Source organism: Lygodium microphyllum, chromosome 14 (genome assembly GCF_053477565.2).
Source record: "Lygodium microphyllum isolate KBCC chromosome 14, Lygodium_microphyllum_v1.1.10, whole genome shotgun sequence".
Classification (NCBI taxonomy): domain Eukaryota; kingdom Viridiplantae; phylum Streptophyta; class Polypodiopsida; order Schizaeales; family Lygodiaceae; genus Lygodium; species Lygodium microphyllum.
The window spans coordinates 35,543,036-35,615,124 of NC_141148.1; the positions used below are offsets into that span (position 1 = coordinate 35,543,036).

The 72,089-nt window shown below is 38.5% G+C and overlaps 1 protein-coding gene across 1 annotated transcript; it reads right to left on the reverse strand.

Moving 5' to 3' along the window:
* Window positions 1–24,103: 24,103 nt before the first annotated feature.
* On the reverse strand, window positions 24,104–42,798 carry LOC148025490 (Ribosomal protein L10 family protein). Its single transcript, XM_087692649.1, has 8 exons — window positions 42,645–42,798; window positions 36,515–36,680; window positions 36,323–36,413; window positions 36,168–36,226; window positions 36,029–36,089; window positions 35,811–35,901; window positions 24,497–24,573; window positions 24,104–24,395 (listed from the first exon to the last, which is right to left on the reverse strand). Exons 1-8 carry the CDS (start codon window positions 42,670–42,672, stop codon window positions 24,279–24,281), a joined length of 690 nt encoding a protein of 229 aa, XP_087548775.1. The 5' UTR covers window positions 42,673–42,798; the 3' UTR covers window positions 24,104–24,278.
* Between the last annotated feature and the right edge of the window lie 29,291 nt (window positions 42,799–72,089).

Here is a 72,089-nt window from a genome sequence, read left to right on the forward strand (position 1 = left end):
ATGGTTGATATGCCATGGTCTGTGTAGATGTACTTGGGCTGATTTGGCTTTGTATTCACCGAGCAAACACGACTTGTGTCAGGTCTTGGCAGTGGTATATACATTTTACCTTGTTGATTGGGGGATGTACTGACTTTACTGAGACGGACTTTGTTTGACATGCTTGGGTGTTGGCTCATGTCAGTTTGATTGTTACATGCTTGTTGATACTTTAGAATATTGTGTTTTTCCTATTGTCAGCTCTCATTGTACACTACTACAAATTATTACAGCAAGCATATATCTCCGGACTGTGATGTACTTTGCATGTTGAATCATCCTGGTTTGATGTACTTTTGATGGTACTTGGTGGGTAGTATTATTAAATACTCGTTTCTCATCATTTTGCTTTGGTTTTGGTGGTTTTTTTGTCTTTTTTTTATGTTTACAACAAGCAGTTTTGAACTATCTGCATTGTTTCAACTTGCAATATGGCATCTTCTTCCACTGACAGTGCTATCTTCAACATCACTAAGCTTGATGGTACGAATTATGCCTACTGGAAGAGCCAAGTTTGGCAGGTATTGGTCCAGAAATCGCAAATAAAGCCACTAAGGTTGAGTGGAGAGCAGCCTGAAACTATTCTCCGCATGAAAGAGAATGTGACCATGTCAGCTCACCAGTTTCATGCTATTCTTAAGAACTTGGTTTCGCAGGGCATTGATTTCAAGGAGGATGTCACTCCATTGTTCTTGCTTGGAACTCTTAATGAGTATTGGGATGTATTCTGCATTGCCTTATGTGCTTCTGCCACCACTACTCTGAAGCTACCTGTTGTTGAGAGCTCTCTTTGTAGGAAGAGATCAACTGTAAGAATTTGGATGTCTCTAGTGTGTCTCATGCTTTGACAGTTAGAGACTGACATGATGGAAATGCAAAGAATAATCGTGGTAATGGCCATGGATGGGATTCAAAAAAATCTTGATCTAAGTCGCATGGCAAGTTGCACAATAAGTCTTAGGGAAAAATGCCAATCTAACTTGTCATCATTGTGGGAAGAAAGGCCACATAAGGCCATAGTGTCATGAATTGTGCAATGAAAGGTGCAAAGACAAGGGGAAAGAGAAAGTGCAGGAAAAGTCTTCTGATTGTAGAATAGTACCTGCTAAGTCAAGTGTTAAAATTGAAGAGATTAATGTTATACAGTCCGAGGATAGTGATGGGGATTATATCCTTGCAGTAGCTTTATCTAGTGCTTTGCAGATGACAGAGATACACTCTATATATGTAATGGTTCTTAGACTCAGGTGTGTCCTTTCATGTGACACCTTGCCGAGAGTGGTTTCATTCATACCGTTCTATTTCGCATTCTGTGCACTTGGGTGATGACAGGTTTCTTGAGATTGTTGGCATTGGTGATGTTAGGCTACAATTTCCTTCTGACAGTAGCAGTTTTGTTATGCACGAAGTACATCATGTACCTACATTGACACGTAGTCTTATGTCTGCTAGACAGCTTGATGATGCAGGATATCATGTATCTTTTGGAGACTCTGCATGGAAGATTACTCATGGCAGGCTTGTGCTTGCGAGAGGTGCCAAGGCTGGGAGCCTCTACCCCTTAGTTGTTTCTAGATCTACAGTTGATCATGCTTTGTATGTGGGGTCTTTGCCTCATGTATCTCTTTGGCATGCCCATTTGGGGCATGTCCGTTAAGGGAATAAAAATGCTTTTTGGTTTGCAGTACTTACCGCCCCTTGACTATTCTCATTTTGATTCTTGTGATCATTGTCTTTATGGTAAGAGACTAGGTCTACGCATAAGAAGTATGGTATGTCACGCATGAGTGAGCCCTTGGCTTTGGTTCATTTTGAGGTCTGTGGGCCCATGCCTTGTCAATCTATGGGTGGTGCAAAGTATTTTGTTACTTTCATAGATAATTTTTCACATAAAGTATGGGCTTATCCCATAAAGCAGAAATCCAATGTATTGGCAGTTTTTTAGAGATGGCTTCCTTTAACAGAAAACCAGTCTGGGCATAGGTTGAAATGCCTAAGGACAAATGATAGGGGTGAGTATGTCTCACATGTTTTTGAGCTGTTATGTGATGAGAGGGGTATTAAGCATCAGTTGACTTCCCCCTACGCCCCTCCCCAGAATGGTAAGGCTAAGCGAATGAATAGGACCATCCAGGAGAGGGTTCATAGTATGCTTAGCCATGCACGCCTACCCCAGCACTTTTGGGCTGAGGTAGTTACAAATGTTGTGCATATCATTAATAGATTTCCCTGTAGTGCCATTGATTTTCAAGTTGCAAAGGAGGTATGGAAAGGAAAGCCTCCCTCTTATGCGCATTTACATGTCTTTAGATGTGAGGCATTTTGCCATGTGCCCAACGACAAGCGTAACAAGCTAGATCCTAAGAGTGTTAAATGCATATTCCTTGGCTATGGAGATGTAGGAGAGATGGGTTACCATCTATGGGATCCGTAGGTGCAGAAAGTCATCTGCAACCATAATGTAGTCTTCCATGAAGATAAGATACATAGGCAACCTAAGAAGACGCAGCTTGACTTGGACTTGTATCAAATGGATGTCAAGATGGTATTTTTACATGGGGATTTACATGATGAGATTTACATGGAGTAGCCTAAGGGCTTTGCAAAGCCTGGCAAGGAGCACCTAGTGTACAAGTTGAAGAAAAGTCTTTATGGTTTGAAGCAAGCACCTAGAGAACGGTACCATAAGTTCGATGCTTTTATGCAATCACAAGGCCATTAGGAGAAATATGGACTCTCTTTTTTGCCCCTTAAGGAGTGAATAAACAAATATAGGCCTAACCAATGAGAGAGTTGGGATTCCAAATTCATGTAACATGAATCTTCTAGCCATATCTTAACCCAAATCTTCCCTCAGCAATAAAGTAAGGGGAAATGTGAGAAATACAACGTTGACACTTCTTGGAGGTTTGTGACTCGAATTTTCATTTTCTTATTTTTTTTATTTGAATTTTCATTTCTCCCCTTTTCAGTTTCCCCCTCTTTCTTAGCGGAACTCAAATTTATCATATCTCTTTCCCCGCTTCTTCTTTCCTGATAAAATCTTATAGCCTCATTGTTGCTTGCCCTATCTATAACCCTGTGAAATTTCATTTCCTCTACACAAACACAGAGTGAGTTTCACATATTTTATGAGAGCAGAGCCTGTTCTACCAAAACCCTAAGATTTTCTTCACAAAACTTTACAAGTATATTGTTCTCTTCCATGGATGTTCTATGGTAAAGTTTTATCTCATTTGGATAAAACCTTTGCAAGTTATCTGCATTCTCTAACATGTAATTTCTTTTTTTTTTGTACTCTAGGAGTCTCTTACAGTCAAAAACAATTATCTTTTAAACACTCAACTTCTTCTTCAATATCTTACGGTTTATTTGTAAACAAAGTTACAAGTATGTTGTCTTATTTTTATGCTACTCCATAGTTAAATTTTATCTTGTTTGGACAAAATATATGCAAGCTATATGCATACTGAGTTTTCCTTTGTTTGTTTACTCCAAGAGTCTTCAAGGGTGGAGAACAATGATTTTTTCAAAACTCAACCTCTTCAACATCTTTGGGCTTCTTTGCAAAGAGAGCCACAGGTATATTGCAACTTTTTTCTATTGCTCCATGGTTAAGTTTCAACTCATTTGGACAAAGCCTATGTAAGTTATATGTATGCTTTGACTCGATATTTCTTCTACTTTTGTACTCTAGGAATTTGACAGTGAAGGAACAATGGTGTTGTTATAAGTCAACTTCTTGTTGTTCATCTCTGGGCTTCTTTGCGAAAAGAATTACAGGTACAATGTTTTTTTTAATTTGCTCCATTTAAATTTCATTTCATTTGGAGAGAACATTTGCAAATTATACACATGCTGATAGGTAACTTTTCTATTTGGTTATCATAGATGTCTTCTTGGAGGAAAAACATCAATAACATACTTGCAGTGGAGGTCTTCAATAGGAAAGATAGTGACGGTAATTGAATTTGTGATAAGTACTATAAGTTGGATTGGATTTTGATGCACCCCAGTACTCGTCGGAGTTTCAAGGTCAGGCATAAGGATGTTGCAAACCCTAGCAAACATTGGAAAGGTAGAATTTTAGAGTTCAGAAAAGTGTTTAATGGAACAAGTATAGTAACAGAAGTGTTGATCCAACATGTTTATACGCACAAACAAATCTCTGTACACGACAAGAACTACATTGCAAATTATAAACAAAACAATAAGTTTGTAAATTGTATCATTGTTTATTCTTTTGCATCAAAGTTGTTTTTAAATATCTTTGCAGTGTTCTAATTCAATCTTGTTTTACTGATAGCTCTATATCCATCAACTTTGCAGGAATGGCAAAATGTGGAATGTTTGAGCAAGCAAGATACATTTTGGCATGAAGACGTAGGTTCTTTGATCTATGATAATAACTTTGAAAGTCAACTTGCAACTCAAAATATCTTTTTTTATCATTCATTGTATGTAGTAGAAAGCCAGAGATTGCAACATGTCCCATTGCCGCAACTATCTAGTGATAAATGGTTGATTGGTAGCTTAGAGTTGTCAAGAGTATGTACATCCAAGATAAAATCGGATATCGATAGTGCTATGAAATCCACCACAGGCTCCAAAGATGTGCATCTTAGATGGTTTATTCCATTCTCATTATTTGCACATTTATTTAGTTCATGTGATGTTCTGAAGAAAACAAAGATTACTTATCAATGCAAGTGTCCATCCAAGGAATGGATGAGTCGGCTACTGGGTGAGTCTTGGCAAGTTAAAAGAACACATTTTGATGAGCCCCTCTACAACTTCTATTTCAAGTTAGATAATAGAAAATTTAGAATTCGTAGTGAGCAATCCATGACATGTAAACAATGTGCTTCTCCACATATCCTTGAGATAGTGGAATCCTTGTAAAAAAAAATTTATAAAGAACGAATATTAACTTTTTTTAAACTTTTGAGTACTTTCAATTTAGATCATCTTAGTTTACTATGATCCAAGTGTGCGATAATATATACTATAATTAGTCAATCGTTCTGGTTAAAATCATAATTAAATTGCAAGCTAGAGTTCTATAATCTATGCAATATTATATTTGCATAATGATATATTGTAGCTCATCTCTTCTACTTTTTTAATGGGACCTAAAATGAGCCGGCACTGACTATGGCACTAGTCGGATCTCATGCACATAACAAACAACCCCATCACATGGCCTCTCGGGCCAGGAGAGTCTGTAATACACCGATGAACACTAGATAGACTTAATTATGTGTTTGTAGCCGATATGTAGTCCAACGTTTACCTTCCCTTCTCCTCAAAGGGCTATCCCATAACATATAGGCATAGTGCCTCGTCACACAAACATCAAGAATCTCCCCTCGGTTGATTGTCGTGGCTCCACTGCGACTCTTCTACACCTCAGGGATTGACCCCAAGATGTGTCACTCCAACATATAAGACATAACGCACAAACTCCAATATTTTCTTGGTTTTTTAAGATCCATGAATATATAAATTCTCACCAAACAATCCCAAAGAAAGCATGCAACTGACCTACATCAAAGGCTCCTTTCCACTCAACGTGTAAGTCATGTCCTAGGAAGACAATTGCTATGCAATCCAGGACTAATACCATGCCATGCATCATGCATAATGCATATGATCCTAGTGCACAAACAATATTTATCAAATCAGCATTTTGAAATGTGGAAAACACAACCCATTCATGATTTTCACTAAATGTATGCTTCGCTATATGGAGACTAGCATTGATTTCTCGTGCTACTAGCCCCTTAGATTCAATTATCGCAATTCTAAATGAAATGCACAATCAAATGTTTCAAAAATTCAAACCTTCTTATCCCTCTCTATCTCTTAACCTCGCCCTTTCCCTCTAATGTTTAGGTTATGCTGCATTGTATATGTGTAGGTATTATTGTTATATGTATTTTTTGCATAAAATGGAAAAAACATGAACTATAATGCATAAACAAAGCCAAATTGAATCCAAACTTCATGCCTCAGCTTTGGTATATATCCACAACCACGAATCATAATTTTCCAAATTTTATAATGCAAAAATCCTATTTTTCTCCATTTTTAGTTATTTTTCTCTATTTATTTGTGCATAAAAATAGATTATTTTTTATTTATGACTATGGATTGATTATGACAGCTAAAAGATGATTTGTCTCAAAATTTTATCCCATGCGCATCTATTTTTCCTACCCGAAACCAATAAAACCTTCATTTTTACACTAAAAAGGCGCTTTTCGGGTCATAATTTAATTATTACGACTATTTATCATTTCGGGTTTGCAATTTTTTTATGCACAACCCTCAATCATAGTGCAAACAAGATCCAAACAATTTTTTTCTCCATATGAATTCCATTTAAACCATCAAACATCAACAAGAAGTAAATTTCCTTTGTAAAAATGAGGCATACCACTTATTTGTGTGTTGCAGGTTTAATCATTCTTCCGGGTTGCCAACGGGCCATCCAGCAATCAATCTTCAGTGTTGAACACCTTTCCTGAGTCTCCCCTTGATCTTGGAGAAATCTGATTCATGCCCGGCAAGCCTTCTTCAACCCCTTTTCTTCTTGATTTCTCCCACATGAACTATCTCTTGGAAGAGAGAGGGAGGAGAGAGAAAAAATGGTTTTGCACCTCCTCATTCGGGCAGCCATTTCAGAGGCCAAAGGCGGCGATGGAGAGCGTAGAGAAGATGAAGATCATGTATGTAATATGTTGGTGGGGGGGGGCTTTGAAGCTCCCATAGCCCCTCTCCTCCAAAAAAAATGGGCCAGCCAAGAGGACATCTTCATCCGTTTTTTTTTTGCCAAAAAAACACCCCCCCCCCCCCCCCCCCCTCCCTCATCGCATGAAAATTGGGGGGTGGCTCCCAAAAGTCACACCCCCCCCCCCCTTATCTCTTAAGTCCTCTTCACACTACTTCTCTTTTATCTTTGGCCTCGAGCACCCCCATTCGATCGCCTGGTCTCCAATTCGTGATCTAAAAATTCTTGGGCATCCATCTCAAAGTTCCCCACTGTCGGGCATCTCCCAGAGTCTTAAATTATGAAAATTCTCCAACCATCAACCGGTGGGTCTTTAAAGCACTTTTGGGACTTTGCCACTTAAAATGGTATCGATTGCAGCTATCACCTTTAACGAAGTCTATTTTTTCCTTGAAATTTGGATTTTTTGGCTATTTTTAAGCACTTCTCAATGTCAAAAATCATCTATCATTATTTCTTAAAATTAAATATTAAATTGGATCTAAGGAATTTTGAAGATCTTTTAGATTTTTTTTTCTTTAAAAAAATTATATTTTCTATAAGTGGACTTGAATATACTTAATGATCCAAGTATATTCGAGGATATAATAGTATAAAATGAAGCATTTGTTTGTATGAGTAATTTTAATTGTTACTTTAAAGTATTGCAATAAAGAAACTAAGGTAAGAGTTTTAATTTGAAACTTTAGGATTAAAAAAGAACCTTTATTTAAAACCCGAGATACATAAAAGCTATAACTCCAAACTCATTTTCACTTCCATTCTCTACTTCCCTACACTTATGCTCTCCTTCCTTCTCTCTTTGTGTGCCATGGCTACCACTCCCGCCTTCACCACATGGATAAGCTCCACACACTACGCACACATAGGAGACCAGATATACCCTAGGTTTTGCTCGACCTTGAGTCTAGAGAGCTCCATTTTCGCCGTAGACCCTAGCTCTGGCATCGTTTTGTGATGTGGCAAACCCTCTCACCTGCTCCTCGAGCCCTCGTGCATGTGAGATAGCATCTCCGCACTAGAGCAGTGTTGCCCACCTCATCCCAAGACCACACTACGATGGATCTCATCGAGCACGATGGAGCATTTGCCATATATGTTTTGTGCACTAAGATGCAAGAGGACGGTGAGGAAGACATCGACACACCTTCTCAGCCACAACTAGAGTATTTTGAGAGGGAGCCTAAGGAGATCACACTTGATCCAAGAGTAGAGGCAGCACAAAGCTTAGCCATTGTGTACCCACCTCCTTGCCTTGTTGAGATGCCGATAAGCGATGAACCACCCTTGCTTCTCTCCATGCTATCATCATCGAGGGGATGGAATATTTACTAATGTAGGATGTACTAGAAATTTTGGACCTAAGGGAAGAAGAGCTATATTGTATCATTGTGCGTGATGCAATTGGTGATTTTATAGATTTTGATATACAAGATGCGCCAGCACATGTTGATCAGGTGGCTTGATATGATGGCATGAATGGCGATGACATCTCTGCCATTGTGAACATCCAAGAGCAGATTGAGGATGTTGCGCCACAGTATGAGATCTCAGATGAGGAGTTTAAGCGGTTGCAAGAAAGCATTTTTGGACCTCGACCCAACTATGCACCAAGAGAGAGACAAGGGTGGCCCAATTATAGGAGCAGACCTGGATGCTCCATTACAGCAGCAAATAGATGATACCAAGAAGGTAATGTTATCAGATTCGGGTGAAAATTTACTGGTAGGGCCTCTAGGGCATCGGGAGTGTGCACATAAAATTTTGGCGAGATCAGGCCCCTAGAGCTGCCCTGGCCGGAGGCTCGCGTCTAGGGGATTCACAAGACCCCAAATGCGAGTCTCCAACCAGGGCACCTCTAGGGGCTTGATCCCAGAAAAATTTTATGCGCACACTCTCAATGCCCTAGAGCCCCTACTGGTAAATTTTTACCGGAATCGAATGTATATTTCTTTAGCACACTCCATGCATAGCGAGTTTGACACATTGAGTTTGACACTGAACTTGTGTGATGCAGGACATTGTCTGTATAGAATAGACCGATTGTCTGTGAACAAATGAGCAAAGGGCTGAGATGGCCAAGATTCCCTATGCATGTGCAGTGGGAAGTCTTATGTATGCCATGATATCCACTAGTCCAGATATTGCCTTTGCAGTTGGTGTTGTGATACGCTATATAGCTACGCATAGCAAGAAGCATTGGGATGCTGTGAAGGGTATCATGAGGTACTTGAAGGGCAGTACAGATATGTGCATATGCTATGGCAGCCATGATACAGGAGTCGTGGGGTACACTTACTCTGATTATGTAGGAGATGCAAACAGTAAGAAGTTTACTTCTAGCTATGTGTTCACTTATGCTGGAGGCGTTGTTTCATGGATGTCCAAGGTGTAGAAATGCATGGCCCTTTCTACTACAAAGGCCAAGTATATTGCAACCACTGAGGCTTGCAAGGAAGCCATTTGGTTGGGTTGTTTGGTTCATGACCTTGGTGTTGATGTTATCCCTACCATGCATTCAAATTCTATGAGTGCTATTCAGTTAGCCAAGAATTTAGTCTTCCATGCAAAGACGAAACACATTGAGGTGAGGTATCACTTCATACGTGGGGTCATTGAGGACAAGTCTGTTGACCTTGTCAATATCTCGACTAACTAGAATCCTGCAAATATGCTCACCAAAAGCCTCTCTACGGAGCGCTTTTCCTTCCTCAGGAGATTGATGGGCATGGGATGAGATGACGTCTTTCCTCATCCTGTTGTACTGTCATTTCTTTTTCTTTTTCACTCCTCACTAGGGAAGATTTTCCTTTAAGTGGAAGGTTGTTGGGGGCGAAGGCGCCTCCGCCTAGTCGCCGTGTATTACTACACTGACAGTACTCACATCTACACACTACAGGCGGTGGGCACCCATCACCGTCACTTTATTATTTATCCTTTTAGTGACAAATGAATAAAGGGAAGGTCGACATTAACACATTGTGATTGTTGGAGTTCCCACATTAAGAGTCTCTCTCTATCTTGTTCTTGCTCTCCCGCCATAGCTCTCCTGTGCAAGCTTCGATCCTTCTCACCTTTCAATAACAGGCATCGAAGAAGATACAGCCACGTCCTTGGCAGCACAAGACACAATAAGCAAGACGGGATCCCATGATCAAGGATATCGAGAGCAAACACAAGAAGAAGAAAGGTCTCAAACCACACTCAACAAAAATAAATAAAGGATACAGACACAATGAGAAAAGAAGACCAAAGAAGAGAGGAGGAAAAGAGTGGAAGATCAGCAACAACAAGCACAGCGAGACACCATTAAAAAGTAGAAGGCAGAGAAGGCCTAGAATGAAGAAGAACCACATAAAGATAACCAAGAGAAGAATAAGGAGAAAAGCTATGCAAAAGGGGAAAAGAAGAAGGAAACCACCAAGAAAAACGGGGTGAAGAAGAAAAGACTCCATCAAAAGAAAAATATTCATTCGAAATGGCCATGGAGTTAAGAAAGTTTGAAGTAAAAAAATAAGCCAAGGAAAAGAAAGTAAAGGGGGAATGGCAATGGGTGAAAGGAATCTCAAGTGAAGGATGGCAATGGGTGAAAGTAATCTACTCATTTTTGTCAAGAAGTCCATGTTGAGAAATACAAATCTTGACCAAGGTCTAGCTATGGAGGACGAAAGTCAATGATAAGAAGAATGATGATTGAGACTAGACATTGATTGTTACTCAAGTGAATTAGGTTCCAAGATAGATTGGCTTGGACTCATAAACACAATCTTGAGTAGAGACTGAAAGTACAAAGTACAATAGCATTAATCATTTAACTCAATGTCAAGTATATGCTTTTATAGTTGTCGAATGGTTCCCCTTTTCTTGCTATGCCTATGGGATTCAAGCAGCTTCTCCTAGGCTATTACATATCACTTGCCCTATTGGTCCATACAAAGAGGTTGTCTTAGGAGTGTGATTATATAAATCTCAACACCCCTCCTCAACCATAAAAAGCACAGAGTATACAGAGCTATCATGACTAGAACCTTGCTAAGTATAGACATAGAAAAAACAACCATATAAAGCCAGAGGCTATCACAAGGCCTCATCAAGTGTGTAGAGGTTGTAGTGCACAAGTTACATGAGGATTACAAAGCTTGTGATTTGAAGCATGCAAGTACATACAAGGCTTAAAAAGTTCTAGTAAAATTTGGAGACAAGGACCGATAGGCCCTTGTGGTCCTTATCTTCAAATATGACATTGTAAGCTTTTTGTGATTTTCTTTTAGCACAACAGACCTTCTTTTCCTTGTCCTTCTTTTCTTTGATACTCATCACTTTTCTTGAATATTTTTTGGCCTTGAGCTTTTGGCCTTCTTTTTCATAGTCTTCTTCCCCTTTGATTGTTGTGATCTTCTTTCCATTGTTCTTCTTCTCCACTTTGCTTGCTTTGATTTTCCGGTCCCCCTCAAGCAAAGAGGTCACAAGCTTCACATTTTGTATGATGATTAAGGTGGCTTCTGAACCACCTTCATATTCTTTTGATAAACTCCTTAGTAGCACTTGAATAAAAGCAACTCCATTTCTTCCTGTAGGTAGAGTAAAAACACCTTTTATGTAATACAAGTAAGCAAGAGTAGTTTTGTTATTCTTCACAACATGTATCCATATGAAAAACTTCATTTCCATGACTGAGGATTAGCCTCAAATCTCTTTGACTAGCAAAAGAGTTTAAAGAAATTATGTCAAAGGACACAAGTAATCATAGTGTCAGATAACATTATGTAGTATCAAAAGATACTAGATTGAATCTTAATGTTGGATTTTTATGCTTGATCTTTAACTTGAATCTTCTTCTTGCTAATGGATTTGCTAGGAATAGAGTGATGCACCAAATTAGAGTAGCAATGGGTTGTTTGAGCCAAGGGAGTTAGAAAATGAAGTAATTTTTTAGCTTGAGATCAAAATGGCTATGGCCATCCTGTTAAAACACGGACCAACGACTAGTAAATCAACTCTCGCAAGCTCCATATGCTGAATCTGCTCAAACCCTTTGAGATGGAGGACGCTCACTAATGGGTCTAAGTCAGTCTAAGAAGGTTTGTACTCATTTTTCTCGAGTTGAGAGATCTAAGCCTTCAAAGTGGTCACTATCAAAACTACGCCCAGATTTGGGAAAATGCAAATATCAGGATTGGTGTGCATCAATCTCCTCGATTTTTGTGCCAAGAAGTTGCATCTTAACCTAAAAAACAACTCTTGAGAAGAAAACTCAAAGAGATATGGTGTAGTTGAAGAGATATGGCTGCTCCAATAGAGGTAGGTCATGTTGGCTATGGAGGTCAAGAATGGTAGAGTGAAAATGAAGTGAGAGATGAAAGATTCTTGTGGAGTTGAGCTAACCAGAGGTTGTGGGGAGCTGGAGGAATAGTGAGCTAAGCTAAAAACCAAGCTAACCATGGCTCTGATACCATGTTGAGAAACACGGATCTTGAGAAAGGTCTAGCTATGGAGGACGGAACTCAATGATAAGAAGAATGATGACTAAGACTAGACACTAATTGTTCCTCAAGTGAATTAGGTTCCAAGATAGATTAGATTGGACTCATCAACACAATCTTAAGTAGAGAGACAATACTGAAAGTAAAAATTACAATAGCATTTATCATTTAACTCAATGTAAAGTACATGCTTTTATAGTTGTAGGATGGTTCCCCTTTTCTCACTGTGCCTATGGCATTTAGGCAGTTTCTCCTGGGCTGCTACGTGTCCCTTTCCCTATTGCTTCATACAAAGAGGCTATCTTAGGAATGTGATTGCATAAATCTCAAAATTCCATTAGTGGAATCTACCATTACAGGGTCAAAGAGGCTTGCAGTAGAAGAAGTCGAAACATAAAAGAGAACAAAGAAGGTGCCATAGGTAGAGGACACTTGGTCTCAAGTTCCCCATATCACTCAGGGAATTGGATGAGACTTTGATGAGCTTCTCAAGACTTTGGAAGAGAAAAGGGACCAGAAGGAAGAAGAAAGGAATCAAGTAGTGTTAGCCCTTGAAAGGGAAAAGGAAGCTGATGTAATGCTCCAATAGTAGTATTGGGGAGATTTACACTCCCAGAAAAGAGTTAGCCACCTTGGCTAGAAAAACGATGGATAATAATAGGTATGAGGAGTTATTCGCATAGTATAGACAAGAAAAGGAGAATAGGGAAAAGGAAAAAGGCTTCCATGAGGAGACCTAAAAATTTATGGCAGAACTAGAAGAGAGGCTAAAGGAGCAAGACCAATAAATTGTACAATTGCAGCTAGATGATGAAAAAGTGAAGCAAATGAAGGAGAGAACCCTCAAATTGGTAGAGTACTAGGAGGAAGCCACCAAAGGATAGGAAGATATCAAGAGGACTATAGCCATTCTAACCTAGGAGAAGGAGCGCTTCTAACAAAGCAATGAAGAACACATCATCGTTTTAGAAGCTCTGATAAAGTGGCAAGAGCGAGGGTTGGAGCAAGCAAGGAAAAAGATCAACCAATGGGAGGAAGGAAACTAAGGGCATGTGCAAGACCTTTCTTGCAAACTTGCAAAGCTAAGAATGACAAAGGTGTAGCAGAAGATAGAGCCTAGCTGGCAAAAAAGATAGCGAGAATCCAATAGAAGAGTTTTGTAAAAACTCTCACAAAAGTCACCAATCTGAAATAGGAGGACACAATGGAGGGATTGAAGAGAAACTTCCAAGTGGCCAAGTAAGCCCTCTAGAATTCCTTGGGGCCACTACCACAACTACCGGAGTACGAGCCCACTTGTGATAAAGTGGCCCAATAGCTTGAACAAGAAGGCCTCATAAGATAGCAGCAGCAGCTAGTAGGATTGGATTCATGATTCACATGAGCCTGATCTTTCATTACGACTAGTTGATTGGGACATGGAAAATTCTCCCAAACCATCCAACACACAACAACATCTAGAGCACTCACCCTCTCGAAGAGTCATCCTCTTCAAGTGCAAACAGAGACCCAAAGTAGTGGAGGAAAAAACAACTAGGTGGGTGAAGTGGAATTGAAGCTTAGGGAAAAGCCACAACAAGTGCCAAAGGTGTCCTTCTTGAGAGAACCACAAGAAGTCAACATACACTGGGAAGAAGAGCTCTCGGCCAAGCACCCTAGAAAGAATCAAATCATGGGACACATCGATGACCTTTGTTTTCAACAGAATGGCAAAGCAAGGAGATGGTTAGATTAAAAGCAACAATATCCTATCGACTCGCGCCGAGTAGAGGAGGTAAGGTACTGGTAGAATAAGGTGTTTGAAAAACCTAGACTAGTGCTTGGCTTCAAGTTATAGCCAACTTGGAAACAAACTATCTTGGAGGAGAGTGATGAGACATGGATGGCCTTCTATGGACTACTGCTTAGGAAAGAGGAGATCCCACACATTTACCCTACCCATAAAGGCATGGTGTTGACTACAACCTTGACACACATGGAAGGTACCACTTTCCCCTAATATTCAATGTGAAAGCCAATCAACTTGAGGACTACCTCAAGTTGCAAGAGCATGTTCTGGCACCTTCAATCAAGAAGTTTGTAGACATATTTCAAAATTTTCCAAATCTAGCATTTGTGACAACTTATAACTCTGTCTGAAGCTCTTTGATGCTATTGCTAAAGAAAGAAGGTGAGGAAGGGGGACTCCACCCCTTGTTTTTTGATATAAATGCATAAATAGATGTATATACCATGGTCAAGCTCATACTCTAAGCTACCATGCTACTTGCCTATTGCTTGAAGCTTTTGGAAGACATGAATGAAAGTCGGTTCACTAGCTGTAATCATCCCTTCTTGCCCCCAACAATGGTGAATATCCACTTATCAATTAAGGCATACATGATGAGCAAGGCCTTCCTTGAGAAATCCATGAGACCCCTACTTCCATCAACCCAAGATCAAAGAGGGAATAATTGCCAAAAAAAACATTCTTAGGGATTCCCACATGGGAAATAGCCCATGGTCACAATCCACTGGCCCCTTTTCAACCTCCAAAGCCCCCTTTCCTCTTATTTCAACCCCCACTTCCTTCATAGTCATTTTTAGGGTCCTCAAGGGTAGGACATCCGAAGAAATTGGTAGACCTATCACCCTAAACACCACCTCACTGCACCCAAATCTCTCATTGATTGGGCCCTCAAGTGTGGGACAAACCTAGGGAATCTTGATTCACCTAGCGTAGACTCATCTCCCAATCACACATCCCCCCACTTACACTCTGCTCACCACACACAACTTTTTCGTGCATGTATTTTGAAGAGCAAGAGAAACCACCAACAACCGCCTCTTCCTTCATCAGCACATGTGATCTCTTACATTCTCTTTTATCATTCCATGCAAGTCTCGAGCGCCTTCACCAATGCCAAGGGACTGCCACTTGTCTAGGAGGGGATAATGTTAACCTTTTTTTCAAAAGAGCTACAAAAGCAAGAAAAGCAATGAGCATATACAAAAAGAAGCAACATGTGTCAAAAGAAGTGAAAAGTGGGATACGTGCAAGGATCAAGGAGAACCCAAAAGTGATGGCCTGAAGATACACTGGCCACATCCAACTAGAAAATTTCAATGCCTAGAGTAAAAAGCGCTCATTAAGAGACAAAAAAGACAAAAATAACATGAAGGTGTCATGCACTTCAAAAAATTTAGGAATTAAAATCAATACCAAGAAGATTCAAAAAGATCTGTAAAATCATTATCAAGCATCATAAATTAATGTGCATGTAAGGGCATGTAAGTGGAGTGAGTTAGGGTGTCTAGATAGGTCATAAGACTCTATAGGCAAGCATGAAGAGACCATGGGTAGTGGGCACCCTTGAAACTACTGGAAAGACAGTGAGCTAGAGGGGGCTTGAGAGAGTGTGTGAGAGAACGAGTGAGGAGAGAGAGAGAGAGAGAGAGAGAGAAGAGGTGGACTTGCAGCGGAGGAACAAGCAAATGGAGACTGACTCTTTGCATGCAAAGAACAATGGAGTGAGAAGTGCGCAGCTTGTGGTAGTGTGCATCCGCGAAGTTGTCAAAGCTTGGGAGCTCTCAATGGACATCTGGACTACACACTATGAGTTCCCCTACATCTACTATTTTTCTTTGGTTGTCTTCTTCCTTGACGGGTTGCAAATTCTCATCCATGACAAGTTGAGTAAGCAAGATGAGATGGTAGGAAACCTCACGGGATGAGAGACCGCGAGTAGACTTGCCTTGAGGGAGTGCATGATTGATATGCATCTTTCCATCTAGATCCTTCACGTAGGCAAAGTGACCCTACATATGCATTGGTCCCTAGACACTTGAGGATTTTGTAATATCCACAATATCTCAATCCTTCTTTGAAAATCCACTCTTGTCTACCAAAATCGACATAGGCTTTTTTATTATCCTTAGCCACTTGGATATCCTATCTTATGTCCTTAACTTGTTCATCCATATATTCTCATATCTTTTTGGAAGCTTCTACCTTCAGTTTTAGATCAGAAAAGTTGAGTGGGTTGAGACAATCTTGCCCATACAAGGCCTAAAATGGAGTCATCTTTATGCTTTGATGGGGTAAGAGACATTGTAAGAAATTTCCACTAAGGATAGATATTGCATCCAACTCTTAGGTTTTTCTTTGCAATAATATGCCCTTAGCATGTCATCTTTGACCTAATTGACTTGCACTATTTGGCCATCAATTTGTGGGTAATACATTGTACTAAAGCATAGTTGTGTACCAAGAGCTTCAAATAAGCTCTTCGAGAATCGAGAAGTAAAGAGAGAATCTCAATCATCACTAACAATTCCTTTTGGTAACCCATAAAGTTTAAAGATTTCCTTGACAAACAATCTTGCAATGTTTAAAGCCTTATAGATTGTCTTGACAGGTATGGGATGAGTAACCTTTGTTAACATATCCACAATCACCATGATAGAGTTGTATCCTCCTTACATTGAAGGCAATCCTACTATGAAATTGCAAAATGAGAGCATTGAAGAATACATTGTAGCTTAAAGCATTCTCAAATACATTCTCCTTACCTCACCTATATTTAATCTCAAATTCGTGCTCTTATAGGACTTCAATCCACCTTCATTTTCTCATGTTTGGATCTACTTGGGTAAATATCCATTTGACACTTTGTGATTTGTTACCAAGGTGAATCTCTTGCCAAGCAGGTAATGTCTCCACAACTTGAGAGTATGGATCACACCAACAATTCTAAATCATGAGTAGCATAGTTTCTTTCATGACTTTTCAGATTTCTTGAGGAATAAGCAACTAGATGTAACTCTTACATAAGTACACAACCCAATGCAAGAGAGCTTGTATCTATCACATCCTCAAATTCTTAATTTAGGTTAGGAAGCTTTAAAATGGGAGTAGTCTTTTCTTAAGTTGATCAAAGCTAGATTTCTTGATTTGAATTTATACTATGTAAATATGCTTCTTTAGCACATGTGAGAGGTGTAGTGATCAAGGCATAGTCCTTGATAAAACTCAGTACCAACTAGTAAACCACCCTACAAGAACTACGCACTTCTCTGATTGTCATTTGGGGCGGTCACTCTTGTATATCCTTAACTTTGACAACATCTACAAGAATTCCTTCTTTTGACACTATAAACTTGAGATATTCAATCTACCATTTGAAAAATGTTTCTTCTTCTTAAGATAAAGCCTGTATGCCTTCATTGTTTCAAAAACAGTGCAGAGTTGTGGTTTATACTCCTTGTCTTTCTTGGAATATGTCAAAATGTTCTCAAAGAAGATAAGAACAAAATCATCAAGATAAGGCCAAAAGATGCATGCATTAATTTGTTGAAGGTTATAGGAGCATCAATTAGTCCAAAAGACATAATAATGAACTCATAGTGACCATACCTTGTATTAAATGTAGTTTTGGGTATGTCTTCTTCTTTTATCCTTATTTGATTGTATCCAAACCTCAAGTCAATCTTTGAAAATATATTTGCTTCTTGAATTCGTAACTAATCAATTCTAGGGATTGGATACTTATTCTTAACTCTGACTTGATTTAACTCAGGATACTCAATGCAAAGACAAAGGGTTTCATCTTTCTTTTTTTGAAACAAGACCAGGGCTTAAGATGCCGAATTGTTGGGTTGAATGTATCCCTAATCTAGTAATTTCTTGAGTTGTTCTTTTAACTCGAGAGATTCAAGGCAGGATATTCGATATGTCCTTTTAGCAACAACAGGAGCAACTCCTAGCACTAGCTTGATTTCATGGTCAACTTCCTTGGAGATGGAAGTTCAATTAACTATTCCGAGAAAACATTTGCATACTCCTTCATCCAAGAAGGTTCCTCTTCTAATTCACTATCTTGACTAATTTTATCAAGTTTGATTAGGCACACAAGTAATCCCTTTCTTATCCCATGCACTATCCGTGTGAAGCTTTGGCCAACTGGATTTTTGGTTTTCTAGCTTTGCCTTGAGTTATTACTTACTTTCCTTCTAGGTTTTAGAATAAAACTTGGCCTCTTACACAATGGATGTGAGCATCATTGGAAATTAGTCGTCCATTCCTAGCAAACATTCATAAGCACCCAAGTTCATGATATGGAACCTTATGCTCATAGGCTCATTACTTAGATCAAACTCTACATTCCTAGTTTTTTGTGATTATACAACTTCCTTTCCATTTACTAACTCTACAAAGAGTTTGGATGCCAATACAATCTCTATGCCTAGTTTTTATGCACATTTCAAAGAAATACAAGAATGAGTACTTCCATAATTTATCAAAATTTATAAGGGTGTACCTTGATGGTTTGTCGATGTTTAAATCACCGAGATTTTGTGGATTAGTCCCTTATTATCAAGAGCAGTGTGAATCATCCCTCTTTCCATTCCTGCTTCCACTAGAAGGCTCTTCTTCTTCCTCTCCTATGAGAGTTACTGTATTAACTCTTCATCTTCCTCTTGCACCTCTATTTTAGCCATGAAATTGTCCTTATCAAGGAGGTTGATTTAGTTTGGGACAATATGTTTTATAGTGGAATGGTTCATTACAATGAAAACACTTTTGAGTGCTATTATTTTGATTTAATGGGATGAATGTGCTAGTTGTATGAACCTTGGCCTTCTTTTTTAGATCAAATTGTTATTGACCTTCTGCTCTTTTTATTGAGGCACAAGGTTTTTTATTGGGCAATCCTTGACCCCAATATCTTATGTTCCTTAATTTTCATTGGGGGCTAAGGATTTAGCTCTTATCAAATCATCCTAAAGATATGCGGGATGCATATCTTCCAATTGAGTGTCCAAGGAAGAATTTAAGCCTCGGTAAAACTTGCCACTTGTTGAGCAATATCCATTAGCAGAGAATACTTCTTGATAGTCACAAATGAGAGTAGTACGCTTCCAAGCTCAACTCCAACTTGTGAAGTTTAAAGGACTCATTCATCTTCAAGGCATGATAAAACGATATAAGATACCTTCCATGTGTAGCTTCCTTTATGAGATCCCATGTAGCAATAGCCTTTGACACTCCAGTGTCTCTCCATCACTACCTCCACCAAAGACATGTTATTCTTATTAGTTTAAACTTAGCTAACATGGCCTGGTTTATTTGTATTTGTCCCTATGGCTCAAAATAATCCTCCATGGATTCAATCTAGATTTCAACATCCATCTTTGCATCCTTACCCTTCACGTCAAACTTGAGAGGTTTTCAGTTACTTGAAAATGGATTTCTTCTCTTGCAAGTCAATAGGATTAAGAGAATATCCTAGTTTAGAATTTGCAAAGAACTAGTTTAGTATCTGATGTTATTGAGATTCCATAAAAACCTTCTCACATTTTCAACATAAGATTTTTAAAATTTATTGGCCTTGCACAAGTAGAAGAGAAAGAACCATCTTTTATTCAATTTTTCCAATAGCCTGAGGCATTACATCATAAGAGGAATTCTATTATGGAGATTTATCCATGGAAATCTAACATCGATAATATGAATTTTGGCAGTGAGCAAGAGCGGCCTAACATAGCAAGTCTATCAACTAAAATCATTTTGGTTATTTCATCTTAAATGTAACAATTTAGACAAATTCTTTGTTCTCCCGTGAAAAGAATCGAATTAACCCTAAATTCTTTAAAATTAAATATATCCATATTCGAACTCCACCCAAAAGACAAAATCAAACCACCAACTCTACCCTCAACTAGCATTGGGACCTTCTACGAGAAACACCCAAACTCATAGGGGATAAGCATGCCTAAAGAATTGCAACTAGAGCCCCCTTGGTCCCCCCTAAGCATTCAGCTAGCATAGAAGTCCCTACAAAGAGATCTCTTGTGTCTAATGCCGGTCCTCTAATGTCGATCCTACCAATTTTAAGTGGTAATCTAGCTCCCTTGGTGAAGAGCTAGTGCATCTAACCTTGGAGGAGATCTAGTGCACATATCTAATAATTAACCTATATTTGATAATTTAATTCTTAACATCCACAAATAGTAAAAACATTCATTTTAATGTGACAAGCAACATGATAACAATATACTTGTGCATTAGTGCTCATCTAAATCTTGAGCTTACAAGAATAGGTTCCTCTTGATTTTTAAGCCATGGTTCTTATTATTGGGTCTTGGTTTTAGTTATGAGATGCCTTTTATTGGGCTATCTCATTCCCAATCTAGGTAAGAAGATGATGCTTTTATTTCGAGCATTGAAGGTTCCCCTTTTTTTGAAAGATCGTCTTTTTGTATCAACTTCATCAAGGTTTACATTTCTACCCAATAATAAAATACTCATGGAAATACCTTTCTAGATAATTTCCTAGCAAAAACAGTTGACGTTTATCAACCCTTGCTAACTCAAGAGGCTAATATTTTCCTATTAATGGATTTTTATAGAATAATTTCTCAACCAACATTTCTAATTATTATAACTCCCTTAAAGATGTTTTTTTCAAAAATGGAAGTCAATTTTGATGTGCAACAAATTAATCATTTCATTGTCATAATAATTTTAAACATCCAATAATTTAGAATTTTTAAAACACGGACTAAATACCATCATGAAAGGGGTATTCCTATTGGAATGTCCTACTAAGCACCTATATTTCTCATTCATCTACTTGACATCTCAAGTACCCACAAGGATCTTGGAATGATTAGTAGTTGCAATCTAGATAATCAATATTACTCATCCAATTTTCTATTGTTATTTCATCAAGATTACTTTGAAATACAAAGGAAACGACTTGGACTTGTGTTGGCGTTGCATGGCCATCACTCACATGTGCTCTCCCATCAAGCTCCAATGTTTCTTCACTTTGGGGCCATCTTGTTTGGTATGTTCCTCACCTTCTCCCTTTGTCAAACTTGTGTTCCCTTGAACCGTGGCTGTTGTCAACATGTATAGAGACTCGAACAAGTATACACTAAGTTGATTAGAGAGAGGTTTGGCCTAAGAAAGTAGGCTTAGTAGCAAGGTGAGGGGGAGTGAATGAAGCTTTTGTGGAGAAGAAAGATAGGAGGGTAGAGGTTTTATATGGGAGTGGGTATAAAGAGGTGGGCCAAGGGGGTCTTGTCAAAGGAGAAAACGTGGTGAAGACTCCATGGGCACGACCCTCTCCTCTCCTCTCCTCTCCTCTCCTCTCTCTCTCTCTCTCTCTCTCTCTCTCTCTCTCTCTCTCTCTCCTTTACCATCTCTTTTCTCCCTCTATATCTCTCTCTATACTTTTCTCGCTATTCTCTTACTCTTTATATATATTTGTGTTCTCCCTCTCCCTCTCCCTATTTCTCACACTTTCCCTCTATATTACTCGCTCCTCTACATTTTCTAACTCTCTCTCTCTCTCTCTCTCTCTCTCTCTCTCTCTCTGTGAACAGCAAATAAGCTATAGCCACACCTTTGGCATGCTTGATTACTCGATGTATCTTGCTAGAACATGCTGGTGCTTTGCGTCAGTGAGACTGATCAGAAGCGATGGGCCTGATTGCGAGCTCTCTGTCGACGAACTAATCGAAGTTGATGTGGGTGCCAGCTTTGAGGACTGCAGGCCCTATCCATGTTTGATAGGACCGAAATTTGTCCTTAAAAAGCACGTGGATGAGAGAGCCTATGAAAACTAATCACCCGTGACTCTCTCAAATAATTCAATATGGCAATTCACATCATATACAATCCTCCAAGTTGCAAGACAACATAACTTCTTTTAGCTTGCATCCTAGAGCTATGTTGATGTAGGTGGTGGTGGCAACGGATGGTAGCTACCAATAAAAGTAAAGAGGATAGATGTTGAGCAGAGGAGTGAAAGAAATGGGCATGGAAGCAGATATCTATAGCAATCACCTCATATGCTCGGATACACATGTATCTACTTGGCTGTTCCACACGGGTAGAATCATGTTGGGGTACCTTGAATCGCCATGTCCATCCTCCCAAAAATAACAGAATATGTGATTTCTTGCTATGGGGTAAACCGATCAAGTTCTTTCCTCCCGATGTACACAAGTGATCTCTCCTTGAATGTTCCTAAAATCCAACCTTATATCTCCTTTCAATCTTGCAAAGCTTCATTGTCCTCACCAATTGTCAAGTTCAAAGTAATAACATAAAGAACACTTTTATGCTGACGATGCTAACAAACCAGCACGCTTAATTCTTTTCGAAAAGAAATCTACGTAACCCAAATCAAGGACATTTCAATATTAGACTTCAAGCTAAACGCATGTTATAATCTCACCCAAAGCTTCTCAAGTTCTTTGCCCAAGACACTGTTTATGCAATAAAGCATTAACAATCCCCCTGTAATCAGGTGCAATAGCATTAAGATCCCTCATCAAAAAGATGGCTTGGGAAATCACTACATTCAAAAGAAAAAGGGTGTAGCAGCTTCCAATCAAATTTGGATCAGTAAAATAGGTTTCTCAAATTAAAAGCCAACAGCATCATAAATTCTATATAAAGAAAGCATTTTAGTGGTATGGATGCACAACAAAGTATTAACATGACATTATTGTTGTCAAAAAGGGCTGAATCCAAAGTATATAGCTTGCTAAGTGATATTGGAGGAAAACTCAATGTTAATGATATAAAATATAAACTTTCACTGATATTGATGTTGAAATGGGATCTACCAACAAAATAATAATAATATGTGATACAACACTTTGATTCCTCAATAACAGGGCTTGATCTTTGCCTTGCATCAAAATTAAGCTATGCACCACTCCCCTTCACATTTTCTTGACAGCATGTCTTTAGGCAAGGCCATTGTGTTTTGGAGGCAACTCTTAACACAAGCAAGCACATGAAGTATTCAAGGCAATATCATGAAATGGAAGGCAGCCAGACTTCACCTTTCCAAGTCCATCCAGCTAGATATAGCTTTTCCTATTACTTCAAAGGCTACTTCTTTGCCAAAATAACCTTCTGCAATTCAATGTCGACGCAGTATCGCATGCAAGAGCATTGCCCTTTTGTTTGTGCATGTGTGTGTGAACACCTTTTTTCTTTAACTTTCTAAAATAAAATCATCTTTCTCGAGAAGCAAGATGTCCACATATTTCAAGGCTAAGTGAACCACTTAACTGAAGTTAATAGTGGGTAATTTTTTGGAAGCTGCACCACCTTGTCACCGCACCATTGTATAATCATATGCCCTAAAGGGCAATGCCAACAAATACAACCACAAACAACATTTGATTAATCCACTAGCTCACTTTACCTGCTTTACATAGGCAATTCAGTCATTACTATCCTCCAAACAGCCTTAAAGTTCTAGACAGGGCACTTTTTGAGGCACATTGATGGGGCTGATCAAATTGTAATTGAAAACCCACCTTTCCGAGGCTGACCAAATTGAACATAACTGAAGGCTGAAACTTGGGATTTGTGCACCAGGTTGCAAGATTTGTACATATGATACAAATGAAGTATAATGCCAGCATTTTTAAACCAGAAACCAGCATATTTGTCTATCAGAGAGGAACAGCAAATGCCCATCTTAAGGAATATGCGTAAGGAGGTAACATAGATATGGTTTCAAGAAAACTCTTTATTAAAAACAGATAATTCAGCTCTCAAACTTCATAGGCTTGCATTCATGAAGTATCATATCCTGCTTCCAGTAAAATCTATGGCCTGAGTTCTCCGATTATGTGAAGAACCTTCACAGTTTCCAAGGAAAATTACACACTTGTGAGAACAAACATTCTTTGAAAACCTGAAGAAAAGGGGGGGAACAAAAAAATCCCACCAGACTATAGCACAGAACAGACAACCCACAGGCAAGATACCATATCAAGAAAACAACTTGTTGAGGCCTCATGACAATCATGAGACGAGCATCAAATACAGCTCTGAAGAAAGGCATAACAGCAGTATGGACAATGGGACAGTCCAGACAGCATCACCCTTGATTGTGATGAAGCTGAATCATGATGAAGCTTAAGAAGCTCTACATCTGCAGAAAGACTTATGATCCTCCCTTAGCATCAGAAGCTTGAAAGATGTTGTATACATGGAAGTCATTCAAGCTCCACCTGCAAATGAGATGCATCCGAAAAGCTGCCATTTGTATTCCCAATAACCTCTGGTGTATTGATGTCAGAGTTAGTATAAAAAAACTGCTGCTTCTGCTATTAAACTCACAAGCACATAGAAATTCTCAATGCTTTTGAATCCTAAACATACCAGTACTCTAGATGCTTCTGGGGACAAATGTTCTCCCTCCTGACAAACAGTATAATCTGCTACCAACTCCACAACACCTGTGTACACAAAGTACTAAAATCAGCTATTAACTTGAGAACAGCTGCGTACATGGAACAGTATATATACAATTGGTGGTACCTAATATTTACACTAAGAAGGCAGATCCAATTAAGTATTATCAGGCAAGTTTGATCATTCAAAAATCATTTGTGCTAACATTGGCAAATCCTTAATACTGCTACAGAAAATGGGCACCTTCTGTTTGTAAGATTAATTGATAAAGAATGAAAGACAATAACTGAATTAATCGATGCACAATGATACCCAATCCCAAAATGAGAGGCAAGAGTGGATGAAGAACACCAATATAAATGACAGCAGACGGCTACTGGAAATGATGTTGTAGTGCTGCAATTTGGACAGCATTGATCCCAATAATAAGCAAAACATCAATACATGCAATAAAAATCAGTAAATCTGAAATATGTGACACTAAACGAACATGTGCCGTAAAAGGATTGCTCGCTGAAGGAGCATGATCACGAGAAATTTCAGCATGCTGCTATCGTAATGTGAGAGTGCCAATCAATACAATGGAAGAAGGTACCTAATCATCGTAAATCACACACTCAAAGACCATCTAAGAGAACATGGAAGCCCAAAGTAGCAATGACATAGATGGAAAGCAAATTCTTCTTAATGCCTAGCACAAAGAGGACATCCTACAAGGTCATGGGAAGTGCCGAAAACAATAGTAACCTATACATTACCAATGGCTTCAATTGCATAGGAGGCATTGTTTGCACACGACTATTGCCCCCCTTAGGTCCATGATAAATGAGAGTAATTCTCAACGAGAAGTGATGTCATTAGAAGCATCATTGTCGAAATACCAAGTAGAAGCCACATCAATGAGAGAAAAACAAGCATCATGAATAGAAGGATTATACTAACATTCCATGGAAAAAGTATATTCCTTGTGCTTGGTGAGATTGATGGTCTCATTGGTGACAACAAGACTAGACCGGTCCAACGATACAATGTGCTTATGACATTCAATGATAACGTGGCTCGTCTTTCAACAGTAATCGCATCTCTTTGGTTTGGTCAATGTAACTTTTTAAGGGTTGGGAGAGGAGGACCCAACATGGGAAGGTGTCTTGGAAAATTTATTTGATACAGAAGATGAATGACCAGCATGGGTATTTACTGATTTTTTTACGAACTTGCTTGTTCTTCACTTGAAAGTTGATTCTCACCTTTTCCATAATGGTAGGTAGAGAAGGCTTGTTCAGTTTCCATGGCAGCGTTGTAGTTGAGACAGCTTTATTCTCCCTGCAATAGGAGAGAGACAATCTAATCGAAACCCTAGGTAAATTGGTTACTCATAGTTACCAACCGCAAAGTGATAGCAAAACCTTGATATGACTCCGGTGGACTATAAAGAGTAAAGGAAAAAACCCGATTATCACCTCATTCCATGCAAACATCTTCCAATTCCTTCGCAAGTAAGCAACCCGTGCTTCATTGCACACTTGATACAAGGAAACGAGATAATCCCATGCTTGCTTGGCTATTTTGCATGATCGGATGTGTGGAATGATACCTCTCTTCACCAATAAGGTGATTAAGGCATATGCTTGGGTGTCATGGCCATCCCATCAAATTTGCACTTAAGTGGGGGCTAGTGTGAAAGAGGAAGAAGATTCAGCATCATGAGAGCCACCTCTCAATGTAGAGGCGAGAGGTGGTATCAATGCTTGAGAAGCGAGCATTTGCTCAATGCCAATCACAATACTCAATAGATTCACGACAAGAATATATCGCATCATATATGCCCACATTGAGTAATGTGTGCCGTCAAGCTTGTCACTGGCCCTAAGCATGCCCAATAAATCATTATTATTATTGCTGGCCATAAATACAAATTAGCAATAAAATAATAATTTCCAAAATAAAGAGAAAAAATAAATCCTTGAAAAATGATGAACCACTAATAGAAGAGTTGCTGGCCATTTTAATGGAGTCAAATAATATGAAAATAATATTTTTCTCTTGTTTTCCAATAGAGGAGAGTGAAAAATATACTACAAACATAAGTTAGTGAAATAAAATATTACATGAACAAGGTAGCAATCAGCCATATGTTGAATGCTCTAATAAATAATATTTTCCCAATAAATGCACCCAAAGAAAACAAATTCGTCTTCAATCTTGATGGAAATCAGTATGAACAGCCCCATAAAGGACATCTTCAATGCGCACCAGCCAAAGAAGATGACTTCAAGCAAAAGCCCCCAATTTTGGCAACCCAAAGGTGAACAAGCGCAAAGACAATGTCAAGAGGGGGAATTCGGAGGCTATGAGTGACATTGGGCAAAAGCCCCAATTTTTGACAAATTGAAGATGAAATTGCAGAAATTATGAAGAATCATTACCAAATGTCACACCTGGGGTCAAATTGAGCTTTGATTTTTTGATGGATTGGATGGAATTTCAGGAAGCTCCACATTCTTCAAAGAAATTTTCCCTCAACGTCCCCCCAAATGCTAAATTAGATCTCCAATTGGATGAATTTGATTGAAATTGATAAAAGCTCCAATATTTCCCACAAATTTAAAGAGAGATTGAAGGTGCACAAGAAAAGGCCCAAAATTCTTGATGATCAACATTGAATTTCAACAAGTCAATGAATAAATTCTTCAAATTCTTGAAAAGCCCCATATTTGGGAGTGAATTCAGTAAAAGATTCAATGAGAAATCGAATTCACACTAAACAACCTAATTTCTGAGATAAATTTCTACTGAGAAGTTGTTGGTTGAGAGGGAAAAACCCTTTGGTCCCAAACTTGATGCTATGTATCAGAGCATAAGTCACAGTGGGAGAAGGATGGCAAGAAAGTGTCTCCTATTTTACAAGCTAAGGATAAGCATCTTTGAGATTGATCGTTATGTGGAAAACATGGATGCAACCTATGAGAAGCTTTAAGTATGCACTTCAAAGATTATAGGAAAAGCAAAAGAGAGCAACTGATAGCCATAGGCATGCTTTGCAATTTGAAAAGGGTCATTCTGCATTGTTGTACTTCAAAAAGGCAAGGTTGAAAAAGATAAAAGGCAAAGAGTATTTGTATCCAAATCTGAATACGTGCTATTATAGGCCCTTTGAGGTGATGGAAAAGATTAGTGATGTGGCATATAGGCTGAAATTGTCACCACATTGACGATTGCATAACGCTAATCATGTGAGCTTGTAATAGCCTTTCCATGGTGATGTGTCATGAGGACATGTATTTTTGAAACCTCACTTAACATGCGGATTGATTTTTAATCACATGGTTAAGTAAATGTTGCACATGTGAGGTGTAACTGGGCTTAGAGTAAATTTACCGAGACCCAAGGAAATCACGGGATTTCAAAAGCAAAAGTTGCTATAAGTTATGCCGCACCGGTACTTGGTGGTATCTAGTGCCGATTGTTGGCCTAGGTCATTCATTTGGCTATAAGTGTCAGCTGGTGACACTAGAGAAGCGACGTTTAATGGTACCTATGTCAAAGTGAAGCAATGCAAAAGTGTAACGATGACAAAGTCAATAGAGAGAGGAGAGAGAGAGAGAGAGAGAGAGAGAGACACGCACACAATGAAATGCAAAAAATCTGCAGTGAAGAATGTTGTATAAGGATGCAGAATTATAGATGAGTGCAAAGAGAATATTTGCGTATGTCTCCGCCTTGAGGACCTCGATCTCCGTCAACCCCGAGTGTTGTCTCCGTCACCAGCAAGCTGAAATCTGTCAAATACAAGTATAGAAGTCTACTAGAAACTCAGCCTTATAAAGGCTAAAAAGAATGCCTAAAAAATACCCGAAATAACTAGGTCGGCTGCATTTAATGCAGCCAATTGTAGTCGGGCGAACAGTCCCGACTACAGCCACGTGGCACTGCTGACGTGGTAGGAGATGAATCTCAACACCCCCTCTTAGATTCTGGAGAAGGCAATAGATGTAAGGATTTGGAATGTTGATGAAGTAAAGCCTGGGGAAGTGCCTCGTAAACAAATCTGCAAGATTGTCTTCAATCTTTCAGTACTCCACATCAATGGTCGCATCCACAAGCTTTTCCCAAATGAAGTGATACTGGATCTCTATGTGCTTGTTTCAAGCATGGAATACGGGATTCCATGCCAAAGCAATGCAGTAGAAGACGCAACTAGATACTCTGCCTCAGTCGAAGATAGGGTTGCCGTGGGCTGCTTCTTGCTACTCCAAGAGATAGCACCAACACCCAAGGTAAAACAATAACCTATAGTAGACCGCCTTTGATCCACATCGCCAGCCCAATTTGAATCACTCCAACCTACACTAACAAAATCAGAAGCACAATTGTACCTGCTAGATAGAAAATCCTGAGGTGGAAGGGCCCCCTCAGAAATCGAAGTATCCTCTAAGTAGCCTACCAATGCACCTGTTGAGGTGCACTCATAAACCCAGCCAAGAGACCTACAGCAAAACATTAACCTATAAACCTTCCCATCTAAGGAACCAAAGTCAAGAGGCTACTCTATATAGATCTCCTCCTTCAAATCACCATTCAAGAAGATCGACTTCACATCCAACTGAAAAACAAGCCATCTCCTATGACTGGCCAAGGCAAGAACAGCATGAATAGCCGCCATGCGAGCTGTAGGGGCAAAAGTATCATGGAAGTCAACACCAGGGCGCTATACAAAACCTTTGGCAACAAGGCGAGCCTTGTGCTTATCCAAAGAGCCATCACTATGGTACTTGGTCTTAAAGACCCATTTGACACCAATCACCTTCTTATGAGAGGAACAAGACACAAGGAACCAAGTGTCATTCCGCTCAATAGCCTCCAACTCGGCTTCCATTGCCTTTCGCCAATGATCAGACTATAAAGCCTCCTTCACTAATATAGGCTCTCTATCCTACATAACACAGGACATCAAACAATAGTTAGAGCAAACAAGCTCCATAGAATGTGCCCGATGCCTCCGTGACCTCCACGGTCCATCCTACGGTTCCCACTCCTCAGAGACCCCCTCGATCCCTGAATCACGAGGTGTGTCACAAGCCCAATGAGGAGGAGGCCAGATCTCTCCTCTGTGCTTCCCATCTACTAAAGACTCGATACATCCACCAGCAGGATCTCCACTAGGGTAGCTGGTGGAAGAGAAGACTTGGAATCTGAAGAAGAGTCTCCATCAAGAGGCTCTGGCTCCAAAGGAACTGTCTTGAGAGCCCAACTCTCCCCTAGATCTCCAAGTACAGGGTGCTCCTCACCCCCCTCTGTGGCCGGAACTTCCACGAAACGCACATCTCGGCTTATGTAGATATCCCGCTTTACGAGATCATACAAGCGATAACCTTGGGACTAGGAGCTATAGCCAACAAAGACCTATCGTCAAGAAGCTGCCTCAAATTTATCACATTGCGTCTTCGAGATGTACACATAGGCGTCACACCCAAAGATCCTGAAATAAGAGACATCAGGTTTAGTCCCAAAGTAAGCCTCAAAAGGTGTCATCCTATCAACAACGGAAGGGGGGGATGGATTTAGGATATAGACTGCCGTAGCCACTGCCTCGGCCCACAAAAATTGAGGTGTCTATCGGTGCTCCATCATGGTGCATGCCATCTTGATCACACTTCGGTCCTTCCACTCCGAAATGCCATTCTCTTGAGGAGTGTTGGTATTAGTAAACTCCTGGTGAATGCCTCTATCTGCACAAAAACAGGTAAACACATTAGAAACAAATTCACCACCCTTGTCTAATCGCAAGGTCTTCAATCTCCCGCCTGATCGGTTCTACTCGAAGAGAAGCCAATCCTTGAAGTGAGAGAGAGCCTCCGACTTCAACGTCAAGAAGTAGGCCCATGTCATCCTACTGTAGTCATCTACGATCAGCATGAAGTACAAGCTCCCCGTCAAGGACTCATTCCTCATCGGGCCACAAAGATCCGTAGTAGATACAAGCTTCATGTTGTGCTAAGAATTGCTCTTAGCCACTTAAACAGCCCCAAAACATGCTTATTTTAGGCTTATTTTAGCCAAAACCCTAAAACGCGGAGCAGATCGAGAGAGTTAAGTGGGAGAGGATCTAGAACCCTAATTTTCTATAAATTGGCAGCCCAAGTTTTTGCAGGTTTCAGGTGTCATCAAGTTGCTACCCACACCCCGTTCGCAGAGGACATCTCAACCCTTGCTGTCCATCACTGTTTCCTACAGTCTAGCACCTGTTTCCAGCCCTCCACACGCTGATTGCTGTTGTTTTTGCCTGGCGACTGACTATTGATCATCTGCATTGCTGTCGTACAGCCTGCCACGTCAGCAAACTGCTGCGTTTGCAGGCTCCAACTGTCGTCCTGACAGTTTTCTCTCTCCTGCTGCAGTCACTGCAGTTTTTCTCTCCTGCAAGCTATCCTACCAGCGTTTTTAGTCTTTCTCTCTCCTTACTATTGTCTACATCAGATCCAACTTCTCACAGCTACATTTGTTGGTGTTCAACATCCGGAGGCTGCCTTGCTGCGATTCGGGATCCATTCAGAGTACGACACACTCTCCTGCTCATTACCCTTGCTCTAATCCTTGAGATACAGGAGTTCAAGGTTCAGTATTCAATCACTGCATAGTGTGTTTGCTGCATGAGCATCGTATTATTAGTAGTCATATCATTTCATTTATTCACTATGTTCATTGTCTCTGAGTTACCCTAACCCTAACCCTAACTGTGTTCTTTTATCAGTCTGTGCTTTGTCGTACGGTTTCTGTTTATGCTTCTGTGTTAGGTTATTTTCTTTACACTCCATAGGTGAAGTAGACCGCCTTGAAGCTTTGTGGGGAATCGCGTCCCTATGCTGCTTCCCACGAATACAGGAGACGCATGGTTGCTAGCTCACCACTATGTCCAGCAAATCTCAAACAAGCGATCCTCGCAACACCTTCCAAAGATACTCATAGTTCAGGTGGCCAAACCGAGCATGCCATAGCTTGGACTGTGTCTGAGAGGTAAGAGGAAGAGAGGTAAGAACAGACGAAGACTTCAATTTGTAGATGCCATTCTCCTCATACCTTAAAGAGAGAACCTTCCTCGATCCACAATCAAGAACTCGAACAACATCACTATCAAACTCCACCAAGAGACCAAGAGAACAAATCTTATGAATTGAGCAAATGATACCCTAATCCTTGCACATGCAAAACCTCCAAAGTGTGGATACCACCACGTCCATCTAGAATCAGCTCCGTCTTACCCCGTGCAGCAATAGACGCAAAAGGGTTGTCTCCTATGAGAATCTACCTACACAAGTATTGCAAATGGGCAACACCAACTGTTGAAGGAGTCATGTGCTATGAGGCACCACTGTCCACGATCCACTCTCGAGCCTAGGAAGCTGTCATTGCAGCATCAAAAGACTTCGGTGTAGAGTCCTCAATGACCGCTAAGTATAGAAAGGCAGCTGATGAGGGTGCAGCCACCGCTCCAAAATCCTTCATGTCCTTCTCAGAGTCCTTGTCCTTGTCGGGGCAATCCTTCTTTCGTCTTACCACAAATATGGCATGTCGATTCTTTCTCTTTGTCCTTCTTAGATTTGTTGTCCTCCTCCTCCTCCTTTTGATCCTTCCCTTTTTCTAAGAGGCTTGACCAATCAATGCCTCCCATTTGGAAGCATTTTGTCCCTTCAACTGTTCCTCTTGGTCCAAGACCATAAGAACTAACTCTTCCCGACGAAGAGTCAACTCTCACCTTGAAGAAATAAGAGCGGAATTAAAAGTACCGAATCATGGCAGCAACTGGGACAATAAAGTGATCGCCATGTCTTCGGAGGAAATGGGCTTCCCCGCATTTTGCACTTGCATCTGAAGCTCTCGAAGCTAGTTGATGTGTTCCCGAAGCAAAGAAGACTTATTCACAAACAAGATCCGCATTTGCACCTCTAAAGAAACCCTCTTTATAAGGGTCATCCTATTGTACATCTAGTCAAGCTCCAGCCATATCTCCCGAGCCACCGTCAATGCTCTATATAGACTATCATGGTTGTTGTACAAGACAAAAATAGGAAAAAATGAATCCTAGCATTCAGCTTGTCCCAATGAGACTAGGCCTTGGTCAACTCCGCACGAACATTTCAAGAGAGTCTGGACTCACCTCTCACCGAGGGCCATTTGATATTCTCCATTATAAGCTCCGTCAAATCATAAGACTCCAATATGGCCAACATCATCACACGCCATATGCAGTAATTGTTGCCATCAAGCTTTTGATCTGATGGATGAGCCAATAGGACAGGCACCTTGATCGCCTGGAACTCCACGTCAGTCTCTGTAGACATCTTCAACTACAATGTCTGCATAAACGCAAAAGAAACACCCTCTGGCTGTGAAAACGCAGCCTGCTAGGACTTGTCTCCATGTCCCAAATCTTCTTCAACCGTCGAAGGCGATAAAAAGGCAAAATCTGCACTTAACAGCCAAAAACACAGTCTTCTTCCTTCTCTAACAGCAGAAAAACAACACCAACTTCAGCAAATCTTCTCTTTTCTCGCACGCCCACACTTGCCTCAGCCTTGTTCTAATGGGTAGCCCACCTACTTGCACTTGAACGCTGAAAACACAACCTTATGTCACGTTGAAAACTCCTCTTCAGATAGGTCCATCCTAGGTCAGTCCTAAATGCTCTAATACCATGCCAAAGTGAAGCAATGCGGAAGCGAATGACTGTGACAAAGAGTGAACAGAGAGAGGAGAGAGTGAAACGCAAAAAATCTGCAGTGAAGAATATTGTATAAGGATGCAAAATTATACACAAGGGCAGAGAGAATATCTGCGTATGTCTTTGTCTTAAGACCTCAATCTCCGTCAACCTAGAGTGCTGTCTCCATCACCAGTAGACTGAAATCTGTCAAATGCAAGTATAGAAGTCAACTGGAAACTCAGTCTTCTAAAGGTTGAAAAGAATGCTTTACAAATACCCAAAATAACCAAGTCGACTGCATTTAATGCAGCCAACTATAGTCAAACAGTCCGACTGCAATCAAACAATCCGACTACAGCCACATGGCAAAACTGCCACGTGACACTGCTAACGTAGCAAGAGATGACTCTCAACAACTTAATGCCAATCTAATGGTCAAAGATGACGCAGAGACACTCAGGAATGAAAGTTGCCTTGCCAATTTAATTATTGGCCAATCATTATTTTTCAAGGTCTCAAAGTAATTATTAGATTCATTTTCAGTATTTAAAGACTGAAAATTAATATTTAATTATGGATAATGCTATAAAAACCATTTGGGAAGGCTGCCCCTTGTCAAAAATGCCCATGCAAGATTGAAAAACGTCTTTAGAGATTGAAGAGATGCATTTTTAGTCTATTTAGCTTGCAAGAGGGAGGAGATGCTGATGGTCTGATTTGCAGCCACTGGAAGACCTTTTGATACAGCCAAGGACAGGAGAAGACCAATCAACAACAGGTGACAACATCTACAAGCTGTTGAGACAAGGCAACAGCAATAAATGACTAATTTTCTTCAGTTTTTTGCATCTACAAGCTGTTGAGACAAGGAAACAACAATAAATAACAGATTTTTTTCAATTCTTTACAAAGAAAGTCCGAATTTTCTCTCTTCTCAACATTCTCCCTTATCTCCCAGTCTTGCTCTGAAGGTTATAACATTGAGATCACCAGAGGCTAAGAAAATTCAGGTTTCTTTGCTCTAAACCCTAATCAACAGAAATTAGGGTTTAGCAACAGCCTCGAGAAGCATGCCGAAAATTGGAAGCTCCAAGACTTGGATTCAACAGGGCTGAAGTTGTTTTTAGCCTGTTCAAGTGGAGCGACCAACAAATCATTGAATTTGGGACATTTTCCATCTCCATCAAAGCAGGTGAAAGCCAATTGATTGTCTAAATAAAGGGGTAAATCAGATTGAAGACTTATTGGTCATTTTGGACAGTAAGGGGAGTTGGAATACCGAAAGGGATTGGGAGAATCCCATTGTACATCAACTTCTTCTTCAATTAAGTTAAATAAATACTAAAAGGAACACCAGTTTTGGGGCCAACGGAATATCCAATGTCCAAGATTATATGATAAAGTATGCATTTCAATTTTGTGAATTTGTTAATTGTTGTAAATAGTACTTAATCAAGTTATTAACCACCCTATTCGAGGAGGAAGGCTGGTTACATGATATGCTTGACAATATGTCCACTGAAATTTCGACAAAGGTTGAAGAGTGGAATGAGATCTTTGCGAGTAGATTTTGGCACACAGAGAAAGAAATATTAGAGGTAAAGTTTCCATGAGATACTTAGTGAAGTTTCAAAACTACTCACTTATGGATGTCAAATGGATGAAAGAGAGTGGCTTAGCAAACCACTATCAATTGTTACAGCTTTACCTAGAGGCTTTTTAGCTGAAGTGGACTTTAGATCGGGCTTTTTCAAGTTCAAGTGAGCAGGAGGTCCAAAGCATTGTCTGATGCTCAAGGGAAAGATAGCACTTCCACTCATCTAGTGATAGACAGTTCATGTATATAGTGGGTCTTGGATTCATTTAATATGCATCCAAGATACTATTTGTTGACAGCACATATGCCCTAAGGTCACTACTCAATGTATATTAGCCATAAGATTACTATTCAATGTATCAATCACTGCAATTGGATATAGTTTTTACTATGTATCTGAAACTATACATCTGTGTTAGATTATGATCATCAAAGATTAATTATCAATTGCTGGTTTTAAGTGGATGATCATTGGTAATTAATGGTATTCAACTGGGTTTTCTGGACAACACAATGTTAGCATATGCCACTGATAGTCCAGCCATGGTTTATACTCAGTTTCTGCTTTACTATGGTTTATACGCAGTGTTAGTGTATGCCATTGATAGTCCAGCCATGGTTTATACTCAGTTTCTGTTTTACTATGGTTATTTGGCCATAACACTTTTGATGTAGAGTTAATGAATGCATCCCATGTGATTCTAACAACAGTTATGATTTACTTTTGATCAGTTATGACTTGGTAATATTGGCTGGAAATTTCAATATGTGATTGGCAATAGCATAGTATGAACAACGATGACTAATGTTCTTTTGACTATGATATCCATGATTTTTCCAATTCAGTATTGTTTAGCTTTTGTCACATTGCAATGCAATCAAGGATGAACACAAGGAGTTCAAGGGTGAGGTCTCTCACAAGAACATGTATTTTTAATACTTGTACATGATGTTGGAAAAGAAAAAATAGAAGGGATACATACCTCGATTTAGCCTAACTGGCAGCCCTTGTTTCCTTAAGAAAGGCTCCATGTCATGAGTGAATTGTTCCAATGGTCCTTCTTTCAACTCCACCTATGAAAACAAGAAAAATCAGGCACATATCCAAGTTATACACTCTGCATTGCCTGTTTAACAACACATAAAATTTATATAAGCTGACTCATAGCAAAATTAGACTTCCTATGACCACAACACATACTGTTTCTGTAGCAACACTTCCAGTTTTAGCAAAATCATATTCTTCAAACTCTTTGAATAACCTGCATATAGGCACAGATTAGCAATTTCAACTATGACTTGAAATGGACAAGTGCAGAGGCCAAACACTTCAAACTAACCTCTCAACCTCCTCCGTTGGAAGATTTGTGAAGAAAAGACCGCATTCCCCATGCAACATCTGCATTGATTTCAAAGATATCCCTAAGCCACAAAAAAGGCAATCGCTAGTACCAAGGAAGCCAAACCAATAGGCAAGCCATATCGGACACCTTACCTCGCTCGCCTTATGCAAATCTTCTTTCACTTCCTCTGCAACTGTTCTCCCTAAAGCAATTTGCAGAACCTTGTTGGATCCAAGAAAAAATCTGAAAATAATAATTTTGCAATCTAAACACCAGCAGCTTGAAAAGGCCAGAAACCTGACCGAACCATAATAAGTAACATACTAAGCACAAACAAAGTGGACCTGCTGCTTTCCTTCAGCTGATCACGGAACTCCTTAAATTTTGTATTGCGCATGTTTTCAAACGAAAATATGTACAAGGATGAATAATCATCTAGGCAATGTCTAACAGTGCTTATAAGCGATTCTTTCTGCTCCCGCCCTCTCTTTTTTGTTTTGGATAATGTCACTGTACAAACAGTAAACAGATTATTTCTGAAGTCCCATAAAACTGGCAAAAACATCAACACCTTAACAATCCCTATCATGACCTAACATACTGACTCAGTATGACCAAGATGTGCTCAAACCATCTAGGGGGATGTAAGTGCAGGAATGAAATTTCATTAAGGACATAACTGGAATAGTGGCAAATAGAAAATTTAACATTAAATACTAAAATGATAAAAGTTAGTCTGTTGTTCCTTATGTCAGGCCACTTACCATATTTCATTTCTGCTATGTGCATATCAAAACAAGTATAGTCATCAAAACAGCACCATTATGCCAAACAAAAGTTAGGGCACTTACTAAACCTTCAAAATCATTAGACTCAGGTCAAAACCAATCACAATTCAAACCCTTTCAAATAAGTTCCGTGATAGTCAGCTCCAATCACAATGTGTAGGCCACACTGATAGCCCTGCAACTCACACACCAAGTCACCCAGTAACACACAGAGATCGCTCTAAAAGGAAGGGTATGTTGCTATCTTGTAAGGCCCCAAAAGCCTTGGGTTAAAGGTAGCTGCAAGAACAACTTAGCAAAAAGACACTGAAACATACTGAAGATTGCAGAATATGTACAAAACACAACAAATAGTCTCAAACCCTGTATTCCCTTTTCCTGCCCTGCAGGGCTGGGAGCACACAACAATGAGAATATGGCTTACAAGCTGAGGCAAAGAAAAGTATTGAATGTTTGTCTACTTAGATGGATCTTTGTTAGGCAGATACTAAAACATAAGAGAGTATATTGCTCCCAGCTTAAGGAAAAGCAAAGTCTTGGATGTCCCCATACCAGCACTACTTATATGGGCCTTCAGTAGGCCCAGACATCCTATCAATTTATAAAGATCTGCCACTGTTTCTTTCCCATTTTTGCACATAGGAAAACTAGCACCAATAACTCACATAGGGCCCCAACAATGTAGAGGTAGATGGTAGAGTTTTCAGTTGTCAGAGTAGATTCTAATAAAATCAGTTGTGTGGCCAAAGAAAGAATGAAAATTTTGAGGATGAAAAGCTTGCAAGTACATTAAAGTGGTTCCCAAATTCCCAACTGCAGCATATCAAAGGTTGCTTGTAAACTTGGAATCACTATCTAATAAGATTTCAAAAACCATACCAAGCAATCTAAAGATGTGAATAAAAAGTATTGTAGCTTGAATCTGTAAATGATGACCCAAATCATGCTTGAGGTGTTTTTGGAATACTTGAGATAAAATCCATCATAATAGATGCCCAAGGAATATCGAGTATGGTCATCAATACCCTCAACATCGATCTAGAGGAGCACCATTTTTTATGCCAAAGATTCCATCCAATTTGCCAATGAGAGGGGCAGTCCTCTGTCTCAACTATCAACATGTTAAGAACACATGCCTAGTTTTTAAGCTTTAATCAAACTCGATAAATATCACTTTGTATCCTTTGTATAGAACTCCCTTTGGCATCCTATTCAAGTGTGGGCTTTGGGAAAAGCCTCAAACATATTGTTGTCAAGCCTATTCACCTTTGATTGGACAAACCCTCTTATACATATCTCAACCACACACTAGTCTTCTGTTGTGATATTTGGATTTTTGACAAGCTAGGCAACCTCAATGAAGGATATGTCTCTCTCTTCACATTGGTGGCCAACAAACAAAGTGCTCATAGTTAACTAGAAGGGGGAACATGAGCAGAAGCAAGACCCCTCTAAATAGGGAAAAGGCTAAGGTCACAAAACAGGAACAAGAGAAACAGTGCCCTTTGTGTGTGTGTGTGTGTGTGTGTGTGTGTGTGTGTGTGTGTGTGTGTCTCTCTCTCTCTCTCTCTAGAGGACAAAACGCGGCAAGTCAAGATTTTAAAAAAAGATGTGTAGGTGTGTGTAAACATGTGCATGTAAGAGAGATTTTTAATTGACGGTTTAATTGAAACAACATTTCAAAAATACAAGCGAAAGCCTGTATTTGTACATTAAAAAGAGACCTATATTATCTAGATACAAGAAAGGGTGAAGATGTGGAAGGGGACCAAGGAATGGGCAGGGAATAGTATGAAACGGTGGGCCAAGGAACACAAATGGCCATTTCAAGAGTCCGGGGGACCTAGAATGCATTCTAGTCATTCCTAAGAGCTCGAACAACCGTTCTCTCTTTCTATAGAAGCACTCAACTGCACTACTTGTCCTTAGTGACCTTCATAGAAAGGCTTATTACTTTGTTTAAGCAGCTTCTACCCATGTAAACACCCGATACAACATAATATAATTATCATTTATAGTATTCACTTATTTCTAAGACTTACCAACTTGAGAAAACAAAAACAAAGAATACTTAAAGTTAAATATGGCAACGTTCTAGAAAAGTACAGCCATGTGCACATAAAAGAAAAGGAGACGAGTTGAGGGTCAAAGAGGGGCAAACTACCCCCCATAGGAATGTATTTCTAGTCAATCCAAGTTCCTTAGGAATGAGCTTAGTTACAATCAATCTAAGAGTGAGGAGAAGTATTTCTTCACAAGTCCATACAAAGGACGAACATGCACGCATGCATCACAAGCATAAACTAACAATTAACTTACACAAAAAAATTAGTAGCTCCCTCTAACTTCAAAAAGATAGCTTGCTAGGGCTTCCTTCACTCATCCAAAACCTATTTTAATGGCCAGAGGCAATTAAAATCTGAAATCTATTGCAAAAGATTAAAAACACAAACTTTTCTCCTTCCTTGACAACAATTCCTAAACAAAAACAGCAAATTAATCTCGTTTCCCACGCATCTCCACTTTCTCCAACCTTGTGTCGATTTATAACCCTCCCACTTGCACTTGAATACTAAAAAGACAACCTTGGTCCCACACTAAAATCTCCTTTTCAAGTCTTCTCACAATCAGTCAACCCTTCAACACCGCTCTGATACCATGTCAAAATGTAATGAATGCAGAAGCATATACCCAAATGAAAAAATGAAGTGAAAACAAAAACCAAGGGGCCAGAGAAAGAGAGTAAAATGTTGGAGACTACAAAGAAAGAATGTTGAATACTGAAGGAAATCTATACAACAAGTTGTAAGGAATATCCAACCACGGATCTCTTTCTAAATCTACAATGTATACAAAACACAAATGTATGTGACATGAGACAAGCATGCCCAAAATATACAACAAAAATAATAATAAATGACCAGATCGACCAAACTAAACTTTGTTGATTGCTACAACACATGCCAACTGCATAAAACGACTATTGTCACCAAAATGAGAAATGAACTTAAACTTCACGAAGATTTTTAATTAAAATGAACCTTAATTCTAATACCCTAGCTCTTGGCGTGGTGATCATTGCACTGGGAGTGAAGGATTTAACACTAGAACATGTAGTGGACACATGTGCCGACCATTTCGAGATCTCAAGCTTAGTGCAATTTCTGGGCAATTTTGTTGCGAAGAAAACAACATTCTCATGACTCCATCATGAGAAACCCTCCCTCCCTCCCTCCTATTTGTGAAAGGAGCAGCATGGAACTACATAGCGACTATTCAAGAGAGTTGCCTTAGTAAATGCTCCGTAAAATTGGGTTCAAATGCTTGCTATCATTTTTAGGGTTTCATGAATCAATTACGTCACAAGAAATCGTTGAAATACATCCATTTGTAATCAATTTCGAGCATATTTCAATAATCTAAATAAATAATGAGAGAGGCGTCATGTTGAAAAATAACAACCAACTATACAGAAGGAAAAAGAGAGACAATGAGAGTGTGCTAAAGCAAAAGAATAGAGTGTACTTGCTGAACTAAAAGAATAAGAATAAAATGTATAAGATAGGTCTAAGATAGATCTAGACCTAACTTAACTAGAGTTAAATGACTCTAACTCTAGACGCAACTTATAACTTTAGTTGTGTTCACACTAAAAACTTAAAAAAAAAACAAAGACTAAAACATTGGACATTGCCCATAAAATTGGTAAATTCTAACACTCCTCTGTAGTGTCAATGTGGTAAAGTACAAGAATGATCAACAAAAGGATGGAAAATATAAGGACTTGCGAAAAGCCTCAAACTTCTCACAAAGTAATGCTTTGGTGAAAATGCCAATAACATTTTCATGTGTAGGAACATATATCAAGCTGATCTTCCCTACATAACAGCTCTTTGATATAATGGTAATGCACCTCAATATGTTTCAAGCAAGCATAAAACATAGGATTTCGTATCACTAGACTTGTGTGCACACTAAGTCTCTTTTATAGAAATTGTTGAAGCAAAAGAAGTGTTGTAGTCTCGTTCAAAAAGTGAAAATGCCTTTTAGGAGGTGTTGTAATGAGTTGAAACATGGCCAAAATTTAAAAAAGATACAACTTAGTTAGCAAATTAGTCACCTCATGAGTGAGTCTAGGTATTCTTTAATGAGCCAAGTTATTTGTGCATTTTTTTGCTACTAGATTTATGAGAATTTAGAAATCAATAAACTAGTCGACCTAATTATTTTATTCATTTATTGCTAGCTGACTTTTTACTAATTGTGGCCTATTTATTGGCCATTGCTCCCTTCTCCTCAGTCATTGTCACCATGCTTGGTTACTTGCACGTCCTATTAAAGAGAGACAGCCAGTCCCAATGCCCACATCAGTAGATGACTCACTTTTGTCTCCATCCATCTCATGTCTTGGTATACAAAAATGCCCAACACTCATGAATCGTACACTACTGCTAATACCATATATGTGACATTGGTGGCTTACAACCATCCCCAACCTAGCAATTACACATCACAAATGTATATTGTCTCTCCTAAGTCCTTGTGCTAACATAACAGTAGACATGTAATAGCTTGGCACTCTTACCTAGATATTCATGTCAGAATGGCCCAAGTATAAGTGGATGCACGTGACAAGTTGTGATAGTTGTTGAGTTTATTCTTAAGAGTGCAAGCTGATATTCCAAAAATCCAAAGGATGAAGTGGTACAATGGCCAAGGGTATAGTTTTTCATGGAGCAAGAAATGTACTCAATAAAAAATCCCAATGTGTAATGGGATAAAGCCCTAATGAGAGGAGCAAAAGTGCAAGTTGAAAAAGAGATGAAGCTTTTAGCATCCTTGGCTTCTGGCAGTTTTAGCCAACCTGCTTGTTACCCATCAACTTGGTCCAACCATGCCTTGCGGTTTCATCATTGCCTTGTTCCCCTATCACGTACACATTGTGAACCAACTTTGCACATTGTAGTCCACCTTGCTTTCATTGCTTGTATGCTTGCATGTCCTTGTTTCTAATCACATATTCATTGTTGTCCCTTGCTTATTGATTGTTTGCTTACATGTCAATGAATGTTGTATCATCATTTTTGACATTGAACACTCCATGGATGATATGAATTACATGCAATGTTTCAATTTAAATATTGATTTCGACCTTTGCTTGGTGAAATTCCAAGATTAAAACACAATTTCTAGGAGCTAGAGAGCACTTGTGAAAGTCCACAATATTAAATCTTGTTTCTTTATTCGCACTAAAAAGAGACGTTGAACCCATTCAATGAATTTGCTTCCATGCTCATTCTCTAATTTGTCATCTGAAGTTAAACATTGTAAGAACCCAACAACGATGCTGGGAATGGTATATTGACAACCTTTCCAGAAGTCTCTTTGCTCTTTTTTGAGCAGCATAATTAAGGACAGATGTCTGCACTTTCATGGAGATAGTCAAATGGCCTCTGCCAAGTATCTAAACCCTCGAGTGAGTCCTGCTTTTTCATGAGAAAGATCAGGAACTCTAAAATAACACAGGCACACTAACAATGTGTCATTGATTGAAAATATAAACGCCGTTCCGTCGCCTTGTTACCAACCCTAAAACCCTAGTTTTCAGTAAGAAAACATGGACTTTCCGGAGGAAGGAAAGCAAGCAGCGAAGCACTTAAGCGAGGGGAGAGAGTGAGGGGCATACCGAGCTTATTTCGCTTGGACTTCGGCATCTCTTTTGTGGTGGGAGGGCGGGTGCAGGCGAGGTCCGTCTGGTTCTCGACAACGAAACAGAGACCGTCCGCAGTCGCTGAGCTTCAATTTAGTGTAACGAGCCACTCTACGAATTATTAGGGTGGTGTCCGGCCTACAATTTTGACTAGACTTTCAAAGTAGATGTAATTATTAGGGCGGTGTCACACGTAGAGTTTTGACTAGACTTTCAATGTGTGTGTGTGGTAAGAAGGCAAAAGAACACGCCACATCACATCACATTCACTTTAGGCTCGGTTCAGACAATGGCGGACAGATGCACGCTTTTTTTGCCCTGTGTGTGAATATATCTAACGGTCGGCCATAAGTACCACAAGTTCTTGTTTGGATTGTTGGTTTACTAGCGTTCCTGGCGCGCTTCGAGCGCAAGGAACGCTATCCCGCTTCGCGGGGTGCGAGGGCAGCTTCACTTCCCTATCGCACAGTGGATAATGCTATCACAAAAACATCACATGCTTTACTCTCCTCTACTCACAACCCCTCTATCTCTCATCCCATTTACACCTCCCCCCTCTATCCACACTCACTCAATCACTCCCAATCTCTCTCTCTCTCTCTCTCTCTCTCTCTCTCTCTCTCTCTCTCTCATGTATAAAAGGCCAAATATGCATTTGCATCAAGGAGTACATAGACTCATATATACATGCAATGACCATGCACCAAACTTATAGACTTGTATCTATACTTGCTCTGCATAACAATTAGAAACAACTTATATCCTTGGATGTTACAATGAGAAATAACATTCCTACGGTGAAACGAACCACAAATAAAAGATATATGAGCCACACCACAAATTTAAGTTTGTCCAAGCATTGCATGCAAACTCCCAACCCACATAGGTGAAGCAAAGCCCGAAACCAAAGTTTCTTCAAGAGACTGCACCAATAACCTTGCACCACAATTTCAAGTATCAACAAACCACAAAGTGTCACTCCTTGATTGTGCCTATGCATCTACATCCAAATGTTACAAAAAATTTTACAGTTCCCTTAGGGTCTAACCAAAACGAAGCTTTTCTTTCATTGAGAAATAATTGGAAAATTTTTCACTCTCCAACATAGCATGGCCAGGCAAAGCAAGTCCGATCGCTACTCTTCGTCTTGTTGATGGTACAAGGGACATTATAGTATTTCCGCTCTCCAATATAGTATGGCCGGGCGAAGCAAGTCCAATCGCCACTTAACATTAAAACGACAACACCTGCTATGCGCAATAGCTAGAAGTAGCTCTACATGATCATTCGACGTTACAATCAGAAATAACATTGCTACGCTGAAATAAACCACAAAGTGTAAGCATATCCAAGCATCAAATATAGATAGGTGAAGCAAAGCCCAAAACCAATCCTTGCTTCAGAGCCGAAAACTTTGTACCATAAATCCAAGTATCAACAAACCACGAAGTACCACTTCTTGATTACACCTATGATAAGTAAATATAGATACATCTACATCCAAACGCTACAAAGATGTTGAAACTTTCCATCGGGCCTAACCAAAATGAAGCTTTCTTTTCTTTGAGGAATCACTGGGAAAAATTCCATTCTCCGACACAGCATGCTCAGGAGAAGCAAGTCCCATTGCCACTCTTCGTCCCGGTGATGGTACAAGGGACATGATAGTCTTTCCTCTCTTTCTTGCACCTAAAATTTTAAAAGCTCACAACGTAAATATGAACACATCCAACAATTGACAAAGATCACTTAACATTGGAACAACAATACCTGGCTTAACACTTGTAAACCCCTTGGCAGGCATTGTCATAGCTTGATGTAGCGTCACAAAATAACTGAGGTCCTTAAATTCATACGCCGACCACCCCCTCGGTATTCTATCAGTGTGAGATCGCCGAAACCTCTTGTCCTGCTCAGCTTCACCCATATGCACTCAAAAGCATTGAGTATACCCACAATGCACCACCTCAATAAAGACTGGAAGTAAAATCTCTATGTTGACATCATCATACAAACGCTCAATGACCCTTGCAAGCGTTCTTCTTATAATATCATCCGTTGTCACTGCGCCCAAGTTACAATGCAGTTCCTTCTGATACTCAGAAGCTGGATAATAACCCTAGCTTGGAGTAGGCATTTGCAAAAGTCAAGCAAACACTTATATACAGTGCAGGGAATATATACTCAATTACCATCGAGTATATGCCAACCAAATATAGCTTTGAGGCTATCTCACCTACACACCAAGCAAGGACTACAAAGCCATCAAAATTCAATAGATACATCTCTAAAAAAATGCAAGCATATCTTCCACTCTCCAAAAAACTCATCTCGGTATGCATCTTTGCAAAAAAGCAATGCACCTCATTGCATCTTTTGAAGTACCTCCTTGTACACAATGTTTGTCGTGACATTCACAGTGCTTCCATCCTCATCTAATAACACCCTCACACCACATGAGGATTTCACCCTTGAAAATGCAACATACAACTGTCCACGTGTAAATATTGGTGTCTTTAAGTAAAGACCAACAACAGACAATGTTTGGCCTTGCGACTTATTGATTGTCATAGAAAAGGCCAATCGAATAGGAAATTGCCTTCGCCTCATAGCAAACGGAAACTGCAAGGTGCTAGGAATAAATGTGATCCTAGGAATAAAAACTCGTTCCTCTACATTTGTCCCTGTTATTATTTCAGCATCTATCACTTTTTTATTGAATGCCTTACACATCAACCATGTACCATTACACAAACCTTTTGCTGGATTTAAGTTCCTAAGCACAATAATAGGTGCATTCATCTTTAGCAACAATAGATGGGGAGGAAATCCACCTCCAAGATCCAGTGTATTTAAATACTCTACAGAGTATAAAAATGAGCTATCACCTATCTCTGCAATTGAATTCGCACTATAGTACTGTATAACTTCTCCTGGCATCAATTGCAATGCACAATGATTCAAAGAAGCCACCTCTGTATTCCGTGCTGCAAGTATAGCACACTCACTAAAATATGCCCCAAAGTCTCTCACCGCGGATACTTCACCGTACACACTATTAACCAAGGTTTCAATAGAGCACCCTTTCAATACCATGCTAGATGAAATATGTAACTTATCACAATTCTTCATAATACCCACTCTAGCCCCTATCCCTTGAATCCAACCAACAAATCCATTATCCATTACACCACCAACGGTTGACAACCTCATATTTCCATACAACCTTAGCACCTTAACATACTGCCATAAATGAGAGCAACATAGTGCCGCATTAGCAATATCTTTACGGGAGCCCTTCATCTCAACGGGCAAGATTTGCCTAAAATCACCCCAAGCAAAGTAACCTTTCCACCAAATGGTTTATTACAGCTCATAATATCTCTTAAAGTTCTATCAACAGCTTCAAATGCAAACCTGTGCATCATGGGAGCCTCATCCCATAAAATAAGGCTCGATTGTCTGAAAAGTTGAGCAAGATTGCTCTGAACAGGAATATTACAGGTGGATCGATTACATAGATCCAATGGAATTTTAAATCTCGAGTGAGCAGTACGACTGCCCTGCAGAAGCAAAGCAGCAATGCCAGATGATGTTGTTGCCAATGCTATATGACCATCACTGCGCAACCTAGCACCAAACACTTGTAAAGAAACGTCTTTCCAGGCCCACGGGACCATCCAAAGAAAAAGCATCCCCAAAGTTTCCACCAATGGCACCTATAACTGCATTATATGCAACCATCCGTCCATCATTCAACATTGCCTCCATACAAACACAAACTCTACGTTGCTCTAGTATATCATATGCATATTCATCTTCTAAAAGAGGGTTAGCACACAATTGAGAATCTGTTCGATGAGGTTCTGGCAATCCATCAAAGTCAGACAATCTTCGTCCATGCTGTCGCAAAAGATCCTGAAGATGCAATAAAGCCCTCTTTGATGCCTCTTGTTATAGAACTGCACAAGATATATGCACATGCTCTAGCTGTAACTTATACAAAATATCCTCCACCATCGGTGACATAAACCTATCCCAGAGCTGACCAGGCTGTGCAGGCTCACAAAAGACTAGAATTGCAGCAAACAAAGCACGCAACTGGGCACCAACTTGTACAGATGCAGCCTCTTCCAAGCACATAACACACTCATCATCACCCTCTAACATGCCCTTTGTAATGCAGGCTTCCTTAAAGGTGTTGTACACCACGTTGCCAACAGTACACAAATCATCAAAAGACATACATCCTCGAGACACTGTCAAGAGCATTCGCAAGTAATAATGCTCACCAGATGTGGGCGGCACAAAGTATATTCAACCACACGTATTTCCACGCTTTCTCTTCATCCATACCTTTCGTTGTGCATTCCACACCCAATACACCGGGAAGTCTTGATACCGTATAGCTCGAGCCTCTTGATGAACACAATTGCACACAAACCGTTCCATAAGAGTAGTTTTTCTGATATCTTCATTCTGCATAACATGTGATATATTGTTTGTATCTTGAAACACCACATAATTCTCACCAGGCAAGTGCACCTGCCAACCGCTGTATATCAAGCTTCTCATTGTGCAATGCATAGTCATATATTCGCCAACACGCTTCCGAAGCAGAAACATACCGTGCATCTAAATAACTCTCGATCTCATCTACTTCACGAAAGGTCGTACCATTTAACCATGAGTTTCCAACATAAAATTTAATCGTTGTACGATCATGTCCCTTGTATATATACTTATACAAATACTTGACAACTGCCACCATTGAGCATACCTCAACATTTATATGTGCATTGTATTTTTTACTCAAGTATGGATTGTATGGAACAATCCATCGATTATCAATAGTATTACCCTTTATTGTGATTGTCTTTCCATCATCTCGTCTTCTATAAATAGGATAGCCAGAGCTATCAACAGTTGTTACATTCACAAACCTCTGAGGGAATTTTTTAGTGCATCGACCATTGCGCATGTAAGGGCTCTTGGGATTCATTACACCGCAAGGACCATGGACATTGCATTTTGAGATAGTTTCAAACAAAGCTGAAAACTTTTCTCTATCAGGAAACTCATCACAAACAAATCTATCATAATGGCATGCTTCAGAGGGTTTAAAAGGGTGCTCCAAAATTAGCAAAGTATGAGAATGTGGTAGCCCCCGCTTTTGAAACTCAATTACACTAACATGGCCTGCAACATTTCCAAACAGATTCCTTTTCAACAATGTATGTATCATATCAGCATGTTTTTTATGAAATACCCGAGCAGTCAAATCCGGACGATCATAAGCAGTCTGTCCAGGCAACAAAGCATTAGTTATCTCTAACCACTTTGGATTACATGTCATCGTTGTAAACAGATCAGGTTTTCCCTTACTTCGCACTATAGCCATAGCATCCTGATACAACTAATACATGTGTCTTGGCCCACCAGTAAAAGAAGACGGCAAAACCACCCTTTTACCAATAGAGGCACCAATAATCCCCATCGGCCCATCATCCATCACTCCCACCATATCTGCTAAGCCCTTATAAACTTCCGAGTGTAAAACTGATTGATTTTGATGACACCAAGCTAACCTACATTGCTCTATACTACAATAAGCATCAACAATAAATTGTTGCAACAATCAGCCACCCCGCAACATGCACACCTCAGTGTTCTCACGCACTTGTAGTCGAAATGCATAAAATTGCATCTGAGTAACACAGTCCTTATTAGATAATCCATGTATATTAATTGGAGCATTAACACCACTATAAGGTACCTTTACATGCCAATCATCATCACCCATAGGAAAAAGAAGGGCGTATAGCATTGGCATATATGCCCTATGCAAGTTTGAAATAGTAATACATCGTCCATCCCAACTATAAACATGTATGTCTCGATGATCAAGAGTATTCTCATCGCCTTGTCTTGGCATGATAGCCGCAACCTCAGTTGCCACTGGAACTGAGTATTGTCTATTAGCATGTTGAACCCCAAAAATAGTCATTCTCAAATCATGCAAGGGATTGTTTTGCAATTGCATACCCACGAATCTAAAAGCTTGTGCATATGCATTATGTTGATGCATCATAGACTGAAGCTCCCCAAGCAAGTTTGGCAATAAATTAGGCATAACATCCAATTGATTAGATAACTCATGCTCAGTATCATAAACATAAAGTTGTGCAAATCTTAGCCTTTCCTCTCGTTGCACATTAGGAATCAAAGAGCCTATACGATGATAAATGGAGCCATGCACTCTAAAGGTATACAAATTTCCCACAACAGGTAAAAGCTCATCAACATTAGCACCAAGTGACATAAATGCAAGAGCACTATTATATGCTCGTATATTATTTTTAAATACTTTGCTTTGAGGATGCATACCATGCAACAAATCATGCAATAGTTGTGGTGGATATTGCAACTGTGGCAACATTACTTTTCCATTTCAACAACAATGTTTACCGAACAAAACTGACCCCTGCACTTGAGCCTCACATCTCCACAATTTAGCCGAACATCGCTCACACATATCAGAAAGACTCCCCATGGAATGCACAATCAGGTCTTGAAATAGCAATATTGTAGTTGCAGGATGAATATCCATTGCAGGCAAAGCATGTAAAATGGAGCAAAAACCTCCATTTCGAGCACTAAAGGTTGGTACATTATTAACACGTGACTCATTAATCACAGCATTTCCTAAGTTTTGGTGATTTTCAGCATCACAATTATAATCATTAGCAAATTGCTGCTCAATCAAGCTGTGAAGTCTCTCATGAATCAAGCTATCATGATTTAGAGCCCCTCCTTGCAAAACGTTCTGGCACTCAACTATAGTAGAACACATCTCTTTATACCCCCTTCGGTCATGTCTTGCCATTTGAGCCCTAAGCCTAGCAATCTGTCGTCGTCTGTATCGTGTAGAGTTGAGTCTATGCCTATGAATACACAACACATAATCCCTACTAGTTCTCTCATTATTTAATCCCATATTATTTGGATTCTCACAGAGCCTACACATCAAGAGAAAACATGCATTATTTCAAGGAGAGACTTGATTGGGAATAGTATATTTTCAAAAAGACTTAAAAGCAGAATCAATCTAGAATCACATAATCCAAAAAATACTACGACATTTTAAATCATCACAATCCTCCTACGTGCAAGGAACAACAATAGTCAAAATTAGAATCATCATATATTTTTATATATTCTATACAATTAGATATATCTAACCCAAAGACAAAAAAAAAGCTATATACAACCGGCGCATGATCCCCCAACCTATAACTCAAACCCAAACATTACTCTTCAACATGAATGCGCAATTAACTATAAAGCGTTAGGATTTTTAAATCAATGAACTATTCTCTATAGATTGCAAGACATAATAAGTATTTATATAGATCAAACCTCAAGAAAGAGACAATATACTTAAAAATAAAAATGTACTTAATATTTACAAACTCTTGAAAAGAGAAAGAATACACAATCTTATTCAAATACATAGCAAGTTCCTAGACATTGAAACATATTTTTCAGAAAATATTACTCTTTGATACGTACTACATTGCAAAAATATTACTCTTTGATACGTACTACATAGCAAAAACCAACGAAGTTTTCTCTCTAGATTGCAAGACATAATAATTATATCTATAAATAAACTATAGATATAGATCAATAAATTGAACCAAATACTGGAGAGAGAGAGAGAGAGAGAGAGAGAGAGAGAGAGAGAGAGAATATTACCATTAGACCATAGAATTCTTACATTAAAACCACAGAGAGAGAGAGAGAGAGAGAGAGAGAGAGAGAGAGAGAGAATATCACATCGTTACATTAAAACCAATATAAGCTTCACAAAAAGGAAGCACACATCATTACAAAAAAAACATTAGTCCAAGCACTTCCAAGCAAGATATAAGTGAGACGATAATAGATCATAAGTCTCAGCCAAGCAAATCCTCCTCAATTGGGACCGTTCATTTGACGACTCAATTGTTGTAGCAAGGCATTGAACCTATTAACATTCATTTGAAACTGCAAAAACTGTAGTCGACAACCCCTTTGGCAAATCATAGGCTCGAGATCATCTCCATGCCCCCAAAACGATGCCCACATATCATTCAACAACAAATTCATCAACCTACTTGTCTCAGAGACAAAATACATGAATGTTCCCTCACTTCACCACCCAAACCACTCGAGACTTGTTGAAGAGTGTGCTTTGTCTCGCACACAACACCATACAAACCCTTAGCTTGTTCATGCAACTCTGTAGAGTAAATAGCAAGTGCATGATCGACACGTGTGGATAAACTCGTCTGCAATTCCATCAACTCATTCATCTTGGTCTCGAGGCGTTTAAACTCCAAAGAACTTGAAGCAGCCTTTGTGTTTCTTCGGATCGTTGATGTCCTTGTGGATTTACTAACATGCCCTCCCTGTTGCCTCGCCACTTCTTTCATCTTTCGCACATTAACTTTATTCACTCTATTAAACTCCACATTTTGGTTGCAACAAAATACATAAATGACTATCTTCCAAAAAAGAACAAAATAGCTTGGTGAAAATACAATTATTAGAATAACAACTATCTCCCATACCCATGCGAACGGCTCCAAGCAGGCAAGCGTCGAAGAGATGATGTTATCGCTGTTTTCTTTGATTCAACCAAATCAATTGCATTCAATGGAGTTGAATGCACTATGTCTGGAACATCGTCCATAGCTTTGCTTTGTTCCATGATGACTGCACGAAACTTTCAATAGAGTATAAGAGTCCCAACAGAGAAATCTCAAATCTCAAAGCCACTGAAGACAAACACATTTCCAACTGAAAACCCTAAATTGAAAGTGTGTTGGACTCCAAGACAAAAGAACAGTCATACACGAACACGTGTAAATAATCATGCATGGGTACACACATACACAGTGCTCATCAAAATCCAATTAATGATTCCCCTCTTCAATGGATGTCCATTCATCCACAAGTGCACATGACACTCACCAAATATATAGCCATGCCTTACCTCCTCTCCTCTCTCTCTCTCTCTCTCTCTCTCTCTCTCTCTCTCTCTCTCTCTCTCTCTCTCTCTCTCTCTCTCTCTCTCTCTCTCTCGCTATGTGCAAGCCCTACTAATGGATGTTCATTCGTTTAGATCCATACATAAATCTTGGCAAAGGCTTGAACGTGTTAAAGATCCAAAGATGAATACCAAGGTGAAAATATGAAAATCTAAACTATCAAAATGAGATCAAAAATAAAAAAATCTTAATAATTTGGAAGAGATAGGCAATGTTTATTAAAATGGAGATTTTCATCAATTTAAAAAGTCTTTACACAACTCATTTAAAAAGTCTTACAAAGATTATATATATCAAGTATGTAGCGATTTTCAATTTGGAAGAGATAGACAATGTTTTTCAAAATGGAGATTTTCAAGGATGTGCTTATGTAGCGGCGACTCATCCAAGTTAACATTGCCAAAAACCTATCCAAATAAACTTTGAAAGAAGCAAATTGCATATCAAGGACAATGCTCTCGAGTGAAAGGGAATGAACCCACACAGTGGTTCATCTGGGTTAACATTGCCGAAAACCTATTAAGGGAAACTTTCAAAGAAGTAAGTTGCACATCAAGGGAAACATTTTCATTCTTGTGAGCAATTAACTCACATACACCATCATCTATACGACCAGCACTGTCAATAATATCTTTCATCTTCTCATCATGATCATCCAAGGATCCAATACATGGCCAATACTTTCGGACATGCTCATATATCTCGCCCATGTAACCCTTGATTTCTTCCATCTCATCCTGTATCCTCACCCCATCACAAAGGTTTCCTTCATATTTCTCCTCCAAAATTCTCTCAATCCTCTGTTTACGGCTATCAATGCTTTCACCAAGAGAAATCGAAGCCCTTTGACGTCGAAATAGTGCATTTACTTGCTTCTCAAGCCCATCCAAGCGATGAACAAATCTCAAAAACTAATAGAACTTTCATATCCTCCAACATGCATGAGTGCACGACGAATTGCCTTCCTCCTTACAACCTCTTTCCCTTTGCACACATTCATTTGTACATCGGGAGCGCATTGCACAACATTTGCTACAGACGCATTTTTTTCTTCCATGCTGCGCAAAACACATACGCCAACATCCAAGTGCATATCAACTATTCTTATCTTATCTTAAAAATTAGAAACAGTGGAAGATCCTAGATGACATTAGATTAACTTCCAATGCATTAAATTTAAACATACATGCATTAACTTCCAATGCTCAAACAGTGGAAGATCCTAGATGACATTAGATTGACTATAATAGAATTTGCTATACTAAGTAGCATCTAAAGTGAGGTTTCAATTTGTTTATCCCACACACAGGACTCAAGTGGGTCTTCAAGATGCATTTGGATTAGATTTCAAGCAAATTCTCATGGCTTCCTAGTTGAGAGATTAGGCTTTTTGTCACAATGGATGTATCCATTTTATGATACAAAACCCCCCTTGCATAATGAGAAAAGTCAAGGATCAAAGCCAATGCCACAATGACCAGTGAGTTGGTATTTTAGGTTGTGCACCTAACATTGCATGGTGCACACCAACTAATATCCTTTCTTAGAAAATCATGCCCCACCCCTGCCAATGAAACTATAATTCACACACTAAACAATCTCCTAAGTTTAAAAACGTCAATAACGAATTTTTAATGCCATGAAGGGCTACCACATCCATGCCAACCCCACAAATTGCAATGAGTTGATCTGAAGGATAGTTGTATCTCTCAATAATGAAAATCACGACTACGAATAAGTAAATAGTAATATAATTAACAATAGCTTTCTAAGTTGAATAATGCCCTACGAATTGCAATCAATGAGGCAAAGGATAGTTTTACCCACATATCCTAAAACGTTTATCTTATCTAATCTAAATAAAATAAGACCACAATAAATTATAAATTATAAACTAACAATAAATAAACTAATAAACAATACAACAGTAATCATCATCATCATCATCATTATGATTATGATGATGATGATGATTATTATTATTATATAAACCAATTAGCTAGATATTATTATTAATTATATAAACTAATAATATCTAAACAATAATAAACTAATAATATTTAAATAAAATCTAAATAATAATAATAATAACAATAATAATAATAAACAATAATAATAAAATAATCATCATAATTAAATTATAACTATTAACTGTTAATTAATTAATTAATTATAATATTAAACTAATAAACAATACAACAACAATCATCATCATCATAAATAAACTAATAATTAATAATAAACTAATAATATCCATCTAAATAATGATAAACTAATAATAACTAATAATATCTAATCTAAATTAAAAACAACCAATAATAACAATAAACAACAATAATAATAAACTAATCCTAATCCTAATCATAATCATAAATCATAAATAAAAACTAAACTTAAACTATAACTATTAACTATTAATGATCTAATTTCTTTTCTAATTATTAATTAATTTAATTAAATTATCTAAATCTAAATTCTGAATCTTATATCTTATATCTTATCTTAATCACATCACAATAAAATAATTCATCATCATCATTATCATCTAAATCTAAATTAATTAGATATATATATATATATATATATATATTATCATCATCATCATCATTATCGGTATCATCATCATCATCATATAAACTAATTAGATAAAAAATAATAATAAATAATCATATCATAATCATAATCATAAATAATAATAACTAAAACTAAAATACAAACTAAAACTAATTAGATATTATATTTTTATTATTATTTAGATTTAGATATATATTAAAACTAATAAAACTAATTAATTAGTTAGATAACAATAATCATAAAAACTAATAAAACAATTTCATCATTATCATTAACAATATTAACAATAACAATAACAATTAACAATAAACAAAAACAACAACAATAAACTAAAATAATACCACGATAGACAATAAATAAACTATAAAAAATAACAATAAACTAATAAAACAATATCTAAATCTTATCTTAATAATCATATAAATACTAACACTAATAAATACTAATATTACTAATAAATAAGCTTAAACTATAACTATTAACTAATACTAATACTAATATTACTAATAAATAAACTTAAACTATAACTATTAACTAGTACTAATACTAATATTACTAATAAATAAACTTAAACTATAACTAATAACTATTAATTAAATTATTATTATTATTAAATTAAATTAAATACAATTAATTTATCTAAATCTAAATTCTAAATCTTATATCTTAATCACAATAAAATAATTGATAATCATCATTAGCATCATCATCATCATATTCATATATCATATATCATATAAACTGATTAGATATAGATATTATTTTATTATTTAGATTAGTTTTATTAGTTAGATAAACTATAAACTATAAATAAACTATCATTAATCATTACTAATAAATAAACTTAAACTATAACTAATAACTATTAATTAAATTAAATACATTAGATACCATTAAATTATCTAAATCTAAATTCTAAATCTTATATCTTAATCACAATAAAATAATTCATTATCATCATCATCATCATATTCATATATCATATAAACTGATTAGATATAGATATTATTTTATTATTTAGATTAGTTTTAGTAGTTAGATAAACTATAAACTATAAATAAACTATCATTAATCATTAACAATAAACAAAAACAACAATAAACTAAAATAATACCACGATAGACAACATATAAACTATAAATAAACTAACAATAAACTAATAAAACTAATACTATTACTAATATTACTAATAATTAAACTTAAACTATAACTATTAACTATTAACTAAAATATTATTAAATAAATTAAATTAAATACAATTAAATTATCTAAATCTAAATTCTAAATCTTATATATTATCTTAATCACAATAAAATAATTCATCATCATCATCATCATATCATATCATATATCATATAAATATAAATATAAATATAAACTAATTAGATAAATATAAACTGATAAAACTAATTAGTTAGTTAGATTAGATAATAATAAATAAACCAATAAACTAATTAGATAACAATAAATAAACTAATAAACTAATTAGTAAACTAATAAACTAACAAACTAATAAAACAATTTCATCATTATCATTATCATTATTATCATTAATCATTAATCATCATCATCATTAACCATTATTTTACTAATTATTATTATTAATTAACATTAACATTAATTAACAATAACAATAAACCAATAAAACTAATTAGTAATCTAATCTAGTATCTAAAAATTTAAAAAATAAAATAATTAGATAAACTAATACAATTATTATTATTATTAATTATTAATTAACACATTAACATTAACATTAATTAACAATAACAATAAACCAATAAAACTAATTAGTAATCTAATCTAATATCTAAATATCTAAAAAATAAACTAATTAGATAAACTAATAAAACTAATTAGTTAGTTAGATAACAATAAACATAATAAATAGTCATAATCATAATCATCATATTCATAAACTTAAACTTATAAACATTAAATATTAAACATTAAACATATTAACATTAACTAATAACATCAACATCAACATTAACATAACATAACATTAACAATAATAACATAACATAAACATAACATAATAATTGGATAGATATTAACATAACTATTAACATAACATTAATAAACTAATTAGATAACAATAAATAAACTATAAACTAATAAACTGCTTAGTAAATAAACTAATTAGATAGATAATAATAAACTAATAAAACTAACTAATTAGTTATTCAAATAGTAATAAACTAATATAAGAAATAAATTACTTAGATAAACTAATAAAACTAATTAGCTAGTTAGATAACAATAAACATAATAAAATAAAATAGTACTCATAATCATATGATAATAATCATCATTCATCATTCACATTCATAATTTCATTTCATTTCATAATTATTAATTAATTATTTAGATTAGATAATTATTTAGATTTAGATTAGATAAACTAATATAATAAAATACTCATGATATCTATTTATCTATCTATCTAATCTAATATAATCTAACTAATAATAATAATAATAATCTATCTAATAACTAATAAATAAATAACTAATAATCTAATAAATAGATAACATAACATTAAATCAAATAAATAAACATTAAACATATTAACATAACATCAACTAATAAAATTAACATTAACATAACATAACATTAATTAACATTAACAACAATAACATAAACATAAACATAACATAACATTAATTAACATTAACAACAATAACATAACATAAACATAACATAACATTAACAAAAATAACATAACATAAACATAAACATAACATAACACAACATAATAATTAGATAGAAGATATTAACATTAACATAACTATAACTATAACTATAATAATTAGATAGATATTATTAACATTATTAATTATTAATTATTAACATTAACATGACTATAAACATAACATTAACATTAACATCTACATATTAACATAACATAACATTAATAACAAAATAACAAAACTAATAATAACTAATATAATATAATAACAATAATAATAACTAATAACATATAATATAATAATAATAATAATAATATAATAGCTAATACGCTGCGTGCCGTCGGGGGGGGGGGGATTAGGCGGGCAACGCCGCGTGCCTGGGCGAAGGGGGGGGTGCGGATTTTGTTAGCGCCTGTCAGCGCGGGGGGGGGGGGGGGCAGATTTCGCCAGGGGGGTTTGAAGGCGGAGGAGAGAGAGAGAGACAGAGGGGGGCTAGCGACTTGGTTGGGGGGGGGGGGGTGGCAGGTGGATTTCGAAGGCTTGGGGGTTCGAAGGTGAAGGCAAAGGGGTGGGGGTTCGAAGACGAAGGGGGCGAAGGCGGAGGCGAATGGCAGCGACTTGGTAGGGGGGGCAACGACTTGGAGAGAGAGAGAGAGAGAGAGAGAGAGAGAGAGAGAGAGAGAGAGAGAGAGAGAGAGAGAGAGAGAGAGAGAGAGAGAGAGAGAGAGAGAGAGAGAGGGAGAGAGAGGGAGAGAGAGGGAGAGAGGGAGAGAGAGAGAGAGAGAGAGCACCTTCTCCTTGCACGCGATCGAACGAAGCTTCAATGCCTCAACGCACGATCCAACGAAGCCTCAAAGCCTCAAAGCACACCTCAACGTTGAAGTCTCAACCTCTTCCACCTGCACAAACAATCAAACAATCGAAGGAAGCTCCTAAAGCCTGGATATATCTATCATCCTCATCATGAGAGAGGGAGGACGCGAAGACGTGGGGGGCATTAAAGCCACCTCGATCCCCCATGCATGCAATTCAAATTTCAAGTTTTAGGTTCGGGAGAAAAGTGGAGGCTCGGAAAAAAAGTGGAGGTTCAGGAGAAAAATGGAGGTTCGGGAAATAACTGAACCTCCAACCAAGATAATAATGTAGTATAGATGTGGCTAGATAAAGCCTGCACAATCTTGGTAGGGGTTCAAATCTCATGGCTCCTTTTTATTTCGAAAAGGTAATGGGCCTTGTCCGGTACATTAAGGTCGGACATGTATATCTTCACGCAGAAATCATCTTGACGAATCCCTTTTCAACACATCAACATCACGAGCCTGCACTTATGTGGCCGTCTGCATAGTTTAAACCGGGCCTTACTTGCAAAATTGTTGTAACGTCTACTTTGAGCTAGATGCAACATGACTCTAAGACATTGACACACACAAGCAGATTAACTTGTGCATTCTCATTAGCAGCTTGAAGCACTAGTCGCCATGCGCACTTCCAATATATGGTGAACCTCTAGTCAAATCAATGCTTTTTGGTTGCATAAAGGAGAGAGAAACAAGGAGAATCAACTTCCAACAAACAGAGTGTGTGTTTGTGTGCCAAGTAAGGAGCGAATACCTAAAAGACAAAACACTTCAACTTGGAGAGTGAACATAATAGCATCAAAATTAGAGCTACTCAGCTAACTAGCAAGAGTTCCCCAAAAATGAGTTTTGGTAAATGCTCCACACAACAAATAAATATTTGGATTCCATGGATTGGCGCAAAGTCAAAATGACTTGTGCATGTTCTGTCCCTAAACCTTCTCAATTACAATTTCAAAGTCTTTTTCTAAATTTAAGAATTGACTTGGACATAAAGACTCATTACACACCACGATGGGTGGTGGGCAACTTATATGGTCCGATGCCCTTTACAAGAAAGGAAATTGATAGCTTTTTTATGTCAAAATGGCAAATGGGCTTGTGTCAACTAGTCTTCACCCACCAAAGCATTCATTGGCTCTTCTTTATGGAATGATGGAATCCATCTCAAGCCCTACCAAAAAGTGCATGGACAACTTATGGGCACATGATGTAGTAGATGCAACTAATGAAGCCAATGTGGGCTTAGGCTTATGTGTAAAGGAGGACATGCCTCCCACATAACAGAAAGGTTTTTATTGGTTTTTTAACATACCAGTAAGTAGCCCTCCACCCTATGTGTAATCAACCTAAACCTCAGGTTTTCATGAACTACTTTCACCATCTCCATGGGGTATTGATTGCATATATATTATAGTGTCTAATTTGCTAGAACATGTATGTTTATCACCACTACAATATATATATTTGTCAAATCCATGGATTTTTTATCAAGCCAATCAAGTTTTGAGCACTAGTGCAACACAATTTGTCAAAGAGGGTTAGCCAATTAGAGAGGCACAATATGTTCAATAACTCTACTTTGTGGATCCATCAAGCAAAAAGCTCTAGTAGTGAAAAGTTGTTAAGATGTCATCCTTGGTTGATGGAACTATTACTAGGCAAAAGGCATCTTGACCTTTTCTCCAAGGGCTCCAACCACACATCTTCATTCTAAAAAAAATTCCATATAGCTTTCAAAATTTTGTTTTAGCTTAAGTAGAAAATGGAGGGGATTTTTTAAAAATTCACTCTTGAATTGCATTGGAAACATATTTGGCCGTACTAGAACCTACCCCTTTCCTCCATTCTTACCTTTACATGTCTTGAAATGAATTGAAAATGTGCTTGCCTTGCATACAACCCACACTATATGCTCATGCATACCTAGTTTATTTGTTAAAACATTAGGGGGAGGAGTAAATAACACCTTTGATTGAAACAAGTCCGCTTTACCAAAATTGCACCTTGCAAGGAGGAGGGATAAACACCTCCTTAATTGCAATATGTCCACTTTAACTAAGATTATACCTTCCAAAATGAAGCATTTGCATTTGTGAATAATATAATCCATTATGGGAGTTCAATTCTTTAGAAGTTGAGAAATTTAAAAATCTCCCTCTCAAAATTTTCCTAGATGTATCACATTATCCCCCTTTTTAGCCTCCACCAATAAAGGGGAGAGTGGATAAGTAAAAAGGGAAATGAAGTTTTAAGTTATTTTAAATCCCAATTAGGAGTTACCACTGTTATAGAATCCGAGATATACGCTCGACTTTCTTATATACTTAAAATATATATGGCGAATATTATGCTGGCACAGAGGGAGAATAGATGAGAGAAAAGAAAGATGTAGAGAGAGAAAGAGAGGTAGAGAAATTGGCAACACACTAGGGACTGGAAGATTGGTCAGTCCCCCCCCCCCCCCCCCCCCCCCCCTTGTGGAGTTATATTATTGACAAGGAGCAAGCTCCTCCATTACACATAAGCCAGTTCTTACTTGTAGATATTGGAAACAAGATCATGGTTCCTTGCACGGTATACAACCGACTAACACTTGCACAACTTGGAAGTTGCACCTTTTGATCCTTCTTGAGTCTCCTTCTCTCCTACATAATATGTATAGGGCTCTCCTCTTGCGCTTGATTTTAGTAGAGCTTTTGCAACACTTGCACCTTCTCTTCTCCTCTTAAAACTTGATTTCAGCAGAGCTTCCGCAGCACTTGATTTCAGTAGAGTTTCTGCAGCACTTGCACCTTCTCCTCTCCTCTTGGATGCATGCAAAGTGATTCTTCCTTTTCCTCTCCCACACCTAAGGAGAGCCTCCTCTTTTATAGGCTTTCAAGAGCTTCTCTTCTTGGAGAGAGACTTAAGTTGATCTTCATGCAATATGTGGTTGTTCCAGGACCTACTCTGGAGCATTAATTTCAAGATATCTCTCTAAGCGTTGTTCGGATGAAAAAACGTCCAACACAAAAGTTGTAGATCTTGTTGTTTCCGATAACCCAGGCAGCCTGTTTTTAGATATCGTCTTTCTATCACGAGATATTTTAAAAATGGATTCACCATATCTTTAAAAAAAAAAACAGCTTCTCAAACTATACTCTTAACTTGTGGTCCATGCAACCACCTTAAGGAGAGTTCATTAATTTGCCTTGGTCCTCAACCTTAAGATTGACTTCCACACAAAATCTTGTGCCTTTTTAGACCTTAGAAAGAGAAAATCACTTCTCTCCTCACTTCCAAAGGATCACATCTCTTGTCTTTCTTAGTGAGAAAATTACCTCTCTTGTCTTTCTTAATGAAAGAAAATACCTTAAACCTTGACTTGTAAGGGAGAGGATGACCCCAAATGAATGCAATGCTCATTACACACAAGTAAACGTTCCCAGGAGTCCCTGGATGCACACATAAATACATATACACAATGCTAATGTACTTCCTCTTCTTAGAACTTAATCCATCTTCATTTATGTGTAACTCCTTGGTTCTTCTGTACACTCTTACACTTGGTAGACACTTTTTTCCCCCTTCATAACTTGTACTGCATGTACCAAATATCCCCGTCACAGTGCTCTGGTTACCCCATTAAGTGATGCACTAGGAATATTGGTCTCTAAATGGTCTCATGGCCATGCTAGATCATCATGAACACTTAAAGAAAAGTGAGTCATTAATTTATTGACATGAATTTATTAAATAGAGAATGCGTAATAAGTAATCAATTTAGTGACAACATCAAATTAATCCTATGGGAAATGCATGAGAGAGAGAGAGAGAGAGAGAGAGAGAGAGAGAGAGAGAGAGAGAGAGAGAGAGAGAGAGAGAGAGAGAGAGAGAGAGAGAGAGAGAGAGAGAGAGAGAGAGAGTTGAAGTAGGAAAGGAGAGGGGAGGGAAGTTGCAACTTGCCCTCGCCCTCCACTTGTCCCCCCTCCCAAAAGCCCCACCTCTTTCTCCTCTTCTTGCTCTTCCTCTTACCCTCACTACCATCCTTTCGTCCTTCTCTTGAAAAGAAGACTTGCCCCTCTATCAAGAGAGAGAACAAGAGGGGCAAGAATTTCAACCTCCTTATTCTTCCCACATCCATGCTCTCCACTTCATCTTCTTGTGGGTAAAGCCATCTCTATTCATTCTTGGCTGCCCTTTTCCTCCACATCTTGTGGGTTGTTTGCTCCATGTAACCAGCTACACCCCTACTTACTTTTCACCACCAAAGCTTTCTCTCCTCCCAAGCCATTTTTGTGCCCCCATCTCTAACCTTCATTACACTTTTGTAATCTCATATTTATGTATGTTCTCAAGCTCTTTTGCTACTTTAGATCAGCCCCAAAATCTACCCAAAATTAGGCCATATTTACTGTGCACCCATTGGAATGGGCTTACAGAACGTAGTTTGCAAGTGAGAGTTTTTAATGGTAAATTTTTATTCGATAGGAGTCTTGTCCATAAAAAGGGTCACCAAGATGTGAGATAGGAGATATAAGCAAGAAATAGTTTAACCATTGGATCCTAGACCCTCCAATACTACTTCCATGGGAATGATCTTATTAAGTAAGCTGAGTTAAATTCATTCTTAAGGAATGAAGCCATGCATATGGAAAATGCCTTGTAAACTAGAGTGCATGTAGATTAACTTTACATGTTGTAAAACCATGAATCAACTACGTGCAAGAGGTAGGACATGCATGTAGAGTAAGCCATGCACCCATACACATAAAAAGTAAGCTATGCATAAGGAGTGCATACATGAACAAGAGGAAACTTCATGCATGCATAAGATAGCCATGAAAACATGTAAGTAAGAGGTATGCATTCATAAGAAGGCACTTTACACTTACATGGGATAAATGTGCAACCATGCATGTAGAGGATAAACCTTCAATGGAATGTAAGGCATGCCTAGAATGGGAAATTTTGTACATATAGCCTTGTCACATGTAATCCGTGAACCTCTCGAATATTAATTGAACGTAAAAAAATATTGAATAGATGGTTACATGGGACTGAGTTAACATTGGATTGAAGAATTGACAACATGCTAGCTCTTTTACACAAAAAAAGTCATAAAATGAATCTATGTAGGGCCTTAGAAGATTATAGTTGCAAAGGTTGGGGGTAAATGGAATTACCTCTATCTTAGGCTTGTCGAAAGGATATTAGACCAACCTATGTTAAAATGTCAGATTTAGAGTATGGTAGGAGCTATGGAGATTGGAAGATGAAGACTAAAATCATGTTGTCATGGACAATGAGTAGACAACTATTACTCAAGTGAATTAGGTTCCAAGATGGAAGCTTGGACTCATAAAGACAATCTTGTGTATTGGACTGACACAGACACTAACTAAAAGAGGAAAGCATCAACATCATGATATTGTATTCATTATTATGAAAGTGATAGTCAAGTACAATGCTTTATAGAAGTTGGGTTATTCCACTCTCCTCACTATGCATATGGGATTCAAGACATATCTTCCTAGAGCATACATCATTTGTCTATTTCTCAACACCCTCCCTCAAATGATGAGTCCCTACACTTTTTGCTGGCTTTTCCCCCCCCTACATGGTGACATGGCCCGGGAGACTAGCTCATACGCAGCCTAGTTAGGTTAAAGCTTGAAACTTTACATCTTTTGGCAAGGGTTTTTATAAAGCAAATCGACTAAGGGAAAAATAGAGATCCGCTCTGGAAAAAACATATGAAAGATACGACAAAAATTCTTTAGAAAAATTTGTTAGAGTTGTTGATGGTAGTGGAAGCATCTTCTTCATCTTCTTCATTCATGAACTGGTTTTGGTGGTAATCATTCTGCATTTGCTGTGCTCTTTTCTTGTGGAAACATTCACTGGCTGTATGGCCAATCTTGCCACAATAATGACATATAATCTGATCCTTGACCACAGCCTTTTGCTCCATGAGTGCCCTTGGTGTACAAGAGACTTTCTTTGGTGGTGTGTTCCTTTGCATCCCTGCTTTTAACTTTGCTTTCTCCATCAAGTAGTGAGTGCTCAATATCTTTAAGTGAGAGACTTGGAACATTACTTAGGGTGGACACAAGATTATCATATGGATCCTTATTTACACTTGCAAGCAGTACGGCGACTATTGCTTCATCTTCATCAATATTCTTCTTAAGAGTTGCAAGCTGGGTTTTTAGGCTCTTGAACTTGTTAATGTGTATGGTCATGGAAGCACTATCTTTTATATCCAATTTGTAAAATTGTATGAGTAATTTTACCTTCGAACTCTTTGCTTGGGTACCAAAGATCTTGTCAAGTTCCTCCCAAGTAGTTCTTACATCTCTAATGCTAGAGATATGATGTAGCACATCATCACTTAGTCCCCAGGCAATGATGCCTAGTGCCTTGTTATTCATCTTCTTCTATTCTTTGGTTTTTGGTGGAGCTACTGCAAGGATTCCTATTTTTGAATCTTCTTTCCCACCATCTGCATCACCTTCATCATCTTCAAAGAGATCCCAGAGGTCTTTCCTCATGAGGTGGTACATGGTCTTTTCCTTCCAAGCATGGAAGCCTTCTCCATTGAACTTTGCTATTTGTTCGAGCTCTACCATTTTTGGTCAGTAACAAATTAACTAGAAAAAGAGTTGTACTTCAATGTGTCAAGAGACACAAGATGATTAGTGTTCAACAACACTGCATGAGTACTAAAAAGATACTATCTTGGAGCTCAATGTCGAATGTTGATGCTTGATCTTCTTCTTGCTTGCTGATTTAGTGTGATACTTTGTTGGAAATTAAGTGCTCAGTAAGACCAAAGTGATAGAGTCTTCAGTGGACTGAGAGGAGTAAGAAAATGAAAGGTTTTATGACCTTGAAGGTCAATGGCTATGGCTGCCCATAGAGATGACAATTAGGATTTCTCAGATTGTGATCGAGAGGGAGGGTATTTTGGGGAACCCTCTTGGGTGAGGTTAGCCCACTTGGGGGGATACCAAAGCTCTATGGTGGCAACAGAGATCCGGTAGCGTCGAGATGATGGCAGCCGTACGACCAGTTGGGATGCAGCTCAAGAAAATGAGGAAGTATTTCGACAATGAGGGTGGAGATGATGGCAACCCTCATTGTCGAAATACTTCCTCATTTTCTTGAGCTGCATCCCAACTAGTCGTACGGCTGCCATGATCTCCACGCTACAGGATCTGTGTTGCCACCATAGAGCTTTGGTAGCCCCCCAAGTGGGCTAACCTCACCCAAGAGGGTTCCCCAAAATACCCTCCCTCTCGATCACAATCTGAGAAATCCTAATTGTCATCTCTATGGGCAGCCATAGCCATTGACCTTCAAGGTCATAAAACCTTTCATTTTCTTACTCCTCTTAGTCCACTAAAGACTCTATCACTTTGGTCGAAGTATTTATGTTGAGTAGCCTCTCGGCTTCGATTCTTCTGATGGTAAGGTGTACAGGTGAAGTACTTCGACAATGAGGGTGGAGATGATGGCAACCCTCATTGTCGAAATATTTGCCATCATTTCCACCCTCTACCAATCTTTGTGGACCAATGAGGACAGAGTTTCTTAGAGGGAGCTTGTATTTCATGGTAATTGTGGATGATTACAACAGGATTACATGGGCTTATTTCTTGAAGTTGAAGTCGAAAGCCTTTTCCAACTTTAAGGATCGGTCGCTCTTTGAGGAGAACCGATTGGGCCAGGAATTACAGACCTTACGATGGGATAAGGGTGGAGAATTTGTTTCTAACAAGCTTGCTTGTTTTTGTGTAGATCCTGATATTTGCCAAGAGTTTGCAAATATAAACACCCCTCAAGAGAATGGCATCTTGGAGGGGAAGAATTGTAGTGTGATCGAGATGGCTTGTACCATGATGGAGCATTGTTAGACACCTCAGTGTCTTTGGATTGAGGCTGTGGGGCTCCTGTAGTTCACATCCCTAATCATTACGCTACTTCCGTTGTTGTTGGTATGATTCCTTATGAGGCGTACTTTAGGTCTAAGCCAGATGTTTCTTATTCCAAGGTTTTGGGTGTGATGCCTATGGTTACATCTCGAAGACACAACACGATAAATTTGAAGCGGCTTTCAAAAGATAGGTGTTTTTGGGCTATAGCTCGTAGTCTCAAGGCTACCGATTGTATGATCTCGTTAAGTGGGATCTCTATATGAGCCATGATGTTAGATTCGTGGAAGTTTGTGAGGAAACCCTGTTCTTGGAGATCTCAATGATAGCTGGGCACCACCAACTGTTCCTTTGGAGCTTGTGCCTCTTGAGGACTCTTCTTTAGATGAGGAGCTTAGTTCGTAGCCACCTGATTCACTGATTGCTCCCCAGTTGTCGGTTGTCCTTTCATAAACTTCAGTAGAGATGGAGAGCGACGAGGCGGGATGCGGCCTTCTCCTCATTGGGCTCGTGACACTCTTCATGATGCAAGGATTGAGGGGGTCCTTGAGGAGTGGTAGCCACAAGATGGCCTGTGGTGTTCTTGGAGGAACAAGGCATGCCACACTGAGCTTGTTTACACTAATTACTATTTGATGACTTGTGTCATGCAAGATCGAGAGCCCACCTCTGTCAAGGAAGCTTTATAGCAAGATCATTGGTGGAAAGTGATGGAGCAGGAGTTGGAGTCGATTAAGAGGAATGACACTTGGTATCACTTGGTATCTTGTGTCAAACCCTTCTCATAAGAAAATCATTGGAGTCAAGTGGGTCTTTAGGACCAAGTATTGCAGTGATGGCACGTTGGACAAGCATAAGGCCTGCCTTGTTGCTAAATGTTTACATAGTGTCCAGGCATTGATTTTCATGATACTTTTGCCCCTACAACTCGGATGGCTACTATTCGCATTGTTTTAGCCTTGGCTAGCCATAGGAGATGGCTAGTCTATCAGTTGGATTTAAAATCTCCCTTCTTAAATGGGGAGTTGAAGGAGGAGATCTATGTTGAGTAGCCTCCCGGCTTCGATTCTTCTGATGGTAAGGTGTACAGCGTGGAGATGATGGCAGCCGTACGACCAGCCGTGGAGATGATGGCAGGCCACATGTGAAGTGATAGGATGGTGCACACTAAGTAGAGAGAAAGATCTCCAAAAGAAATCATGTGGAGATATTGACTATGGAGAGAGATCTAAGTGCTACAAGCAGACAAGGTACTACTGTCCATGGAAACCATGAAAGCTCTAGTGAAGGTGAAGGTGAAGCTGGAGTAGGAAATGAAGACTTGAGCTGATACCAAGCTGGGTAGAAGTGAAAGGGAGTTGGAGAAAGTAGAGTGAGGAGCTAACCATGCTTAGCTAAGCTCTAATACCATGTTAAAATGTCAGATCCAAAGCATGGTAGGAGCTATGGAGGTTGGAAGATGAAGACTAAATTCATGTTGACATGACAATGAGTAGACAACTGTTACACAAGTGAATTAGGTTTCAAGATGGAAGCTTGGACTCATAAAGACAATCTTGTGTATTGGACTGACATTGACACTAACTAAAAGAGGAAAGCATCATGATATTGTATTCATAATTATGAAAGTGATAATCAAGTACCACTTATTGAAATACTAAATAGTAAATTGTAAAATATATTTAGCCTCAAGTATGTGAGACCACAACTGATAATGTCCACCTTTAGGTCCAACCCTATCATAGCTTGATCCCACTTTGATCTAGGTAGCCTATCATAGCTTAATCCAACTTTGAATGGGGTGCAAATCCCTCATCCACTATGGTAGTCGACACTAGCACAATACCCATTCCACTTTGAGACTTCCTTGAGCCCATTCCTAGTCACTTAGACCCACTAGTTTGATAAATCCTATTGGCCAAATGGGCTTGTACACTATCATGTATAGTAAACTATTTCTCCTTTATCTAGTAGGACACATGTTGGGAACTTCTTTACATACATCAAATTTTTATGAATATGCTCTTGTTGATTTGAATTCTAACTTGAACGATTTGATATTGTTCAAAGAAGCGAATAAGATTGCCAATTTGGATGCATGTCATGTAGTATTGCTTTGATTTTTACTTGATAATGACATGGGGGATTTGGTTGATTTAACCAAAGGCATGTGAGGTGGGTTTGCAAATTAAAGGGTACAGGCCACATCCTCAACAAGTTGCTTCCTCCTTGTCTTCAAATGTGACATAAACTTAACATTGAAAGGAAAAGGACTTAATGCAAGATAGAGCTCTCTCTCTCTCTCTCTCTCTCACTTTGTGTGTGCTTATTTGTGAGCCATGAGATGGATAAATACTGAGCTAGACACATGACATGCCAAACTCAAATAGAACTCCTATTATTTCAAGAGCTTCAATGTTCATAAACTCAACTGCCTCTTACACAATTGGCTCACACTCTATTCTCATAACCATCTACTCTCCTCTTGCTCTCCCAAGTAAGCAAGAAAGCAAAAAATCAAAAGCAACAGATTCACCCTCTTACCTCCATATGCCTTCAAAAGCATGATGGTGGCCTCATGATCAGAGCCATGCTTCCAATCCACTCTCATCGCTCCTTTTCCACCATTGATTTGCTCCTCAAGTGCTCCACAATAAAGGAGAAGCTGGAGAAGAAGAAAGAGATGGAGAAGAGCTTCTTCAATCCCAATCCCTTGCTCTCCCACATTCTCACTTCCTCACACATAGCCTCACTTTCATCATTCTCATCATGAAAGGGAAGAAGAGAAGAATGGCAAGAGAAGAGGAGAGCTTCACTCTACGACATCAAACTATCTCTTTCACTCTTACTCTTCCTCACTTCAACATTTTGCACAAGAGAGATGGATGGAAGCAAAATGATGAATGGATATTCTCAAGTTTGCACACACCCAAGTGAGCACTTGCATGCACCTTTTGGCTTTTATACATGGGTTTGGGATTTAGGGTTCCCCTCAATAAGTTGGGTGCCATGTTCATTTGTTGGGCTCTTGACTGGTCCCACATGCATATATCTTACGATAATTAGACCAATCCTACCAAAAGTGAAAAAATGATGAATACCTCCTACTTGTCATGGCTGGGAGTCTTCCTAACTAACGAGTGTTAGTCCCATATCACTCACTTGTCAGGCAACATGCTTTGATGTGCATAAGAGGCATGGAATGCTTGGGATATTTGGATGTTATCCTTGGAGGAGTAGTGGTATTCATTGATGAGGGGTGTTGCTGGGATGTAGTTGTTTGTAGTTGAAGACATTGTCCCTTTTGGTTGGATAAATATTTGTAGGAGCATGGGATTGTGGGTTGTACTGGGTGCAAGAGTGTTGAATAGCTAATGGCATAGAATTTGTCAAGGTCTTTTGTGCATACAATATAAAACCTTTTGTGCATTCTCTATAGGGGAATTGCTAGTATTATTTTTTGTGCACAAGATATAGATTATTGGTTTGGGAGATGGATCAAAATCCAAGTAAACCTAGAGTCTTGTTTGGCCCAAATCATGCATAAGTTATTGTTAAAATACTTATTTGAGTGTACATGCATACTTAGGTAAGGACTTTGCTAGGAGATGGCTCTATTGGTTCTTTGTAATGACTTGGTCAACGATTTGAGTTGGAGTTATTACTATCAAAAGAAAAAGGGTGCTTAACGATGGTTGTGGGGAGACTTGCTAGCACGTTGGCCATTTCTTCTCAAGAGCCTTTTTTGCCTTGCTTCCCTTGTTGAGCTAATGGCATTGAGGTGAGCAAGAAGTAGAGATAGGGGATGCAAGTAACTTAGAGAGACAAGTTCAAATGTAGGAGAGTGGAGCTCCCTAGATGTATCTTGCCTTCAATGGGCTCTGAGTGTGTGTGGGGGGATGGGAAAGAAGAGCTAGGGGGTTAGAGATGGAGGTGGGTATGACGACCAAGGCCATGAACATTCCTAACTTGAGAACCCCTAGGTGTGGTGTAGTGATTGTGCATGCATATTTATTTATTCTCTCTCTTTCTTTGTGTGTGTGTGTGGGGGGGGGGATGCATATAAAGTTCCATGATGGAGAATAACAAATATTGGGAGGCTGATCATGAGTATGGTTTAGCTCATCAAATTGTTATATGTTAGTGTGTGCAAATTGAGTATCGAGCATTATAATTTGAAGTGCAAGTCTCATTGTTGAGACTAGTGATATTGGTTAACTGCCTCGAGTGTTGACAATGATTGGAGTATTGGGAGCAATTTGCATGTCCCTTGAGGAAGTAGAGGTTCTTGAGGTAGAGAGAGAGAGAGAGAGAGAGAGAGAGAGAGAGAGAGAGAGAGAGAGAGAGAGAGAGAGAGAGAGAGAGAGAGAGAGAGAGAGAGAGAGAGAGAGAGAGAGAGAGAGAGAGAGAGAGAGAGAGAGAGAGGAAAATATTCAACAAAGCATTGAGTATGGACAAGCTTTGAAATAGATTACCTTCTTAAGTAATTCATAATCACTATTTGGAAGTTCTCTCATGTGGCTTAACGGGAAACATTTAAAAATGAAATTGCATATGGACAAAATTTGACGTAGTTTACCTTGGAATTTTTCTCATGTACCTCAATGGGAGGTAGCTATGTGAGAGGAGGAGGCCTCTTGAACCAAGATGTTAACTACAATGGTGTTTTATACCCCGCATTTTGGAGTAGTTTTTGGCTTTGGCTTTTGAGCTAAAAATGGAAAGAGAGAAGATAAGAGATGATTAGGAAAATAGAGCACTAGGTTCATAAACAAGAAACTTTGTTGGAAAAACCTCAAGTGTTTTCTTTGGAGTGTTTGGGCAAGCGATTCAATAGTTGGCATTTTTTTGGGAGGAGGTGATTCAAATCTTTAGGTTTGTCCTCCTTGGTTGTATGGCATGATCTTGTGAAAGAGGTGCACAAAACTATAGGAGATGGCCTCTTAAAATGGATTTAACTTAGACTCATTAGAACTATGGATAGGAATCATGAATGCAAGGGTAATGATTTTGAGGGGACTTTGAGAAAAAGGAAAGTGGGAGAGTGTACCCAAGTTGTACTCTCCTTCCTCTTGTGCACACATTCCAATGCTGCAACTCTACTTTTTCACATGTATCAAAGCCTTCTCTAATCCCCTCAGCTTCCTCAAAGCTCAACTCCACTAAGTGCACAAGACAATCTCCATCTCTCTCATTTTGGACCCCCTGACCTTGGAGGAGTTGGTGTGGACAATATAAGGGGTTTCGGTCTCTGGTTTCTTCTCAAGATATTCTGCTCCTAAGAGGGCTCTAGGAAATTGGATCTCTATTGGCTACTACAAGCCAAACCCTAACTGTCAATCACTGGCAGCCATAGCCAGGAGCGTCAAGCTTCTTCCATCTTCAAATTTTTTCAATGTTTGGTCATCAATGGTGATTTTAATCACTGAGTTAACTCTTCCAGAGTGAGTTATGAACATGGGAACTTCATCTTAGAGGTTCCTCTACTCAAAGGGTCATCATCAAGCTCATTAAAATCGACATTTACCATCTCTAGCAACATGAGCTACAGATGAGTGCTTGTAAGCACTAAGGCACATTGCTTAATCATCATTACTGCTAATACTTACATAATCTGAATGTTTTTCATCAGGAAAATAAAACAACTAAGTACCTTGCTTCAAGTTGTAAGGCTATCTTTACAACTATAAACACATAGACCATCATACATCAGAAGTGTATTGCATATCTTGAGTGATTTCTTCTTAAGTATATTGGTCAATGAAATTAGAGGGATGAGTGTCATTGTACTCTCCTCAGAATCATCAGCGACAAGCATTGAAATCGTAGACCATCCTTGTCCAACACAAGGGTCATCCACTGAGCCATACCACAAGGAGGAGCCCGAAGTCTAGTCTAGGTTCATCAAATCATTGAAGCCTAAAAAAACCATTAAACCTCCGAAGAAGATTGCTCCTAAGAAAGGACCACCAAAGTCATATTTTGAAATATTACATATGTATGATTTTCAGCCTTTCTCCTCATTACAACTTTGAATTGCTTCCGCATTTAGTGGCAAAGTTGTAAGGGACTAGACACTACCCTTGTTCTAGCAAGTGTGGTAAGACCTTTCCAATGACCACAACATGTGCTGATGTCCGTCCTCAAATTCGAAAATTTGATGGCAAAGATTTCCACCCATGGTAGGTACTTATCAAGTATAAGATGATGGAGAGAGGGTATTGGCCTCTCATTCAAGGCACTAGAGCTATTAACTCTGAAAATCTAGTTGATATAGAGGATG

Bases quoted from the DNA above. Each gene is read 5' to 3' on its own strand.
- LOC148025490 (XM_087692649.1), bottom strand. From the start codon at position 42,672: ATGCCGAAGTCCAAGCGAAATAAGCTCG. The intron at 36,681-42,644 runs GTATGCCCCTCA...CTGTTTGTACAG, and splicing joins GTCCAAGCGAAATAAGCTCG to TGACATTATCCAAAACAAAA. The intron at 36,090-36,167 runs GTTAGTTTGAAG...GCCTATATGCAG, and splicing joins CCAACGGAGGAGGTTGAGAG to GTTATTCAAAGAGTTTGAAG.